At 44.0% G+C, this 71,466-nt stretch overlaps 2 protein-coding genes across 8 annotated transcripts in view; one reads left to right on the top strand and one right to left on the bottom strand.

The window, feature by feature from the left end:
• The first annotated feature begins 12,302 nt into the window (after positions 1-12,302).
• rtn4b (reticulon 4b) lies at positions 12,303-57,082 on the top strand. Of its 6 annotated transcripts, none has more exons than XM_030071235.1 (9): positions 12,303-13,170; positions 25,108-25,161; positions 26,222-28,120; positions 47,179-47,386; positions 48,963-49,101; positions 51,913-51,982; positions 53,154-53,200; positions 54,525-54,583; positions 55,778-57,082. In XM_030071235.1, exons 1-9 carry the CDS (start codon positions 12,588-12,590, stop codon positions 55,818-55,820), a joined length of 3,102 nt encoding a protein of 1,033 aa, XP_029927095.1. In that variant the 5' UTR covers positions 12,303-12,587; the 3' UTR covers positions 55,821-57,082. The 6 variants fall into 6 exon arrangements, with proteins under 6 accessions (XP_029927095.1, XP_029927096.1, XP_029927097.1 ...); XM_030071236.1 differs by having other exon boundaries at positions 12,319-13,170; positions 26,654-28,120; XM_030071237.1 differs by lacking the exon at positions 26,222-28,120 and having other exon boundaries at positions 12,353-13,170.
• Positions 57,083-65,159: 8,077 nt separating this feature from the next.
• Positions 65,160-71,466, bottom strand: part of LOC115373016 (echinoderm microtubule-associated protein-like 6) — a 94,709-nt gene continuing 88,402 nt past the window's right edge. For both annotated transcript variants that reach the window (XM_030071218.1, XM_030071219.1), the window contains 9 exons: positions 71,342-71,466; positions 70,435-70,549; positions 69,101-69,289; positions 68,718-68,890; positions 68,324-68,486; positions 67,799-67,902; positions 67,326-67,479; positions 66,403-66,503; positions 65,160-65,184 (listed from right to left, as the gene is read on the bottom strand). The exon at positions 71,342-71,466 is cut by the window's right edge and continues 33 nt beyond it. In XM_030071218.1, coding sequence (XP_029927078.1) covers positions 65,160-65,184; positions 66,403-66,503; positions 67,326-67,479; positions 67,799-67,902; positions 68,324-68,486; positions 68,718-68,890; positions 69,101-69,289; positions 70,435-70,549; positions 71,342-71,466 — 1,149 coding nt within the window. The remainder of the gene's footprint in view (positions 65,185-66,402; positions 66,504-67,325; positions 67,480-67,798; positions 67,903-68,323; positions 68,487-68,717; positions 68,891-69,100; positions 69,290-70,434; positions 70,550-71,341) is intronic.

Below are 71,466 nucleotides of genomic sequence, written 5' to 3'. Positions count from 1 at the left end.
TGTGAATGTAAAGTGTGACTGTAAAGTGTGTGAATGTAAAGTATGTGACTGTAAAGTGTGTGAATGTAAAGTGTGTGATTGTAAAGTGTGTGAATGTAAAGTGTGTGACTGTAAAGCTTGTGAATGTAAAGTGTGACTGTAAAGTGTGTGACTGTAAAGAGTGTGAATGTAAAGTGTGTGACTGTGAAGCGTATGACTGTAAAGTGTGTGAATGTAAAGTGTGACTGTAAAGTGTGTGACTGTAAAGAGTGTGAATGTAAAGTGTGTGACTGTAAAGAGAGTTAATATAAAGTGTGTGAATGTAAAGTGTGACTGTAAAGTGTGTGAATGTAAAGTATGTGACTGTAAAGTGTGTGAATGTAAAGTGTGTGATTGTAAAGTGTGTGAATGTAAAGTGTGTGACTGTAAAGCGTGTGAATGTAAAGTGTGACTGTAAAGTGTGTGACTGTAAAGAGTGTCATTGTAAAGTGTGTGACTGTAAAGCGTGTGAATGTATAGTGTGTGAATGTAGTGTGTGAATGTAAAGTGTGACTGTAAAGTGTGTGACTGTAAAGAGTGTGAATGTAAAGTGTGTGAATGTAAAGTGTGACTGTAAAGTGTGTGACTGTAAAGTGTGTGACAGTAAAGCGTGTGATTGTAAAGTGTGTGACTGTAAAGTGTGTGACTGTAAAGTGTGTGAATTTAAAGTGTGTGAATGTAAAGTGTGTGACTATAAAGTGTGTGAATGTAAAGTGTGTGACTGTAAAGTGTGTGACTGTAAAGTGTGCGAATGTAAAGTGTGTGACTGTAAAGTGTGTGACTGTAAAGTGTGCGAATGTAAAGTGTGTGACTGTAAAGCGTGTGAATGTACAGTGTGTGAATGTAAAGTGTGTGAATATAAAGCGTGTGGATGTAAAGTGTGTGAATGTAAAGTGTGTGACTGTAAAGTGTGTGAATGTATAGTGTGTGACTATAAAGCGTGTCGATGTAAAGTGTGTGAATGTAAAGTGTGTGACTGTAAAGCGTGCGAAAGTAAAGTAGGTGACTGTAAAGTGTGTGAATGTAAAGTGTGTGACTGTAAAGTGTGTGACTGTAAAGTCTGTGACTGTAAAGCGTGTGAATGTAAAGTGTGACTGTAAAGTGTGTGACTGTAAAGAGTGTGAATGTAAAGTGTGACTGTAAAGTGTGTGACAGTAAAGTGTGTGACTGTAAAGCGTGTGAATGTATAGTGTGTGAATGTAGTGTGTGAATGTAAATTATGACTGTAAAGAGAGTTATAAAGTGTGTGAATGTAAAGTGTGACTGTAAAGTGTGTGAATGTAAAGTATGTGACTGTAAAGTGTGTGAATGTAAAGTGTGTGATTGTAAAGTGTGTGAATGTAAAGTGTGTGACTGTAAAGCTTGTGAATGTAAAGTGTGACTGTAAAGTGTGTGACTGTAAAGAGTGTGAATGTAAAGTGTGTGACTGTGAAGCGTATGACTGTAAAGTGTGTGAATGTAAAGTGTGACTGTAAAGTGTGTGACTGTAAAGAGTGTGAATGTAAAGTGTGTGACTGTAAAGAGAGTTAATATAAAGTGTGTGAATGTAAAGTGTGACTGTAAAGTGTGTGAATGTAAAGTATGTGACTGTAAAGTGTGTGAATGTAAAGTGTGTGATTGTAAAGTGTGTGAATGTAAAGTGTGTGACTGTAAAGCGTGTGAATGTAAAGTGTGTGACTGTAAAGTGTGTGACTGTAAAGAGTGTCATTGTAAAGTGTGTGACTGTAAAGCGTGTGAATGTATAGTGTGTGAATGTAGTGTGTGAATGTAAAGTGTGACTGTAAAGTGTGTGACTGTAAAGAGTGTGAATGTAAAGTGTGTGAATGTAAAGTGTGACTGTAAAGTGTGTGACTGTAAAGTGTGTGACAGTAAAGCGTGTGATTGTAAAGTGTGTGACTGTAAAGTGTGTGACTGTAAAGTGTGTGAATTTAAAGTGTGTGAATGTAAAGTGTGTGACTATAAAGTGTGTGAATGTAAAGTGTGTGACTGTAAAGTGTGTGACTGTAAAGTGTGCGAATGTAAAGTGTGTGACTGTAAAGTGTGTGACTGTAAAGTGTGCGAATGTAAAGTGTGTGACTGTAAAGCGTGTAAATTTATAGTGTGTGAATGTAGTGTGTGAATGTAAAGTGTGACTGTAAAGTGTGTGACTGTAAAGAGTGTGAATGTAAAGTGTGTGAATGTAAAGTGTGACTGTAAAGTGTGTGAATGTAGTGTGTGACAGTAAAGTGTGTGACTGTAAAATGTGTGACAGTAAAGCGTGTGACTGTAAAGCGTGTGACTGTAAAGAGTGTGAATGTAAAGTGTGTGACTGTGAAGCGTGTGACTGTAAAGTGTGTGAATGTAAAGTGTGACTGTAAAGTGTGTGACTGTAAAGAGTGTGAATGTAAAGTGTCACTGTAAAGTGTGTGACTGTAAAGAGTGTTAATGTAAAGTGTGTGAATGTAAAGTGTGTGAATGTAAAGTGTGTAATGTAAAGAGTGTGAATGTAAAGCGTGTGAATGTAAAGCGTGTTAATTTAAAGTGTGTGACTGTAAAGTGTGTAATGTAAAGAGTGTGAATGTAAAGCGTGTGAATGTAAAGCGTGTTAATTTAAAGTGTGTGACTGTAAACTGTGTGACAATAAAGTGTGTGACTGTAATGCGTGTGAATGTAAAGTGTGTGACTGTAAAGCGTGTGAATGTAAAGTGTGTCACTGTAAAGTGTGTGACTGTAAAGTGTGTGACTATAAAGTGTGTGACTGTAAAGTGTGTGAATGTAAAGCGTGTGACTGTAAAGCATGTGACTGTAAAGTGTGTGACTGTAAAGCATGTGAATGTAAAGCATGTGAATGTATTTTTTGTTGTATACTTGTTTGAAAATAAAAATTCTTCATTCATTCATTCATTCAATGTTAAGTGTGTGACTGTAAAGTGTGTGACTGTAAAGTGTGTGACAGTAAAGTGTGTGACTGTAAAGCGTGTGACTGTAAAGTGTGTGACTGTAAAGTGTGTGACTGTAAAGTGTGTGAATGTAAAGTGTGACTGTAAAGTGTGTGACTGTAAAGAGTGTGAATGTAAAGTGTGTGACTGTGAAGCGTGTGACTGTAAAGTGTGTGACTGTAAAGTGTGTGACTGTAAAGTGTGTGACTATAAAGTGTGTGACTGTAAAGTGTGTGACTGTGAAGCGTGTGACTGTAAAGTGTGTGACTGTAAAGAGTGTGAATGTAAAGTGTGTGACTATAAAGCGTGTGACTGTAAAGTGTGTGACTGTAAAGTGTGTGACTGTAAAGTGTGTGACCGTGTGAGCAGCAGCTGGGGAGGTGCAGCGAGCTGAACAGGGACTGTCCCCTGCCAGTCCAGTCAGAGCGGTTCAGTTCAGTCAGGAGTTTCTTCAGGGTGAGGGTTAGACTTTCTGGTTCCAGCTTTGCAGATGTGAACACTGTCATCTTTCCTCAGTCCTCTGTGACAGTAAACTAAATATGTTTGGGCTTCAAGGATGTGACCTTGGGCCGTGAGAAAGTGTGTGATCAACATTTTTCAAGTTTAAGTTTATTTTCAGCCTAACATCACTGTTTCCAGTCTCAAAGGGCTTCACCTGCCCACAAGTTTACAACAAGCAGGGCGACACCTCGACTTCATCCCTTTGAAATCCTTTTTTCAGCCAAGTTCCCCCTGACCAGAGCAAATAAATAAATAAATAAATAAAGAGAAAAATAACAGCGGGTCAGAGTGTCAGTCCAGTTGGTTCTGACCAGTTGAGCCTCCTGTGGTCAGAGGGTCAGTCCAGTTGGTCCTGACCAGGTGAGCCTCCTGTGGTCAGAGGGTCAGTCCAGCTCCATCAGTGTGAACCAACAACCTGATGCTGAGCAGATTCTCTTGTTTGTGTTTCTGCTTCTTCTTCTCTTCTTCCTCCTTGTTTCCAGCTGTATCGCTGCTACGTTTCAACCACTGATCCACTTTCTGGATTTGTTTGGTCTCGTCTTCCCGCTCAGAGAGAACAAACGTCCTCGCTCCACGACCACGGCAGCAGATTGAAACCACACACACACATCTGACACCTTCAGGAACCCAGAGGGAGAACTGAAGATAACATGATTTATCAGACTGACATTTACATCTTTATCAAACTTAGTATAGGGTAGGGTGATTATTTTAGGAATAATGTATGACTGATGATTTTTAAGTTAACATTTAAAAAAAAAAACATCATGTACCCCCAGTTGTACGCGTGCCCCCATTTGAGAACCGCTGGCCTGAGCGACACGCTGACACTCAGGCCACGCCCCCATCAGTGATGTCACACCAGGTGTTTCTGCTCTGGCAGCATCAACATGGCCTTAATGTGACGGTTTAAAACCCAAACTGGTTCCTCAGGGCAGAAGTGAAAGATGCACACACACACACACACACACACACACACACACAGAGTGTTGAGTGAGTGGAAGCGGGCTGGCTGATAAGCAGCCCACTGTGAGCAAATCTGCACAATATCCAACACACACACACACACACACACACACACACACACACAGCGCTGATGACGGGATAAAGTTTGACTCGCGTGACAAGAATGTTTTGCTCACACTCCGTTTGCATTTTGAGGCCAGACTTTTGGAATGCGACACTTCAGATGAAGAGTTTTCCTCACTGGAAAACTGTGTCAGAGATACACACACACACACACACACACACACACACACACACACACAGATAAAGCGTGGTCTGGCAGCATGCGTCTGGATGGCTGGTAACAGTCTGACTATGTCCAGCCTGTGTCTGACCAGCCAACAGCCTGTAAGCAGCAGGCGGTCAAAACCTCTGCCTGCCTGAACATAACCAACCAAACCTGCAGGATAAACACACACACACACACACACACACACACACACACACACACTGTGCTGAACAATAGCATTTAGTTGAGTTGAGTTTTCCATGTTAAAGCTATAGCACACATGAATCTGACTGATGTTTTCCATATTAACACTAATAAGTAATAGCAGCTCCATGCTAACATGTTAGCATACACTGTAGTTTAGTTTTGTGTATTACACCTATTCTGTTTTTTTTTTTTTTTAATTTCTTTTATTAAGCTTCATAACACTTTAGCACACACTAGCCTACATGTTGAGTGACAGTCGCTCCATGCTAACATTGTAGCATGCACCACATTGAATGCCAATATTTTCTACACTTTAGCATTGTTTAGTTTTGTGCATTTGATCAATTCTGTTTTAGGCTTCATAACCCCTCAGCATACACTACATGTTCAGTGATAGGCCTACTGCTTTCCATGATAACACTTTAGCACACACTAGCCTACATGTTGAGTGATAATAGCTCCGTGCTAACATTTTAGCATAGCATACACATGTTGAATGATAGTATTTTCCATGCTAACACTTTAGCATACATTATAGTTTACTTTTGTGTATTAGACTAATTTTCAGTTCTACTTTAGCACGCTCCATAACACTTTATGAGTTTTTATATATTCTTTTTTGAACATGAACAAATAAATAAATATAGAACAAAATAAAGACATGAACAAAAAGTAAACAGAAAAAACAAACAACAACCAAAGAGTCAAATAATTTTTTCATTTGCATGTTCAAAAGGGAGTGGGATGAAGTCCCACCCCTTCACCTTACACTATTAATCAATTATTAACCCGCTTCCAAATGATAATAACGATAATAATGATAATAATGATAATAATATAATAATCACAACATAAACAAAACAAACCAAATACTAATAATATAATAATAAAAAAATACTCAAGAGAAGAAAGAAAAACTAAATACATAAAAAAGAGGAAAACAACAACAAAAAAAAAGCTATGTCAACCGTCAGCGCTGTTCATACAGTTTCATCTGTATAAACTTCAGCAACACTACATGTTGAAATAACGGCTTCTGTTCTCCATTCAAACACCTCAGCATCCAGGTTTAGTTTAGTTTAGTTTAGTTTGGTTTGGTTTGGTTTGGTTTGGTTTGGTTTGGTTTGGTTTGGTTTGGTTTGGTTTGGTTTGGTTTAGTTTAGTTTAGTTTAGTTTAGTTTAGTTTGGTTTGGTTTGGTTTGGTTTAGTTTAGTTTAGTTTGGTGTATTTGACCAGTTCTCAGTTCGGCTCCATAACACTTCAGCATATAATATAATATCTGTTCAGTGATAGCATTTTCCATGCTAACACTTTAGCACAGCTCATGAGCTGAGTAAATGCAGGCTGTGGTTCTGGTTTGCTTTTCCACTCTTGCACACACACACACACACACACACACACACACACACACACACACACACACACACACACACACACACATTCTCTCCCTCTGTGTGTCATTAATTTTTCATTTTATTTCAGTTTGAACAGATTTAAAATGCAACTGAATTTAAATTGACCCACTTCCAGCCTCACTCCGCCTGTTTCATCAGCCGTGTGTGTGTGTGTGTGTGTGTGTGTCCGTGTTGAGCTGCTGATCTGCTCATGATCATCTCACACACCTGCAGCTTTTATTCACACCTGGAGCCAAACCTCCTGCTGCATCCTGGGAATTCAAACAAGACGACGCTTTCTTAGCCGAGGCCGGGACGTCCCGTGGCCGCGTTTACGTCCCGTGGCCGCGTTTACGTCCCGTGGCCGCGTTTACGTCCCGTGGCCGCGTTTACGTCCCGTGGCCGCGTTTACGTCCTGCAGAGACCCAGAGGAGGACATGCTGGCAGGTTCTTACTGCTCCTGTCATAACACAGCAGCTTATCAGGTAGTATTGGTGATCAATACACTGATCAATCACTGATTACTGACCCACAGGTGAGATTAATGCATGACAAAACTCACTTTCCACTTTCCAGCCTGTCATTAGCTTTCATCAGCACACACACACACACACACACACACACACACACACACGTAAATACACCTTAAAATATCAGTCTCATTCTCTGTATTGGTGTCTGTTGTTGCTGTTGTGAAGCATCAAGATGACTTTCAAAATCTGTGTGTGTGTGTGTGTGTGTGTGTGACTCAGCTGTCGTGCCTGTGTCCTGATGAAGCAACCATGAAGCAACAGTGCAGTCACACTCGGAAAGAGGCGCTGATGTCATCAGGACTCAAGTCAGCTTTATTTATAAAGAACATTTAACGCCACTGTCACTGGCCAAATTCCTGTCCACACACACACACACACACACACACACACACACACACACACACACACACAGGTTTTATAGGAACAAGTATAAATGTGTGGAAACGAGGCAGGATGAGGCTGATCAGCCACCAGGATCAAGGAAATCACATTTGAATTGACTGAAGAAAATTCTGGAAACAAGTTGATTCACTTTGGAACCAGGTGGGATTATCTCATCCCACTGGCAGATTATTTTTTGTTTACTTTGGTGGAACACTAAATATCCAACTAAATGATTTAAAATGTAGATTATTTGCAGCAAGAAATAAGAAATATTGTTTTCAGTTTGTTAGCTATTTTTCCATGTTATAATATCAACCTGTGTAAAAATGTGTCAAAACCAAACCTTTGATTTCCTGTAAAAAGCAAAAGCCCCTCAGTGTTTGTGGGAAAGCGGTGTGGGCGCGGTGGGAGTGTAAACTGTCACCCAGTTCAGAGATGAGCTGCTGTTTGGTTGTGACACGGCCGCCGGCGGCTTGTTATTAATCAGCAGTGAAACAGAGACGTTTCATATCCAAACAGCTTCAGCTTCACTGCTCAGGCTCTGAAAGCATCAGAGCGGCAGCCTGATGACGCTCACGGTCATTTAGACCTGATTTGGACCAGGACAGATGTGGAGACGGAGAGCTCTCCTGGCAGCGTCAACACATGTCCAACACATTTACAGTAAAAACAGGTCTGCTCACGCATCGTATGTAATGTAAGTAATAATATGATGTAAATAATGTAAATAATGTAATGGCTGAGTCTCCATGTTTCTCTCAGTTTCTGATAAATAAGCCAGGCTAACAACTCCCATAGACTTCAAGTCTTTATGCTAAGCTAACAGGTGATGCTACCCATAGGAAGTGAACCACTGGACGTCCAGAGGTGGAGATGGTGTCCAACATCTGGTCCCAGTGTGGGGAGGTCGGGTAGAAGAGGATTTTGTCCCAAAACGTCGGCGTGTGACTCAAGGTGACCACATGATGTCAGCTGACCCGCCGCAGCGGCGAGGTGAAGCTGTCCTGCTCAGCGCGCTGCGTCCTGATTGGCCGTCTCCTCGGTGCTTCCCGTTGGTTTGAATGGGAGTGTCTGCTGTGCCTGTGTGACTCGCCTGAAACACGCAGTAAACAGCCACACTGTCGCTAGGCAACCGTCGCTAATCACAGCAGCTGCCATCATCCAGAGTGACTAAAGATAACAGAGCAAGTCACGCTGTCAGCACACACACACACACACACACACACACACACACACACACACACACTCTCTCTCTCTCTCTCTATCAAACCCTCCAAGCTTCCAGAGACAGGCAGGTTTACTGAAATGAGGTCAAATATCTCTTCTTCTGTGGTGTTCATGAGGAAACATGAGGAAACAGCTGAATATGAAGCATCAGGCCACACTTCAGTTTACCCATAATGCCTTGTGTTTGGGGCTGGTCGTCGACGTCGTCTCTCACCTGGACAGACACACTGACCCGGAGCGAGGAAATGACCCGACCTGAACACGAGGGCGGTGAACGCAGCGTCACTCGCAGCGCGCCTGGTCGCTGACTCATCAGCGCTGCGGTGACTCCTGCTCCTGGTGACCTTTGACCTTGATGTTGAAATGGCTCTTTGCTTTGGGATCGTGCCTCCAAATCCACCGACTGTCCCGTTCCTGTTGAGTCCAGAGGCGAAACAGAGGCGTCCACAAAGTGTGTCTCTAACAGATCTCATTCTCATTTAAAGGAGCAGTCTGTGGTTTCTCTGCCCCTCCGCTTGGTCTTTGTTTCGGTCAGTGTCTTACTGTCTTACTGACTTTAAACACACCCACCATCATGCCTGTTCCAGTAGTAGATATGGCAGCTTCCAGTGGGGGGGGGGAATTAGGCTACATCCCCAAAGCATGTTTATGTTAATAAGTAAGTTTTTTCAGTATGAAGTTATGAGTCTCAGTGGACGCAGAATGAGCTGAAACGTGCTCCTGAAGACGTCTCTGAGTTGAGTATCGACCACAAATTTTCACTTGACACTTTGGTAACTGTCACGTTTCTCCTTCTCACTGGTAATGGAGGGTCCAGCAGTCCCACACCACCGAAACCAAACCTCCCAGCAACACAGAACCAGCGTCCGCCTGAACGTAAACATGATATCGCTGTAGAGGCGACTGTGTTTCCTAAAAATGCCTCCTGACCAGGAAGCTTCCTCACCAGTTTAGTTTCTGCTCAGTTCCCTTCATTTCTCCTCACTGTTTTCTGTTTCTGCAGATTTTTCTCTGGCTTTTCTCAGGTTGGCACATATGAGATATTTTTCCTTTGTCATGGTTGTTTTTCAGAGTAAATATTATAAAACAAACTCTGTCTTGATTCGAGTCCATGCTAACCCGATAAAAAAATGTGAAAACACATCTTTGTTTCTCCATTTTTCTCCTCTGTACACACTGACACATTTTCATCCCCTGAAAACGGAGCTTTCTGAAAACATTCCTCCCAGCATGTTTCATGTTTTACCAACCAGAATGAACAGGGACATGCTCACTGAAGAATTTGGTTTGGATGGCCAACTTTTTCAAAACTCGGTGAAAACACCGGTGAAAATGTTTGCATAATTCTTCGGATTCTTGTGGACTTAAACGGCCTAAATAGGACAAGTTCCTCCCGGTGCCAAAGAGAGCAAATATTTTAAAATCGACTTTTGTTTTCGGTGTCAGTTTGCAGGCCGGAGCTGCAGCCCGGTCCGACCGACAAGAACTGGTTTCCACGCTGCTTTAACGCTGCTGAAGAAGAACCAATGTTTTCACAGCCTGGGGAGAGTCTCACTGTGTGTGTGCGTGTGTGTGTGTGTGTGTGTGTGTGTGTGTGTGTAGTCACAGAGGCTGTTCTCTTCACTTATGTATTCTATTCTATTCTGGATGGTAGAAAGAACATATAAAATTTCACACATACACACCCACACACACACACACACACACACAATACATGCTCTGTCACATGCAGCCCATGTAAGAACAGACATACATGCTCGCTCTTTCTTTATTTTTAGAGTCCGGTCTGTTTTTAGCGTGCAGCCTGTCAGAGCTGCTGCACACATTCCAGCCCCGAGTGACAAAAACCAGCTTCAGCCGAAAAGACCCGATCAGATTATCGGAAACTTTATGGATCCTTGTCGTCGCAACAGGATCCAGCAAAGACCAGAGGATAAAACATCACGGGAAAAAATCTGAGTCAGGGGAAACTGGGTCAGTTACAGTTGCTCAGATTCACAAGGGAAGAATTAAATGATAAGAAATAGAATCAGAAATAACAAATATAAAAAAATATGCACCTTAGAAATTGGGGGAAAAAAGTCCATTCATACTACTTGTGCATTAAACCTAGCTGTAAAAAAAGTATGTTCACTATGTGTATTATGTAAAAATATGTGCAATAATCCTACAAAATATGACAACAGTGAATACAGAAATGAGAAACTGGGCTTATATGAAAAAGTCTATATCTGTATATAGACCATATGTACACAGGGATATTGCAGTGCTGAATTGTTGTCAAGTCGTTCAGGTATAAATTACTGCACAGTTAAATGGTTAAATCAACAGTTAAATAGATTTTTTGATTAATCATGTTTAAGCTTCCTAACGTAGCAACTTCTACTCTGATAACATTTTAAATTCTCTAATTTGAACTTGTACTGAAGAAGTAATTTTACATCTGCTTCAAAAAATAAAATAAAAATAAAAATAAATCAATAAATAAAAAATCCAGCGCAGCAGAGGGGTATTTGAGTTGGATATTTGGGGATTTTTTTTCCATCCCTGCTGTGACACAGAGCAGATATAAAGCCGGGGTGTAGGCGACTGAGCCCATTTCCAGTCCGGCGTGCCCTCCAGCAAGGCACTTCATCTCCACGGGGGGTGTGAGTCAGTGTGTGTGTGTGTGTGTGTGTAAGTGTGTGGATGTGAAGCTGAAAAACACGCAGCCTGTGTGCTCAGCAGATTCTTGTCCTGGAAAAAAATGAAGGTTTTAAAATAAAGCAGCCAGTCTGCTCAGATTTATTTTTTGTCCCGGCGGTGAGAAGAGAAACACAGAAAATAAAGTTAGACACTGTGCATGTGGAGTTCACCATATCCGCCTCAATAATAATCACTATAATAAACTTTACTGCTAAAATACCCTTCTTAATCAGCTCTCAGAGTGCTTTGCAATGGAAAAACAACACAAATGGTAACAGGAGAATATAATCATGGTCAGTTAAAATAAAAAAAATGAGTTTTAAAAAGAGACTTGAGATAAGAAACTAAACTTGGCAGCTCTAATCTCTTTAAGTGGACTCCAGCTGAGAGAAGCAGGCTTGTGATTGAAAGTTTGCAGGTAAACAGCGTCTGCCTCAGCGCTCAATAATGAGGTGCCCTTGAGCAGGGCACTGAACCTGTTGCACATTGTGATTTTCACAAAGTTTAATAGCCCTGTGACATTTGAGGATGTTTTTAAAAGTGTTTTGGAAACTGATGCTAACATACAGCTGTAGAGATCAGACTTCTTTGTGTGACTTCTTTCGAACTGTGCCTCAGAGAACTGGTAATGCTCTCTATGTAGAAAGACTGAGATTTAAGGCGAGACACAGTTTAGATTAGATATCTGTGTGATGTGCACACTCTAAAAAATCTCTTTCATGAGTGTTTTTTTGTCTTTTGTATGTTAAAGTAAAGGTTTATGTGGATGGGATGACTTTTGTTAAAACTTAATTAGTGTGTCCAAAGGTACTTTTACCCAGTGCCGTTGTATAAGAGGGAAAGATGATGACAATCCTAAGGGCCCACGGCCCTCTAGGGCCCGCACACAGTTAAAAAAGTGGCAATGAATGGGGTTCTCTGAGTTGGATAGCAGGCTTTACTAGCCTGTGGCTGTAGGAGGAGTTAGTGCAGGAGAACAAAAAAAGAGGTGGTTAGATTTATGTAATTTCGCTGCTCACACACTGAACTGCGAGTTATGTCAGAGCAGAGGAGTCATCAAACTCTGAGCTCCTCCTAAAACTCTGGTCAACTCTGCGGTAGGGGAAGCTTGCAGAGAGGGGGTGTGGACGCTCTTCCCTCTGTTCTGTTCCGCGGGGCGGGGCTGACGGCCTTGACGCGTGCTGATTGGTCACAGCGGGCATCGCTCAGGTGCCTCTCGGCAGGTGATTGGCCAGCGGAGTTCCCCTTCTCCTGTTCAACATCGTGGTGCCTCAGCGGGACTCGGGTCCGATCCGTGGCAGCGCGTTAGCGGCGCACTTCTCCAACTTTTGTCCGTTGTCTGAAGTTGACTTTCCCGGGGGGTTCGCGACTTTTTAGCAGCTTTTCGTCGGTGGAGTTTTGTGATCAAGGTGTAGCGGAAAATTAGTTGGTTTGGAAAGTTTTTCCCCCCTTGGGAGTCAGTTAGAAAAACAAAAAACAAAAAAAGATGGCAGACAGCGAGGAGCAGCTCGTCTCTTCCACCACTCCTTCGTTTGGCGAGGAGCTGATCAGCCTGGCGGACCCGGACACCGGGCTGGGCGAACCGGACCGACCGAAACTAGACCCCTTCAACGTGGACGACATCGTGGACTTGGTCGGCGGGGCGCAGGACGCCATCGAGAGACACCTGGCCGAGGACAGCGCGCCAAGCGAGGTCACAGAGGCTTCCTTCACCCCGCCACAAGAACCAGAAACGGTCCTCGAACCGGAGCCCGAGGCGGCGCCAGCGGCAGGAGACGTGGAGGAGGAGGAGGAGGAGGAGGAGGATGCCCCGGCGAGCTGGCTGACAAAAGGGGAGGCGATTCCAGACTCCACCACCTCCACTTTGGTTCGCCCAGACACCCCACCACACGCAGCAGAGCCTCCCGTTGCCTTCGCCCCCAAAGCCGAACCGGAGAGTACAAAGCTCGCACCAGAGCCAGAGGTTGTACACCAGCCGGAACCCGGCGCCCTCCCACCGGCTGAACCCCGGACAGCAGCAGCGGCAGCCCCCGCAGAGGCAGCAGAGGAAGCACCGGCTCCAGCATCTTGTGAGTATCCAGACACACCGGAACCTGAAATAACGACAGATAGAGATAGATAGCTGGGAGGATGTGTTCAGGCTGGTTCCCAAATTCAACTTTACATTAAAACATCGAGGCTGAACCGGGAGCTTCATTCTGTTCTTCGGGTTTCCAGCTCCGTACATCTGGGCTGGCATCATATGCGAGTCCAGGCGTGAACACTCACGAGTCACAACTAGTAGGGGATGCTTTTATTTCTTCATTTAATATAATGTGTCAATTTAAATGTGTGAAATGATGTTTACATGGACATTTTGTCACGCTGGCTAGAATTTGCTCAGTCGCACCTCTGTCAGGTTAGCCGGTTAGCCGGGCTGATGCTGCTAGCCTGAGGGGGGAGGATGGGCTTTTTCATCCTTATGCTGACAAGCTGTTTTACATTTTTTATTGTAATCTGTGCAGGAAAAGTGCTCATCTGTGACTAACTGAACATATTTGACTTGGAAAACGACGCCGTGCTTGTTGTATTTGAGTAGCCCCTAGCCAGGATGTAAGCTAGCAGGTTAGCTCGGCTTTCTGCTGGAGACGAGATGCGGCCCACCTGTTTTTGACGAATAAATGACAGGAAGCTTGATGTTCACTGGCACAACTGAACTAATGTGATTTTCCAAGCGATTCATTGACAAAGGGAATCCTGAAATATCTCGGCCATGTATTTATTATGACATTTTCCTGGTAATGTGCATGTAATTCAGCTCGTATGGGTGGCATTATTGTGTCAGGCTGAGCAGCGCCCATCTGCTCTGCCTCTCCCCGCTGCGTGGCCGCGGTTGCTAACCGCAGCTGATGGCGCGGGTTCCTTTATCGGACAAGCGATTTGCTGGTATTTTGCAAGCTTCACCGCAACCAACAAATGATCTACTGAAAGAAGGGAATGGTGCATATCGGCTAGATCATTACCCATGAATACAAAGCTCAGCAGCCGGACAAAATACAAGGAATCGTCCTGCGCTAGGCGTTAAGTCTGCCTGCTCTTGGTAAGCAGGGGTGGCTGTGTGAACGACGTGTTTTGTAAAATAATATGCCCATTCATAAGTCGGATTCAAATGCTGTGAAGTGACTGTGTGTGTATGTAAGGGGGTTGTGTCATCGGGGAAAAAGGAAGGGAAAAAAGGACAACACGTAAGCCATGAGTCTGTCCGATAATGGACGCAGGGATGTTAGCACGGTAACGCCGTGTACCGACGCTGTAACCCGCAGATTAGTCACAACAAAGGAATCTGCTCTGCGTCCACTCCCTGTCGGCTGCTTTCCCTCGGGATAGTACGGTCACTTTGAAACGTCAAAATCGAGGTTTTATTTTAATTATTTATTTATTCTGACCGAGATCTGGCTTCAGACTTTACCCCGTCCCCTCCCCGTCCCCTCCCCTCCCAAATCTGCAGATTATTCATCCTGAGGCCTGTGAGCCTGTTTCTGCTGCCTTTGAGGTCCAGCTTTGGCCTTGTGAAGCTCTAACCTGGAGATTTAGGGACTGTTGTCGTGCTGCTGGCTTGATCAAGTTGCAGAATTTGCTGTGTCCAACGTGTTGTTGTGTATGAGGAGCTGGTAAACAGGCCTTGATGGTTTCCCCAGACATGTGAGGCGTTCAGGAGCGGGGAGGGAGGAGAGGCAGGGTGGGGCAGGGTTTGGCAGAGACAGTGATGTAGTGGTAAATAAGAAGGCGGATAATGCACGACTTCCAGTTGGTGATCGGTGTGAAGCAACAACAACCACCGATTTAAACAAACAAAACAAACATCAACTGAATATTCACAAAGGCATTAATTCAGGTCAATCCCCCTTTAAAAGTCCCTATCGTCATTCAGCTTAAACCAGTCTGATACCACCTGCGATGACGTGGTATTACTCCACGAGTGCTGATTAATCAATTATTTGGTCAACAGACAAATCATTTATGAAGTCATTTTAGTCATTTATCAAGTAGGCCTAACCATTTGTCATTTATCAGTCATTCTTTGGTGGCTGGTCAAACTAAAGAAGACATTTGAAGAGATCACTGATCACTTTCCATGAGACTTTGGCTCTATTTTCCACACTTTGCTAATTCTTAAAAAAACAGTTGGTAGATTAATCAGCAGTGAAAAGAGTCATCGTTTGCAGCCCCAGGCTTCACATGATGAATATTGAGGTCAGCCTAAGAAGCAGTTAGACTGAGTTTGGTGGGTTTAACCTCTCTGTGTCCTGGATCGGCCCGGTTACTGACAGGCTGGCTAATCGTCGTCTGGATCGGATTTTTGGGTCGCCTACATCCGTCACTCTGCGTTTGTGACGAGCTGGTAAATTGGTCAGGTGGATTAGATGGAGAGGGGAGATGTCAGACACACAGGCATGTTGGTTTAAGCTCTGTGTGTGTGTGTGTGTGTGTGTGTCCGTGTCCTGGTGAAAGCCACAGATGAGTGAGGTTAAGTGCAGCAGAGTTGCAGAAACAACAGGCTTCTCGCAGTGATTTATGTTTTTTCTCCCACACTGCCAACACAGCAGCAGGCTCTGCCCGTCCAGCCGCCCGCTCGGTCCCTCTGCTCAGCTAATCTGCTAATCTGCTTTCAGTTTCAACACTTTTTGTGCTGGAAATGATGTTACCTGTCACTCCTGGTCTGATGTGTCACAGCAAGGCTGATTTTTAGGCCTTGAAACTGTACTGGGCGATTTTTTTTTAAATGTAAAAATTGAGCCGCCCTGTAAGCCTGATTCAGGAAGTGGATCAGTGAATCAGGAAGTTGCAGTAGAGGAAAGCATCTGGTCTGCAGTGAGACACATGTTTATTCTGAAATTGCTCTGGATCCTCTGAGTTTTGATGCTGATTTTTAGGTCAAACTCTCGTTTTGCATAAGCGAGCGAGGAGGATGAGCTTTCATGAAAAAAAAAATACATACGATACAACACTGGCTGTAGTCGGGACCCGGCATCATGTCAAAGCCAGAAGAAAAAGGGCGTGTTTCACCGTTGCTGTGACAACATGTAACATGGCGGCTAGCTACGAGCTGGAACTGAATCTTAGTGCTGGGATGATAGGCTCATCCCCTGACTCGATACGATCACGATACTTGGCTACCGATTTGATATAAACTGCTATAAGTACTGTGAAGTCAGTATTAGGATTTATTGCATTTTTTTTTTTTTTTTTTGGTTTGTGGCCCAAACTGCATGGGATTAGCAGAAGGTGGGCGTGTCTGCAAAGGGGAGAGCCGTGGCTGCCCAGAGAACCCATTTTCATTCACACATCTGAAGGTCAGAGGTCAAGGGACCCGCTGGAAACAGACATGCCAGTTATTCCCCTTGCCAAAATTTAGCCGAACTTTGCAGCGATATTTAGTGCCCGTGACTTTACTTTGAATCGATTCACTATACTTACGTGAATCAGTTGTTTTTTTCCTCCACCACTAATTTTTTCACATGTACAAATATAAATAAAATCATCAATTTGACTGATACATTAAGCAGCCAACAGAAAAGTAGTGATGCACAAGTCAGTTTTTAAAATTTTTAAGCCCATTACCTCCTGTCCCATGTGGAGTGCCCATCTGACCCACCTGGCTCACTTTCTCATTTCCAAACGCGCCCACCTGCTACCTGAGGGACACACAACACACAGCCTGCCGTTGGTTGTTTGGTTTCTCTGCTGGACTCGTGCACCTCACGCCCATGGTTCATGTTTTGGAGGAAATAGTAATGGTGCACCACAAATACAGTTGCTGGCAGAATAAGAAATCTATTATGTTAATTTCTTTGGAATTTAATCTCTAACTCCAGTACAGTAGATTGAGTGTTGTCTTGCACCAGCCAACCCAATAATAATCTGTTTCCTCCGTCCAGATCCGCCCAAGCCGCGCTCCTCCAGACCCGTGCGTCACTACAGCAGGGCTTTGACAAACAGCCTGGGTGACATCTTGTCACTGCTGGCCAACCACTTTGTGGTGACCAAACTGACTTAAAGCCACACCCAAAGTTTAGTGAACTCTGAAACACGATGTGAAAATCTATTTTCTCCTTTTGTATCCAACCGAACATACAGGTATCATGTAGGTTTTAAGAATTAACACACAAATCAGTTCAGTGTGGGTTTGATTCTGTTTAGGGAAGCAGATGGTTGATTCAGATTGTCCATATTTGTTTTTTCCTCTCAAAAAAGGGGTTTAAAAGTTGAAAGTATCCAGTGTGTGAAAGTGACTAACAGGCAGAGCGATGTGCTGGAATGTCCTGAACAAAACTCCAGCAGACATTCGAGACAGGGCTGAATGCTGAAATACCTGCTGTTCTCTCTCTGCAAGACCATATTCAAGAGAATTTTTAACAGAATATTTCATGCAAATGCTTGAAGAAGCAGACTTGTTTCCACACTAACTTTGACAACCCCCTTTTCTTTTAATATTGTGAAATTCTGGATGTGTTTCCACATTTCCATGCCGAAACCTGTCTTTCATTATCCGGCTGAGGCAACGTGGACGAGTGTGAGCCCCACGGCAGCTCAGCTTCTCTTTCTGAACTGAACGAACCCGGAGCTTCACGCAGGTCGCTCACAGCAGAACGTACCGGGAAGACACCCAGCTAACAAGCAGAACTGGTTTGGTTTTACTGCTTCATTACGGGAGCTGGAGGTCAGTTTCTCTCTCTGTCGGCAGGAGAGTCCAATCAAAATCAAATCAAAGCCCAGGCAGTCTGCTCTTTGGGTTTTCTGCTCAGAGTCTCAGAGCCTGTAGCTGCCAGTTCACATCTGCCAGGTCACCTCGGCCTCAACGTGTCCATTAAAGTCCAGTCCTGCATTTCAGACTTTTATTTCGTATTACAAAGGTTTTCTCACGATGGCAAGGGATGACTCAAGGGCAAATAATGCAACGATCCACAGGCTTTAGACGGATGATCTTAAACCGAACAGTCAGCCTTAACCACAGTAAGACTGTGTGGCTTCATGCCCCACAAAACCCAGACTTAACTCGTCTCCTCCTCAGGGAGCGTATCTAATTAACAGTGCTCTGCCTCTCTAAACTCCTAACCTTACACCTCAAACTCTCAGAACAAAAATAGTCAGAGTTTGTCTTTCTCATAATGTTTTGGCATTTTTATTCTACAAACCTGGAATTACAGAAGAGTTTTTTTGTAAAATGTGATTAAATTCAGGGTTACATAACTTTATCTTGTAGGAGAGACAACAGTGACATCACTTATCAAAGCAGACAGTTTCATACAGTCTCATTTCCAAAAGAAAGACCAAAATATCCTGCTCGGGTAGAAGAACTATTTGCTGGAATTTTACTGAACTTACTTACTTGGCCTTTGAAAGTAGCTTTAAAGTTTTTTTTTTTTTTTTCATATATTCATATATGTGATGATACTAAGTGGAATATTCAAAGCTAAGATGCCTTTGTTGAACCCATTTGCATTTTATCGGCACGATTTTATCAGCACATCATCAATATCGGTTGATATCAGCTTTAAAACGAAATATCGGTGTCAGCCTGAAGCAAAAATTTCTGCTGATATGATTAAGTGAATTAGATCAGATGCTTCCTGGTTGCGTCTGTCAGCATTGTCTCAGAGAGCTTCATCCAAGCCCGTTTCAGCAGGATTAATCCAGTTTTGTTGTTTTGCGTATAAAAATATGGCTTGTTTTCCATAACGTACGTGGAATTAGTTTTCTTATGTCTGCATCTGCCAGTGGGTCCTTCACAATAAGAGTAAGCATAATAAAATGTTAATTCCACCACTACAGGAGAGCCTTGATGTTCTCTGCAATTAGATGGAAAAATATGTGCATTTATCAGCAGTCGGCCAAAAGAGCTGGAAAATATCAGCATACTGGATTTACACACATTAATATACAGTATATACTTCTGGGACCCACTCAAAGACCCCTAGGGGCCACCAGACTTCATTTTGGGAGCCTTTTTTACAGTGCAGGCAGGCATGGGTTTTTTTACGAGGTAGCCTGCAGCTGAAACATCAGCCTGAGGTTGTGTATCAGTGTCAAGCCAGTTATAGTCCAAGGAGACAGAGCTCTCACAGGGTCAGAGAGCTTCGACAGGTGTTGTTCAGCTGGTAGAACAAGGCGACGGGGCTGCAGTCTGCAACATACTATTATTTTTGTCAATTAATCTGTTATGCTGTCGATTAATCAATTGAAGGGTACAGTGCACTGAGTGGCCACTTTATTAGGTCCAGCTGTCCAGTCTGATGCAGTTCAGCTCAGCAGCTATGCCATAACTTCTACCTTTTAACAAAGTTAATAATGTTCAGTTTGTGTTGACATTGTGCAGAATGTGTCACTTTAATTCTGTGTTTATTACTGAGGTTGTAGTTTGCAGAGGTCTGCTGCTGGACTGCATTATACTGAGAGGTGTTTCTCATTTTTTGTCCTTCCTGTTTATATACATGAGGTGGGACAGAATAGTGGAAACAGCTGTCAGTAAAATGCAGTCCAGTCCAGCAGCAGCGCTAACTATGAGCTCAATGCCAAACATAGAAGTAAATGAACACCTCTATTACTGTGACAACAAGAAAACGTCATGACACAACAGTTGGACTGGACTGGATTAGATTGTGCAGGTGGAGCTGATGAAATGGACACTGAGTGGAAGTAAAATAAGGCCAAAGTCTGACGGGAAGTGATCAGAACACAAAGTGCTTTCTTCAGATGTCTTCCTTAGTTTGACCAGCAGCCAAGATAGCCCAAAGTATTAATTTGATAAAGATATGAGCAGAGAAAAGGAAGACCTAGTGTGCAGTTTGTCATAAGCAGAGTCACTGATATAAATCTGTTTTTATGCCTCCTGTCTGACTCCCCCGACACACAGCGCAGATCACATTATCAGGACTGTAGCCCCGTCTCCAAGCTCCTCATGCTGATATGAGCCAGTGAGGGCCTCCTACACAACACGATGACTTTAAACGCAGCAAACATTCTCACCAAATTTCAGCTAGTACAAAAAAAAACATCCATAAGTTTGAGCCGTGTGGATTTAACCTCTGACTCCTTCTGCCGGCTGCTTGTAACATTGAGATCGAGGACGTGAAGCTTATTTTCCTGTGCTGGTCACAGTGAGTCGGTCTGGACAGGAATGCCTGAAATGTAAGAGTCATTTCCTGGCTGCTGTGAACAAATACAATAAAAAAACCTTTTCAAGTTTCAGAGTTCTCTCAGTACCAGAGCATTTACAGAATCTGATTTGTTATCCATCCATTCCACTTCTGTCCAGGAGCTGTAGAAGCCAACATTTTGAGCAGTGGTATGCATGATTTAGACTGAAAGCCCAAGTGTGTAAATTCGACGCCTCGGCCTCAGGTTGCACAGGCAGGTCAGCCGGCCTTAACCCTTCACCCTCCGCTCGGCTCGCCGTCTCATGTTAAGCGCTCAGTTGGATGGATGCTCAGGTTTTGCCCGCCACTGGATAGGTGAAATTAATATCTTTGTCACTGTAGCTATTTTTTTCAGCGGCATATATGACACTTGTGATGTTCTCAGTTCTCTACAAAATGAGGTTTTAGATACCAGACTGAAGGAATGACTTTGTCAGCTGCAAGCCTGGCCTGTCTTGGACACGGTGGCGAGGCTGCTGGACATAGCACACGGCTGACAAGATGGAACAAGGCGATTTTATTTGGAAAAGCACCATCCTAAATGCGATGCGCCTTACCAAAGTTGGACTTTTATCTGAGAAGTTTGTTGATAAAACACATTTTTTTAGAATATTGTGAACTAAAACATGACTTATGTGACGGAGCTGTCACCTGATTTGTAAACCAGCTGACAGGTTCTGCTTAGTTTCAGGAGTTTGCTGCTCTCGCCGAGGTAAAAAACAGGCAAACAGGCTCTACATCGAGCACAGCCGTTAGTCCAGGTTCCTGCACCGCCGCCCGGCCGTCATGTCGATGGTGTCGATGGTGTCGATGGTGTCGTCAGTCCTGAGGCTGATCGGACTCTCTTGTTGCTCGTGTTTTGGAACATTTGGTTTTGCTTTTCTTCCTGCTTCCCTCTGTTGTTGTTGTCACTTCCTGCATCAACTTGATAGCCACACCCAGCTCACTGCCGGCCTCGCCCATCACACATCCTACCAGCTTCAGGCAAAGGGATGAACACAGACTGATATTATGTAATATACCGTCTTTAGGTATTTTAATGTCAAACAAATGTACTCCAGCTTTTATCAGGCTGAGAAATTTGAGAAAACTGATAACAGGCAGTTGTAGTACAATAGACAATTCAATTAAAAAAATATCAGTCACTTGACAGACAAATTGGGGTCTGAATTAGTTTTTATTTTTATTTTTTTGACATTTGACTGAAATTTTAACATTTGAATTCATTTTGACAGCCTCAAGACACATACTGGGGTTTACTTGGGATTTACCTGCTTTTATCTGCTTTGTTTGACAAAAAAGTGAAAGTGGCTTCTGAATTTTTCAAATCGGGCCTGTGAATGTAACCAGAGGACAAAACATTCCTTCCCTGCTCTGATTCCCACTTGTTGCCTGCCTCAGTCTGAGCGCTGTGTGATCTGAGGAGAGCTGCCATGTGATGCTCAGTCTAATCTGGTTACATTAGTCGAGGACGGCCCGGGTCCCGCTGTGTGTGTCGTGTGTGTCCAGCCTCGGTGGGACAGATGGACTGCTCGCCGCTGACCCTGCAGAGTAAATTGGAGCTTTAGGGCCTCCCGGGTCCACCACGCCCCCAAATGAAGGTTCAGTGCAGCAGATTTAAACCTGCCAAACAGTCTAGTTTGAGTTTTGTTTTCCCCTTTCAGCTGTTTAGGATTTTTTTGAAACTGGACTAGAAGTTGCACAAATTATTTCAAATAACTGGTATCAAACACCCTTAGTTCTATGTTGCTTGTTCACTTTTCAAACTTAATATTCTGACAGCCTGAACCTGACAGCACCTTTATAGACTCTTGTCAGTTTGAATGAAAGTGTCTGCTGCAGTCTGATGTTGAGTGTGTGTTGCTGGTTTGATCCTAGGTGTTCTTCAACGCTGGAACCTCAACAGCAGAGGTAACCCGACAGAAAACGGCCTAATCTGAATAATCATTGGACCCAATCTAATCATTATCAGATTAGCGTGGCGGCAAAGGTGGAGATTTTTATTGTAATGTAGACTAATTCTGCCTAAGCTCTTGATGCACATTTCACCAATCAATTTGATAATCAAGCTGATATGTTACAAACACAAATGCCTCCTGATTTTTTTTTTATTTATTATTTTTTTTTTAATATTTGCAACTTGATTTGCTTGATTTTTGTCATTCACACTCACATACCTTTGATGGAGCCTGACACAGTGCATGTTGGGTCTTTTAGCTGAAGCCAGACTCGTGATAATAGGATTGGGTTTAGAGAAAAAGCTTAGTGCATGTTGTAATTTTCATAATCTGCATTAAAACAGCATATATTCCTGATTAGATTTATTTTTATTTTACCTCTTATTAAACAAAGGTTCGTACAGTACCTCAGTCCCACACAGTTGCAAACCCACTTCTCCAAATTTTAGGCATCTGTTTTATTTTCGAGTCACACTTCCCTGCCAGCGCAATAGAATTAAACTGATTTAGCAAACTGATTTAGCCGGAAATAGGCAAATATGTTCAGCGTTCTTCTTTCCAGCATGTCCCACTTAATTTTACTTTGTCTAATTTGCTTCTGCAAGCCAACACAGTGCAAACAGGTTGAACTTGCTCTGTTATGCAATGAAATTAAGTGTCTTCTCTGTGGAAGCATCACTGGTAAAATTTTGGATTTAATATGCACGTATCAGACTGTGGTGTTGTCAAACTTAGTTATGTAGTTGCACAAGATCCCTTTTTGCAGGTTGACAGATGTTTGCCACTTAAAGATTATTTTAAATGTAATTCTGCTGTGCAGACGCTGTAGATTTCCTGTTTTATGACAAGAGACTTGGTGTGTCGGCGTGTCTTAGCGGGTCTGTATGTTCGATACTGTACAGTTGCATTGGTTTGCGCTCTTGCAGCACTTCTGTCAAGGATTACACGCCACTAAACATAATCCCCGTTTCATTCCTCCTGATCAAAGGTGAAAGCTTGCCATTCTTGTGTGTGGCATCTCTGAGAGCCGTGGCTCTTTGTGTGCTTTAAATCCCGTTTATTTTTCTCCACAGTCACACTGTCTGTAAAGAGTCTCACGTTTTTAACTGTCTGTTGCATCACGCTACATGCTACAGCACTGATGTTGCTTTGATTCCTTGCCTGACCTGTTCTGTCTTTTCCCTGCTGCCAAATGAAACCTTGAACCATGAACAAACCTGCACATACGTGAGACAACTTGTTGATTAAGTAATGTGGAGAAAACTTTTTCAAATTGCTTATGAATTATTCTTAAAGCTTGTGTAGCTAATTTTTTTCTTCACAATTCGGACAAATTACCATTCTCCGCTTGAGGGTCTGAGCCAAAATAAAGAGGCTGTAATCTCATTTGATAAAATCAAATATACAGTCCCCTCAAGGAAGCGTCACCACCCCAGTGCCAGTCATTTCTCATGCACTGATTTCGTGCACGCTCAGTTCTCTACCCAAAAAAAAACTAACTTAGCTTAGTGTAGCTCCGGCACGTTAGGTTATCTTAGCTACAGAGTAAGAGAAAGGAGACGGCTCACAACCTCTTGTTCTCCTATTGCATCGACATTGAAGCCACACACACGAGCGCGCATGAGGGTGGGAGGGACTCGGAGGAGGGGCTAAATTAGAGGACTGCGTTGGGAGCTGGTGGTTTTAACTTTGCTGCAGGTGGTCAACAAATATCCTGCAGGATAAACTCCTTGGATTTAGCTAGCAAAACCAATCAGAAAGATGGAGTCAACAAATGAAGTTGAAAAGAAGATCAGAGCAGGATATTACTATCCAAAAGCAAAGCAAGGCAAATCTGACATTTGGAAAAATTTCTCACTTGTTACTGATGAAGACAAACAAAAGTATTGATCCTCAGCGGGCACAAATCTGGCAGCTCTGGGTTGAGCGGCATACCTGCTCCGTCAAAGTAACTCTCCTTCAGTGATAAAGCACTTCTTTCTGCACATATTCAACAAGATACTCAAGAAATGTGTCTCATTTTGTTGTAGATACATTAGGCCATATGAGTTTACAAAGTTACCTACATAAGCTTCAGGCTGCGTCACAGAGAAGTAAGAAAGTTTGATGTCTTGTCAGGAAAAATACAGCTGAAGTTGGAATTCAAAGATGGGATTGAAATTTGGGAATTCAGACAATATTTCTCAGGCTTGAGGTTTGTTAGTTGTATTTCTGACATCACACCAACATGACAGCGTACAACGTAAATTCTGCACATAATTACTTTTCACAATTCAGATCCCCAAAATACATTAAAAAATCCATCTGACGTTTGCATAACCTTAAAAGGTCTGAGAAGTAAATGTATTATTAATTAATATCAAAAATTAATTATCAAAGAAAATGCAATTAAGTTAACTTTGAAATGTAATCTTAAAGTTAATATTCAATGCTAGCTAGCTAATGTTGCCACATATGTTTGGCATAATATTAAACTGTACCAAGGGGAGATGTAGGCTATTTTACGTTTGATGACCAAAATGCTGCAGGATTCCATGTTTTTCAGATGGTTTTTCAAGCTGCACCACTCAAACTCACACAGGCTGTAATTACGACCAAAAAGCGGAGAATTTCTGACTTCTGCAATCGAGTGGAATGCAGCGTTAGGTTGCTACAAGGTCAAGGTGCCACTTAAGGTTTCGCCTCATGGTAGGGTTGTGATCTTTGTCTTCATTTTGGGACACACATTTCCCATTCCTTTGTAATGGGTGATGAACCGGTCTGTTGTGTCCTGGTCTTGTCGCTGCAGGCTTCATGGGGCAGTCGGGGCTTTCCTCTGGGCTTCCACGCTGACTGTTTTCTCTCTCTGCTGCTGTCTCTTTGTCTTCCACAGATGCACCTTCTCCTCCTAAAGCTCAGCCTCAACCTCTGATGCAATTCCCTACAGGCAAGTTCTCTCTGCTGTCTGTTTTTCCAAACCTCCCTTTTCTGTTCTGTCCTGCAAGTTCAGTAGCTCATTCCTGCTTTTGTTCATAGATCACTAACTTGTGATGGACAAAACAAAAGCAAACAAACAAACAAACGAAGAAAAAACATTGCACGTAACATGTTGCATATGTGTCACCCTTAGCATTAAGTAGGATTTTTGTGCACCTTGAAAGCAACTTTGAACCACTTTGAGAAGATTTTGATATTTCATATTGCTTGTGTTCGTCTTGCATTGTGACTCCCATGTGATTGTGGTAAAGTAGATTAAATTTAACTTTGTATTGAAAAAATATACAAGTACTGTTTGTAGGGATAATGATTCCCCTCACTGATGAACAAGCCTCTTTATTATTATTGGCCCATAATTTATGCTTCACTGAAAGTCACAAAAATTCCATTTGAGACTGAAGTAAGATCCTCTTGGTGAATGTGACAGTATTTTGAAAGTTTGCTTCATTTCTGAGAGGAATTATTATCTGCCTTCACTTAACAGCTTGTGTTTGGAAGGCACATGGGCATGATTTCTCAGTGCCAAACCTGGGCAAAAACTGTAACCACCACCAACCAAATGCTGGCAAACTGTACCTGTGGCTCAGAAGTTTGTCTACTTTCCAAAACATCTTGGCAGGTCACCAGCCATTTTTGACTGGTAATGACCTGAGAATGACCTAGTTAGCCTTTTCTTCTCTCTCCCCATGTTTTTCCCCACCCCTGGTAAACAAGAGATAGAACAGGAGACTGAATTTTTCCATCTACCATCCAGTTTGACAGGAGGTTGACTTAATTTTACTTGCTAAATTGCTTCTTGCAATAAAAAAAAAAGTTGCCAAAAGTTTCTGGTAGGATAGACAAAACACCTACAACTAGCCTTTGGTAGCATTTGGCTGATGTTAATCCTGTACCATTATTCAAAATGCATTGAGTTACTGTTGTACCCAGGTGTGGTAGGCACTGTAAGGAATGGAGTGTGTCTTTGATATGTGCTGTATTGCATTCTCCCTCCTCCCTCTCTACTCAAGCACTTGGGCAGAAGGGTGATTCCCCTGCTCCCATCTCTCCTCTGTCCCCTCTTCACTCTCCTGATTCTCTGGAAGAGCTCTCTCTGACTGAGAGTCCCAACCAGCCCCCCACTTCGGCATCAGCTGCACCATTTGGCTCCGCATCCACCGAATCCCCTGAAACTCGTTCCAAGGACATGCCTTGGGAGGGTGAAGAGGGAGACTCTGGACCGGGCCGTAGTAAGAATAAGCAAGACCACCTAGATCCGTTAGCTGGTCCTTACCTGAGTTTAGGGAAAGACCCAGGGCCCCAGAATCCGTGTGAGGACAGCGGAGTTTCCTTTTCCCCTGAGGAGAGGCTGTTTAGCTCAGACAGGTCCTCCACCGGTCCCTCTCCCGTGACCCCCCCGACGAAGCTCCCTGAGTCTCACCCTGCCTCCTCTAACCCAACAGAGCACTGGGAATCGCCCTTCCTAGCATCTCAAGACAGCTCCAAGGTCTCCATGGATACCGTCTCCAAGGACACAGCCCCCGTCAGCTCTTCCAGGTATGAGCCAGACCTGCACGGCAACCAGTCTGACGAAGACGATGACTTGATGTTTGAGGTCAAGAAGAATAACAACCCATTTGAGGGGTATTCCCCCCTGGCGGACGCTGGCTACTCTCACTTTGGGGATGCCAAGTCTGACAGCAGGGCCACCAAAATGTCAGAAAGTCCCACTCCAGATCTCGTCCAGTATGGACAGACCGGAGACTCCCAGGATAGTCCGCCATCTTTCTACAACGAGGGCAAAATGTTTGAGGCTGCCAAGATTGGTGCTGACTCACTCATGCAGTCAGCAAATCAGTTCTCATCCAATCTTAAAGATGATGATGATGAGGAAGAGGAGGAGGAGGATTCTGCTCTGCCACCATCTCTGCCAGACATCCTGAAGTCTTCCCCTCTCAACCCTGACAAAATCGACTCTGGTTCTTCCGAGGGAAGCCCTGAGGAGCAGAGCCCTGTTCTGGAGCGGAGGATGATGGAGTCGCCCAACCCTCCGATCAACCTGTCTGCTAACAACCCGTTTGCTTTTGATTCCAAAGTGTCCCTGTTGAAAGAGATGGCCGAAGAGACCGAGGCGAGAGCGGCCGAGAAGGTGAAGGTTGAAGATGATAAAGGCTTTGGCGCATTTGACCTTGTTAAAGAGGCAGCGGAAACCACCCCGGCCAAAGTCAAGGAAGAGGAACCTGTCAAGATCGAGCAGAAAGATTGGTTTGCAAGTCACGATTCCCCCAAAATGACTGGCAAATTTGAGCCGCTTGATTTCCAGAGCAAAAAGACCCCCGCTGATGATTCAGATTCTGAGTCGCCGACAGCGGACTCCCTATCCCCAGTTCTAGAAGCCATGGCCAAGAACCCCGCCAGCTTCCAGGTGGAAATGGAGAAGAGGGACCTGAAGATGGAAGTGGAGGAAGCAGAAGTCGCTGAAGAGGTGTCCGAACCTGAAGTCTCCTCTGAAGAGTTTGAGTTCATTGAGAGACCACCCAGGGGTGTGATTGACGAGTTTCTGGAGGCTCTAGATAACTCCAAGTTTGCGTCCCCCAAGGCACCTGAGATCCCCATGGATGATGATGTATGTTTTGGGAAGAAAGATGAGGCTCCAGTTTCAGCTCCAGCTCCGACAAAAGTAGTGCCACCTCCAGAGATTGAAGAAGAAGAAGCACCAAGCCAGAGCTCCTACCTCCTCCTCACCCAGGCCTCCTCCAAGTCCTCCCCACAGAAGGGCAAGGCAGAGCTGGAGAAGCCTGAAGCTGATCAGCCTCCATCCCAGGCGACGCTCGTCCACTCTCCGGTCAGCAAACCAGAGGAGGCTGTGGCCAAGAAGAGCACAGAGGGCGGCAAAATGCTTCCCCTACCAAACCTGAGCTCAGAAGCAGGTAAAATAAATTAATCTTGGCATGGAAACCACCCCCGCACCCCCCTCAGTTTTCATTGGTTCTTCCATGTTCATCGGCATAATTTTCATCATCACCCTCACGCTCTCCTCGGTCATCTCCTCCCAACCCCTCCCAACCAACCAGCCGCCACCGTTTTACTTTAGACCCTTGAAATTTCTCCCTGATGTCACCTTCACCCTCCTGCATTGTCTCATTTTGCATTTTCTTTGATAATTAACATTGCATTTTGTTTCGTGTGCTTTAATTTGTGTAGTTGTATGCTCCATTTTTTTTTTCTTGCTTTGTGCATTTCCGCTTAGTAGAAAGATGCATTGTTTTGTGTGTATTCTCACATATTTCATTGCTTTATTTAAGCTTGAGATGTGGTAAGTACATTTTAACTTTCATAACTTTTTATTGTTATTGTCTTAATCTTCTTAAAACATGTTGCTGTCCTTGCTTTCTACTTAAAATTTATTGAAGGCAAAAAAACAAAACGTCTTCTAACGTGTCTAATGTAAGTAAGTAAGTAGTGCAACAGCAAAGATGAATTGAAAACAGACTTGTGATTTCGCTTCTGAGAGGAAACGATTGGTGCATTTTCTTTGTCCAGTCTTTATAACACACACACACACACACACACACACACACACACACACACACACACACACAAACACACACAGGCGTTTCTCACTATTTGCCCTGAGAGCATTTTTGCTCTGTCGAATTGGATTACCTTGCTGTCTGTTTTAGTCGCTCTCTGCTCTGGAAATAACCCGAGATGCCAGTCTGAAACCCAACCACCCCTCCCTTCCCCAGACACCATGGCCACCAGCCCCTCCCTGTAATGACTGAGCAGGCAGCCAGTTTGATTATTGTGGGCTGTGTAATCTCAGCCACACCCTGTATGATCATTACATCAGATTTTATGTACCTGAGGCTAACTGTATCGTGCGGTGATGTCTGTGCCAGTATGAAAATGCTTTAACTGTTTTAGAGGGTGTTGAACTAATCACAGTGACTGTTAGATCACAGATTTCACCGCTTTACCAATTATTTTGCCTAATCTGTGAACATGTGAAGACATCACTGAACACTTTAAGAATTCTTTTACAACTTGTACTAGGGCTGCACGATATGGAGAGAATTTCATACTTGGATATAATATAATATGTAATAATAATAATAATATATAATATAATATAATAACAGTGAAGCAACAGTGAAAATTTAGCATTCTTCAAAAAAAAAAAAAAAAAAAAAAAATAGTGAAATAATACCAACTGGATGTAGAAAATGCAGTTATGTAACAGAATATTTTATTGATTAGAAAAGACCAGTCAGTGTCTCAGGCTAATCCCTAACCCCAAATTTGATATCGTCGATATCGTTGCCTGATGAGATATTATTATCTTGCATTTTCTTACCCAGATAATGTAGTGATAACAATGTATTGTTCAGCCCTACTTTATCCACTAAATGACTAATTTATTATTTAAAAATATTTTCACCGGCACCAGACGCAGACAGTTACATAAGACGCTGCGTTTCAGTCAACAGAAGCTCTGGTGTGAGGAATACGTCTGTTTTGTCCCTGTGGGTTAGTGTAAGTCGGTGAAAACGCAGCATAATGATGTTCCTCAGGAGGAAGGGCTGTTAGACTGCGTGTGTGTGTGTGTGTGTGTGTGTGTGTGTGTGTGTGTGTGTGTGTGTGTGTGTGTGTGTGTGAGAGAGCGAGCGCCGGGTCGGAGCTGCCTGGCTCCTTCAGCACAGCGTTCACACGGTGATGGATCGCTCTGCACCTCTGAGGACGGCGAAGCTTAGTCTTCATTTTAATGGATGACTCAGTTTTATTTAAACTGATATTGATCTGTTAATATACATACACACACAAACAGATTGATGCACCATAACACACACACACACACACACACACACACACACACACACACACACACACAGAGCAGACAGCCACTGAGTGTTTGCAGGCTGACATCATAACTAGAGCAGTGGGACTTTGCTCTTTTGGATTTGCTGGCAAGGCCTCAAGGGTGTGTGTGTGTGTGTGTGTGTGTGTGTGTGTGTGTGTGTGTGTGTGTGTGTGTGTGTGTGAGAGAGAGAGAGACAGGATCTCCTGTTAATTAAAGCCTTCTCCCTGCATTGCGACACTGGCAGGTCCGTAAAGGCTTCTCCGTCCCAAAAAATGCTCAGCGTGCGTTCCTGTTTCTTTGAGTTGAGATGCAGCGCTGCAGTGTGAAGGCAGAGCTGAACACGCACACACACACACACACACACACACGGGTGGGAGGAGTTGGTCACGGCTCCTGATGCTGCTGTGACTGTGCATTCTCCCTGCCAGCGACCTGTTGCTGTGTTGATGCTGCTCAGAGTCTCTGAAGGCTTCAGGCCTGTCAGAGTCTCATCAGGCAGCGAGACGCAGACGTTCACATGACACCGATCATTTTTACCAACGTCAGTATGACCCGAGTCGATACACGGATATTTTAGGCTGCTTTCTGATTCATTATTTTAAATCAATCAATTTGGAGCCGACCAATCAATGAGAAACTGCATGCTGGCTTTTGAAAATAACACAGACTACAGAATTACATCAGCGAGAGAGACCAATGCAGCAAACACACAGCAGACAGGTTTGACTTTTCCCTCCCAGAAGGAAATAAAAAAAAAAACTGTCTCTCCATCTTTCTGGAAAAACTCTACATTCACTTTTTTGACAGCAGCTTTAAACAAACAGTGCAGCAACCGTCCTGCTGGTTTAATCTTTAATTTATCATAATTTATCTTTAATTTATCAGTTTAACATAGAAACCTTTTATTTTCCTTGTTTCACATACTTGATGACAACTGAATACAAATATTTGAGTTTTATAAAAGAATATTTTGACTTTAATGTGTGTTATGTATATGTTTGTTTTTTGTCCCCCTCTCCCGGCTGGGTGAGACACGCTGGCGGGTTAGGGTGGTTTTAGGGTATTTCCCTTCATAACGGCACATTATGGTTTTGATGAGTCAACATGGCACGTGCTAATGAGGTGTAAGTTTATTTCCAGCCCTTAAAGGAGTGATTTCTCGTTGTACTGGTGCACTTCAGTAAACTGGGAGGATTTTCCAGAGACTGAAAAGGAGAGAAAAATCAACGCAGCAGAGCCACAGAAATGCTGCCTTTTGTTCTCTAATAAGTTTTGACCTTAACAAATCTATTTTACCCAGAATGCCAAGCAACTAGCATATCCTCATCTGCAGCTCTAAGTAACACCGACAGAAATCAGAGGCAGAAATACTTCATTGATCCCTGATGGGAAAATTGAGCACATAAATTCAAACTGGTTGTCTCCAGTCACCATTTTACCCAAATGATGTCACTTGAGTCATTTTTTCACTTTTCTCTGAGCTTCCTCAAGAGCCACGAGTGCTTAACACAACTTTCTCACATGCTGTGTGCTCTTCCCCGTGAAGAGTGTAAAATTAGCAGACTGCTCCGTTAATCGCAGTTAAACAGCTTCACAGGTTCACAGTTAATAGACAATCAAACAACGAACCTCACAGCGCGCAACAAAAACCTCCTAATAAAACCAGAAGGCAAAAGGGACGTACAGGGGAAGAAATCTCTGAAGGAGGTCAGAGGAAAGCCCCTTCCAGGCCAAAATAAATCACAGCCAATTAGTTAAATGAAATTAAATCAAAGCAAATAGCATCAAAAACAAAACAGCATGAATATGATAAAGGAGCCAGGGAACAAGGACATCAACTGGGAAAAGTCCACATGACTTGAAATTTACCCGAGTTTACTTGAACAGTGGATGCAGATTTTTTCCAAGCATGCGTTTTTTGGGCATTTATACCCGTTGTCTTTCAGAATAAAAGTCCTACATAACTTTGAGCTTCTCATCCGTTCTGCACAGTGCAGGCTGAGCTGCTGATTCAGAATGCACATAAAAACAGGTGGATGCAAACTCCACTAGTGGACACTCAGTGACAATATTTAATATTTAAAGCCTGTTTTGAGGAGTGACTCCCTTTTAGCTGAAAATGAAAATCTGTTTGACTCGTACCATCTGCTGCCCCGACTGCCTGAAGTGTTGAGCTGTGATGACGTAACATGTAAAACCACCAAAATCACATCCAGCCAGCGGTGAACCAGCAGCACTGGAGAGACAGATCTCCAAGAAGATCTTACTTGAGATTCATCGTTCAGTATCTGTGAGGATCCAGGCTATAAAAGTGTTGACATGTTTTATGGACCCGTGAAAAGTGAGTCTCACAAAAAGGTCCCATTTTTTTTTTTTTTTTACTCATTTGCAACCAAACTCTGCAAATGCTTTACAATTCAAAATTTAAAAAAAAAAAAAAAAAAAAAAAAAGCCCGGCATTTCACGACTTTAAAAACTGATGAGTTAAGTCAGAGAACAGCGCACTACTATAAAAAAACACAAACAAACAAACAAAAAAAAAACAATATCCAAACCAGACCGATGATTAATACGAAAAAATATTACAAATATCAATACATAGACACAATATGGCAATATAAATTCATCGAAAGACAGAAAAATAGAAAAAAAGACAAAATAAATGAATCAGTGGTTAAAAAAATTAAATTGACAGTGCCAATACATTTACAACTGAAACATATGTATGACCAGCAGAGTGTATGTAGAGTGTTATTTAGCCCCTCTAGATTAAAATTTTCTCAGTTCTTGTTTTGTTGTGCTCCTTTGTACTCTGGTTTGCAGCTTTTTTTTTTCTTTCTTTCTTCTTCTTCTTTTTTTTTTTTTGGTCTAAAAGAATTTTGTTATTTTTTCAATTGTAAAGAAACTTTGCGAGGAAGAGGAGGGGCAGTTGCATTTGTTTTCTGTTGCAAGTCTGTGGACAACATCCACTCAACATTTGCTTTAAACTGACGTTATGTTATGCAAAGTGTACCTGTTCAGGAAGTGATTTGCAGTGTAGTGACCCCAGCAGCTGGAGGAAGAGTCGTCGCTCCTCTCAGCAGGTAAACCTCCAGGTGAAGAGTCACGCTGTCGGTGACGGTCCGACCGGCCAGAGGTCGCCGTGTTACTGACAACGAACTTTGTGCTTCCCTGTTTATGTAACTGGCTCTTTGGCCGTGGAGGTAACCTGACTCCACTGAGGCCACCAGGTTAGACTTTAAATGGATCAGTCCATCCACCACTACATGAACTGCTCATGTCATTTTGATAATCGATCAATGAATGGTTTCAAGTCAAAATGCCAAACAGTTTCTAAATCCTGAGGTGCTGCTAAGTCTGTCTTCCTTCTCTCTTCATATCATTTATGCTGCTGGTCAGGCTAAGAAACACACCTGAAGGCATCACCTTCCCTTCAGACTTTAGCTTTATTTTTCACACTTTATAAACTAAATGAGTCATCAACTCATTGAAAAATGACTGTCAGCAGTGAAAATAATCATCAGCTGCAGCCACAAATTCAGCGAGTTCACTTCATAACCCTAACAATGGAAGTGTTTGATCAGCTCAATTCCTAAAATATAAATGTCATAAATTTGGGTCCTTGGCTTTAATCCGTGGAGAATACAAAACACTGGGCAGGAAACACCTCCCTAATTTCCAGTTTTATCCCCCTCTGCAGAATTAATGTCTCGGTGTTGAAAACCTCTCTGTGTGTGGATTTGTTAAATCCAGAGGGATTTTGTTGTGCTAATAAATCACAAAGTGGATTTCTGAGCAGGTGGATGAGTGAGAGCTCACGGCTGAGCCTCCATCAGTCTGCTTCATGGAGGCAGGAGGTGGAGTGTCTCCGAGCCGACAGTCACTTCTGTGTTTGGAGCTTCTGACTCTGGTTGTGAAACAGAGCTGGCAGTCTGCGGCTGCCTCATTTACAAAACACATTCATTTGCATTTCTCAATATGACTCAAACCCAGGACTTGTTCCTGGAAAACTCTGATTCTAAAATATGGCCGTTAAGCAGCTTTGGTCTGATTTTCTATCGTTTCAGAAGCTTGAACTCAATTTCCAAGGCATTAGATCCAGTTTTACGTGCTTTTTCCATCATATTTGTAAAGAAGGTGGTGTCAAGGTACAAAACAAAGGACTTTTGTTTTTTTGTTTTTTTTTTTTGTATAGCTCAGGCCTCTGACTTGGCAGCATGAGAGGAGAACATGAGGCATAGAGCTGAATGAAATGAGACAGCTGCCCTCTAGTGGACAGACTCAGCCATTACTGGTCTTACTCACTTCCTGCTGATGTAAAACCACGTGGTGGCACAGTACTAATCTGAGGCCACAGGTGGCAGTCAGTTAGTATTTCTTAAGCTTCATTTTATACCAGGGCAGCCCCAAGTCTTTTGTCAACAGAGTCCTGACTGAGACGCGCTGCAGCACACCGAGTTTCAGACAAAAGAAAGAATCCAAAACAAGCAAACATGCAATGTACACCTTTCTAAAAATATACTCTGTAGAATCAGATATGGCTGAAATAAAGACAGCCTCAGTTATCAGTCTTCAAATCCTTCAACAGTGACTTCAAAACTCCAACATGAACCAGTTCATCAGCTTTTAAAAGCCTCTTGCATTGTTTCCCAGTCATTTGGAGCAGCATTTTAGCCACGTTCTGTACGTGCACGAGGAGCAGAGGGCAAAAATAACTTGTGAGCACAAAGGTCTGATGGCAGCAGTCAGTCCTCAAATGTTCTTGTAAATCAGACTAATAATGACTGTGTGCTGGTCCGCTGTGGCGTGTGAAGCTCAGTGGTGAGTCCTTTGACATGTCATATATTTCAAGGCACCATAAACGTGTTAACGACCACGTCACTAAATATTATTCAGGTGTTGATCGTTTCTACTGCAGTCCAGTTTAGTTCAGGGTCTCTGAATATAGAAAGCAACTGGAAATTTCCACCAGAACAAATGCAGAGAATTTCTGTCTGTTTCTGGTGAATTCTTCTGATCCACCAGTCCAGGTGGCAGCTGACCAGCCTCCCATTCACCTCATCAAGTCGGTGAAATAGAAGCTTCTGGTGAATTTCTGAATTTACCTGCTGGTGTCACCAGTGTCCTTCTTTTTTGTTGCTTTGTAAAGGTGCATTACGCAAAACTAAGGAGGGCTTATTGAAGTGAGTACCTTATTAAACTCAGCTGACATTAAAATGTGGAGTAAGCACAGAATCTGGTGGTTGAGTCTATCTGGTCCTCATCACTGGGATCTGAATACAAGGAGCCTTTCAGACCCAGCTGATAGAAACACCTGGGACAAGCCCAAACTGTGAGTCGGTTTTTGTGCGCTGAGTTTATACGGTTCTTACTTTAGTGAGTCCTCAGTTTTACAAAGTGCAGCTTTTTAAGCGTTTATTCACCTGGTTACCTGCATGGAGTTAAAAATGATCAGGTGTAGCTGTTGCTGGCTGACAGACACCAGAGCAGACGGTGAGGGACAGTCCCTGAGAAGGAATCTGTTTGAAACTGCTGGAGTCACACAGGACATTCACCTGGTCTGTTTACCTGCCTCGTCATCAGATTAGAGGAAGAGGAAGAAGGGAAGGGACAGATTGAATTTGTGGGGTGGGGGAAAGGGAGGGAGGAGAGAGAGAGAGAGAGAGAGAGGGCGAGAGAGATAGAGATAGGAGGGAAGGGGGAGGGGAGGGAGAGCTTGCCAAAAAGCTCGGACATGGAGGAGGGAGGAGGAGGAGGAGGAGGCGAGGCCAGGACGTTTATAGTCGCTGCGTCAGAGCGCTGGCAGCAGACAGTCAGCTGACAGCGGGCCTGCAGGAGAGAGAGAGGGAGAGAGAGAGAGAGAGAGAGAAACCACAGAGAAGCAGAGAGAGAGAGAGAGAGAGCGTCGATTCCCTCACTGCAGTCGTCTCCCAGAGGAAGCCTCGCCTCGCCTGGGTTCCCCCTCCTCCCGCACTCCTCCTTCTCCTCCTCCTCCTCCTCCTCCTTTTCTTGCACGCTTGCTCCTGCGACCAAACACACACACTTTCTCTCTCTCTCTGTCACACACACACACACACACACGCTCATTTACTGCTGCTGGTGCTGTGGGATGTGTGTTTGCTGAGCGGACAGCATGGAGAACTCAGACAATGCTGTGGATAAAAAGGAGTGCCAGCCGGCCTCGAAGCACTGGAGGGATCAGGGTACGCCGTTTCTCTCTATCTGCTTATTTCACAGCCCGAGGTGCTGACACACCGCCGGGGGGTTGTGGGTTCAATTCCCAAGCTTGACAGTATCTGCAAGGTGAACGCTGCTGTAAGCGTGCACTAGACTGTTTGCATTGGATTGCTTTGGCTGCTTGTTAATGCTGACTGGATGTGTAGTTTGTTTGCTGACTGGCATAGAGATATGTGTCACTGGCACTAATGCAGTTCTAGTTTTTATTTGATTTTATTTCATTTTTTCTTTGCTAAGAATGATGTGATTCCAGTGCAGAAGCAAAGCCGTTTGATTCTGAAATGTGAGAGCAGGTTGCCTCGCTTCATTCATGCCTGGAAAGTCTTTGCTAAGTTTCTCAGTGACCAGCTGTGACCGCTCCGCTGTCTCGTGTCTTATTCTGAAGTGACGCTGTTATTTCATTCTTGATTTTTCTGCCCCTCTGGGTGTCCTGTCGTCTGGCCGGGCCGCAGAGCAGACCTTTGGCCCGCTCCCCAGCCAGCCTGCTGATGAGAGGCAGCGTGGCCAAAGGTGGATGGGACGATGGGGGTGGGGTGGGGGGGGGGGGGGGGATTTCTGAGCGGACTGACGTCAGCTGGTGGTTCAGTGATTGGCTAATGCGCTTCAGATATGCTAATAATCTGGAGGAGAGTCAGAGGACGCCAGAGCTCACAGTGGAAGTTTGGCCAGGCTGCAGGCCGGGCTCCATGTTACTGCAGCGACCCTGCTGCACGCTCCGCTCGCTCCACACAGCACATTTTAACCCTTTGAAACCAAAGTGAAGTCGCTTGATTTCTTTGAAAACCATAGAAAAAGCCTCTAAGGAAAACCTGAAAACAGTTGTTGTTTTACAGGTGAATTTTGTATTTTCTGCTTATTTGGACGCTCTGCAGACAGAGGGATAATTCAGACAGCAAGATTGGCAGGTTAGCCAGATAACTTTAAAAAATATTCTGTAATACCTCCTGATTTTTTTATTTATTTAATTATTATTAGCAATCCTCGACATGCTTGACTGAATCAAACTCCTAAACCAAATATTAAAGTTTTTATTGTGCAGAATTGCCAGGCTCGAGCATGTTCTAGCTCTCTAATCTGTAATCCTGTTTTGTGAAGAACTGCCAGAGCTCGCCTATTGTTCATAAAACAAAATCACGTTGGCAAGAACACGGGGAAGTGTAGAAATGTGGTGAAAAGGTCACCTGAGGCGACGAGCGTGTTGAGCTGAGCTTCCTGCTGGCTCTGCTGCACAGGAAGTGACCGAGCTCTGCTCACACACTCGTGTCTGTGTGTGTGTGAGCTCTCAGGTTATTGACATTCATATTGAAACGTGTGGCGTTGATGAAGGTATCATCCAGTTACAGCTGATGTACAGAGTAATCACACAGGAGACCCTGAAGAATCAAACACTAGTGCTCATAGAAATACAGTCACTATAACAACGCTGTCATTCTCATAGAAATCTGATGCAGCTTTATTGACTTATTCTAACACTCTTTCAGCTGTCCTGTCTGTTGGTGTGGTGTTGGGTTGTCTAGTTCCCTGGGTGTGATATGCCTCCATTAGCTGCTCCGTGCTCCCCTGGGCTGCTAATCCACAACACTGGATTTATACCTCTCCATTCACTTCCATAGCAAAACAGCTCCTAAAATAACACTTTCAGCTCATAAACAACACCAGCAAAGAGAATTATGACAATATATAAAACAACAAGTCCCGGTTCCCTATTTTTTTTTGAGAACATTAAACATTTCCTTTCTTGTTATTTTCCTGTTTGAATTGGAAAGTAGATCCGGCAGGTTGCGTCTGCAGGGAATTTTTGCATATTAACCTTACGCCAGGAAGAAACGACCTGGTAGAAGTTTTACAAATAATTGTAATGACACACAAAATGGGTACTGGGACTTATTGGTTTTATATTATGATAATTCTCTTTGTTTTTGTTGGTTTCTGTGCTAAAAGTGTTGTTTTGGGAGCTGTTTTGCTATGAAAGTGAATGGAAATCCAGTTTGTGGATCAGGAACTAATGAGGATATTTCACCATCATGTGGACTCATATCACACTCAGGGAACTACACAACACTACACAACACTGCACTACACTACACAACACTGCACTACACCACAGGACAGATTTGATTTAATAACTAGCATTAAACATGAGGATGGTAACACTATTCATGCTAAGCTAACACATGAAGTTGTGCGGGTTGTGAAAGTCTCTGAACTTTCACCCAGCAGTGATGACATCAGGCTTACATCATCACATGTGACAGGAATGCAGATCTACATGCTCATGGATTGGCTGAATATCCAAAGTCCAGATCACAGGTTCAGTTACTGTTTTAACAGTTTTGGTATTAAAGTGAGCGTGTTGCTCAGCTCACCTGGCTGCTGATCCACTGACCCCTCAGCCTCTCATTGGTCAGTCACTGGGCCAAAAAAACTCCCTCATTTGAAATTAAATTTTTACCAGTTTCCACTGTTGTTGAGGTTTAGCTAACATGTTACCTGTCAGCTATCAGTGGGAGAGTCAGACTGTAACCAGAAAGTTGCTGGTTCAAATCCCAGTCACTGCATGACCAGCAAAGGAGTAAGCCTCTCCTTTCCATTTACAAGTACTGACCAGGTGTCCTTAAACGCACCGCAGGCAGTTGACAGCTTCTGGCATGATGAGTTGTAAATGAGTTAAAATCTGATTCCAGCGTCACTGAAATCACTACGATGCTGAGATTGTCTTCCTTTCCTCCGTTCATATCTTTTAAGTAATACTTTGGATTTTTGGCTGATTTGGAAGACATCACTTCAGGCTCTGGTCACTTCCCATCAGACTTTGACTTTATTTTTCACATTTTCTGCAGTATTTGATTAATCATTGATGGATTATGATCATTAGTTGTGGCTCTAAAGCAAAATGCGGTTGTGCTGTGTTTACACTTTATAATGCAGATTTTAGGTGTGAGTCTGCAGTGAAGAGTCCAGGGAAGCAGCAGGCCATGTAGTCAGTGATGGGCGGGGGAAGCTCTTATATGTTGAGGGGTTTTTGTTTTTGTTTGTCTGTTTTTTGGTGACCTTGGTGCTGACACGTCCGGGCAGTGAGTGCAGCAGCGCTGTGCACACTGGTAAATGAATATGGTGCAGGACAGCAGGGACAGTGTAACACACACTCTGTGGAGTGTGTGAATGTGTAGGTCACTCAGCTCTCTGTCTGTCTGTGTTCCCGTCTCCTGATCATCATGTGTCTGTCGTCGTTGCATCATATGAGGCTGCAGCGCTCCCATCGCTTCCTCTTGCAACACTGAGGCTTTTGTGCCCCCGTATCTCTGGCCACTGCATTTTTACATGCGAGCCTCGACTCGACCCGTCGTTTCTCTGGAGCTCTGCCATCGCTCACCGCTCTGCCTGCTGCGACTGCAGGGCGCCTCTGCTTCATCACGCCGCTGCCATCGAGGCAGCTGTGTCGCTGCCAGAGGTTTCTGAGTGTCACTACGAGGCTGAGTCACGCTATGACTAAGCACTATTGCTGTGTGTGTGTGAGTGTGTGAGCCAGCTACTGCAGCAGTGAAATATCTCTGCTTTATGTTGTAAGTCAGACTCAGCAGAAAGTAATGAGGAAGATCATTTTCTGACCCTTCACACACTGCGCTGACACACACACACACACACACACACATACGCACACATACGCACAGAGCAGCACCGGCTCATGTTGAGGTTTTAACTAGGAATCTCTGCTGTGTTGAGCAGCGTTCAACTGGATCAGAAAACTGGGGAAATCATTGATCAACAGCATTAATCATTAATCAGCACCTAATAAAAGCTGTTCTTGGGATGTGTAGGGTTTTCCATGGTCATGACAGTCCTGGAAGAGTCATGGAATTTGAAAATGACGTTTTCCAGGACCTGGGAATGTTTTGGAAAATGATGAAACATCCCTAAAGTTTTCAGGAAGTTAAAGGAATTTTTTTTAACTAATAATTGCGATCTTGACAATCTTGAGCTGAAACTTGAGAAGGGTCAGGGGGGAGCAATTAAAATATTTAAATTTTCCTTCTAAAGCAGCTTTCATATTGTTCTAGAGAACCAGAGGCAGGACGAGGGGGTTGCTCTGTATTTGTTTTGTGATTCCACCTGCTTGATTTAACGATGCTCTGCTCATCACAGCACACGAATAGATCAGATGAGGTGTGTATGGAAACCCTGCATTTCTGTATGTCGGTAGTGAGTGGTAACTTTAAAAACTGAACAACTTCAGTTCCCACAAATGCTGTGAGATGTCAGTTTGTGTCATCACTTCCTGTGCGGACGTTTACTGACAGCAGACTTTTAATTTGCTGGTGTCTGGCAGAGATGTTCTCCTGTTAGTGATAATGTGCTGATCAGATGCCTGACGTCCTACAGCTCCAACATTTACTGAACTCATAACTTGTTTTCTCTGTCCAGATTATTTTCTAGTTGATGCAGGGATCCAAAACATTGCTTCTGTACCCTCTTGGCTCCTGCTGCCTCTCATGGGATTATTTTTCCACTTTCATGGGGTTTTGAATCCTTTGCGTCTCGTCTGTCCTGCCGGCTGCTGTTCGGCTCGATAAGTTTCATGGTGGTGAAAACAAGACTGAGCACAAAAGTTCACATGATTTTTGCTTCGTGGTTCACATGGTGGACTTTGGGAAATGCATACAATTTGATTTGAATTGGTTATGTGAATTATATTGATTCTGGTCTGGCAGATTTTTGGTGACACACAAGTTTTGCATTCAACACAAACTTTCTTAGAGTGCTACTTTAATTGGCTGCATAAAGGACTGGGTAATACAAACAGTGCTCTTCAGTTTGTCTCCATGTAATTTTACACCCAGCACTAAATTGTAAGTCTTGTAAGTCTAAAAAACTGGTCACATGCACACTGGCTGCCTGATCAGACAATTTAATTCCTATATAAAAGTGAAATGGCAGCAGATTTGTGGTGACTGTTCAATGTCTTTGCAGTGAAAAACCTCCTGGAGTCAGGCTGCATGTGTTGCTTCATGGCTTCCAACTCCTTAAATGGATTTTTACTCTCTGAGCTGTTACTTCAGCTCCAGCTGGTGGGTTTTTGAATGCCTAACTTTATCTTTTCTGCTTGGCATTTCTGCAGCTAGTTATCCTTTTACAGCCCAGTTATGCAACTCAGCCTCCCTCTGCCTCTCCCTGCCATAATCCCTGTTATGATCGTCGTTTCTTCAGAGCAGATGGTGTTTCAGACATTTACGTGCCTCTGCTCTGCCCCGGCTGAGGGCTGAACATCAGGCAGGGTGAAGCAGGTTCGCTGTCCCACCTCCTCTAACGGCTCAGCATAAACCCACAGACTCGATTTTAAATACCATTAAAACTGCACCGAGAGTAAAGAGTTAATCCATATAGTACAGCATACTAATTAGTATCAAATTAGTTTAAGTTATATATTAGGATGGGGTTTATGAAAATTAAATTTACTGATTTAATAATCAAAGACTGCAAAAAGTCAAGCAAACCTGGCATGAAATGGTACAGAAGTGAGACGAACACAACACTCCCTATTCAGATTTCTCACCACTGGCAGAAACATTCAAATGAATTAAAGACGGAGATGTTTTCCTTTTGTCAGCTTTCTTTCATCAATCTAAAATTTGTCAAGGATGTTAATATTAGCTAGTATATCTACAGCTGTGAAGTCAGGGACAGCTGTTTTTTGTTTTTTTTTTAACCAGAGAGAAATCAAAATCAGTTCCTTTATTGTTAGAAATATGGAGATATTTTTGCATAGCACAAAATGAAAATAATGTTTTTTAAGAAGCAGCAGCTCAAAAAAAAAAAAAAAAACCAAAACACTTAAGTAATTTGAAATTCTTGTTTGCAGGATATTATCTGAATTATACTTTTTTCCTTTATTGGCGGTGTTTGTGTTTGTACTGTGATCTCGAATTTCGCCAGATCGAGATAATGCGCCTGGCTTCATCCGCCCACATGCTGGGTAATCTGTCATATTATTTCCTTCCAAATTAGCGGTGGGTCTAATTGTCGGTGTAGGTGAGAGGCGCCTAGCTGCGCATGTCTGTCTCTCTCTCTCTCTCTCTCTCTCTCTCTCTCTCTCTCTCTCTCTCTCTCGCACACCGTTAGCCGGGCGGAGCTGCCGTGCTGCACGCTTAGTGGAGGTTCAAGATGGACGCCAAACGGGGTTAGTCTTGTCAAAATCTTTTGTTTACGGACCTTCCCTTCGTTTGCATGGCGCATTTGCCTCACGCTATCTCGATTTTTTCCGACGGGCTTCCATTTGCATGAGCAGCGGGACTGTGGCAGGGAGCCCGCCGGGCACGGAGCGGGGGGAGCGGGCCGCCGGCGGAGGTCAAGCCGGACGGGTTGATGGGTCTCCCGCAGCGGTGAGAGCGGGGCTGCCGGCGGTCGCTGTCAGCCAGCATCCCGGGGAAGCTAACAGGCAGCGGGCTGTTTGTAATGTCGCTGGGGGTGGGAGGACCGGGCTGGCGATTAAAACATAGCGTGTAATGAAACGGGATCAGTGGCAGGGGTTTATGATGCGGCTCTATTTTTAGCCAGGCTCCGGCGATGCTAGCTCACGCCTGCTACCATATGTAGCCAGGCGGCCACATTTGGACCGAGGACCCTCCTCCTCCTCCATCTCCATCCCCACCTCCTCTCCTCTCCTCCTCCCTTCGTGCTCCCTGCCCTGTCCCTGTCTTTGCACCCAGACAATGGCTGTCTGTGAAGCGGCTGTTGCTAGGTGGCTAGCGGTGCTAGTTAGCATGCTGCGCGGTCAGATTAGGAACACACGGACGCGGCTAGCACGTTAGCACTGTCAGCTAACGGTTAGCAGCTAGCCCGGGCTAACAGAGCCGCTGTCAACGCCCTCATTCACAGCCAGGAGTCCTGAATAAGCAGCGAAGCTTCCCGAATATCACGTCGGCTCGCTGTTTTCATGTTCCCAGGCTAAAGCTGTTAGTGTAAGGCACTCGGCGTCATGTTTACAGGGTTTTACACGGTTTAAACCAGCGCTCCGTCCTGCCTCGGTGTGTTTATTATCACACAGACGCTACCGGGTCAGAATCAATATCAGAATACTTTATTGATCCCCAGGGGGAAATTACTTTTTGTTACAATAACAACTCCCACTCAAAGTGTAAAGTAAAAAGAGCAAATAGTCAAGAAAAATAGAGAAAGGAATATAAATATATATAGAATAAAAAGAAAGAAAAAATATATGTACAAGTGCATATGGACAGGAGTTATTGCACATAAGTATGGCATTGAATATGGATTATTGCACAGAGGGAATTTGCACAACAGTTAGTTCAGTCAGTTTAATGCCCTGATTACATACAACAAACCTTTATTCTTCATCATTAGCGAAAAGTGGCTGCTGTCAGCAAATGCTGGCATGGGTGGTTATTTTCAGTTTCATGATCACACACCCATCCTTCTGCATTACAGTATATTAGTCATATTTAGTATAACTGTTATCATCACAAGTGTATGATTATTGTTATAATAGGTATTTTAGCAAAGGCTTCAGACATTAGAGCTGAGGACATTAAGAAAGGGGATCCCTCAGTTTTCAAAATGTCAGTTGGACCCTGAAAAATTAAGGAAATTCATTTTGGAATGAATTAAGGAATTAATTTTGTGCATGGATGAAGACATTTTTGAGTAGAATGCTATAAAAAGCTTAAACATTTAACCTTAGTACACCTGCTCTGATGAAGGCTGAGTGTTGGTGACCAAAACACTTTTAAATTTATTGTAATAAAGATCTGAAGAGCCTTGAGGTGTTGTTCAATTTCTCTATTGATTTAGCATTCTGTTAAGGTTTTATTATAGGCCATTTCAGTTGGTCCTGAATAGCCACATTGAGGGATATCAAGACAGCCTTGACTGCCCCTTAATTAAGCCAAAGATTAAGGTAGCCCTGAAATATACCTTCAATTTGTCAGGTCATTAGTCTGCAATTAAAACGAAAGGGTTCAAACTTGAAATGAAGGATGAATTTAGGTGTGTGATGTGATTTCAGGTGAAAACTAAGGACATGTGAAGGGTTTTGTTGTGAGTGCAGAGCAATTCAGTTGATTTCCTGTAATGTGATTATTTTATCCGCTGGTGACTAAACAGCCTCAGGTCTGTCGCAGCAGAACCAGTCGGCAGGATTTGTTAACTTGGCAGGAAACAACCTGTTGCTGGAAACATAATTTGGGATTTTCAGCCTCATAAGCTCATTTGTTGCCTGTTAAGCCATGTTGAGGAATATTCTGGTCGGCTGCCAGCCGTGTTGCAGGCGCTCAGACGGAGCTGTGCAGCAGAGACCATCAAACTGCTGGGGGACATTTACATTTTAATGCCGCTTTGCTTATCAACAAATACACTCACTGTGTGGAACAATGCGAGCCTTGACCTCTCAAGACTCAACATCAGAACTTTATTGCCCTTCAGCGCAGGCAATGACAGAAATTAGTCTCTGGCAGGTTGTGTGGCTCAGATAAAGACACTCATACAAGCTCACCCTCAAATAAATGGACACTATCACACAGGAGACACTGGGCTCCTGTGTGTGCACGTCATATAGTAAATACATCGGGAACAAATAGTGTTTGACTCTTTAAGTGTCACATTTGAATCTTTTTCACCGCCAGCACTTATCTGCATATGTACGTTCACCCTGCAGAACTGGGTTCTCTGTTGAAATTTAGTCATCCTCCACCATGAAATCACTGGTGTGTGTTGCAGTCCACCTGTTTTTTTTTTTTCTTTTTTGAAGAGGGTTTTTTATTGGAAGTAAATGCTGCACGCTGGATCAGATGGCACGCTAAATTGAAAAGAAACCCTATATGGGGAAGTCTGAAGTTACGTTCTTTGATGTGGGCGTGTATGGTGACCCGTGAGGCGGCGACTTTAAACCTTCAGATTCCAGCGAGCGGTTTGACGTGAGCGGAGAGAACGGAGTGTGTTGGGACGAGCGGCGGCAGTGGAACAGGTCTGCAGGAAACACAGGTCTCGTCCACATCTAATATTGTCCCCCTGACCTGCCTGGAATCCCCTGGTGAAATATAAGCAGTGTCAGTGCAGCAGCGAGCGCCTGAGCTCAGCTGTCTCCCAGGAGACTCCCACCCCCCCTCCTGCAGCCCCCCAGAGGCAAGCAGCACCAGGCTCCAAAATTAACTTTCTGGCTTACCTGCCAAGGTGGCTGTGAGATGAAAGAGTTTTTACCAGCCAAAAATAATAAAAAGCTTTTTACTATTGCAATGTGCTGTTAGTACTGTTTAGCATGTCATCTTGTCTCATATGCAGTTCTCAATCAGTTCTGTAGTAGTGTGCAGTAATACTAGTAGTAACACTCACACGAAGCAGAAATATTAATGGAAGTGCCTCAGCAGTGTGGCGTTGGCTGTGGCAGCAGTGGTCTAAGGTTCTAGCCTTAGTTTGGGCAGTTTTCTAATTTATTCCAAGTAAATCAATACATGTGAACATTTACTTTCCTGAATCAACTGCTATTCTGCAGATTTTTCAGTATTTCTGTAGCCTAGAGGATTTTAGGGCTTGCTGCCTGATATTTGTAATCAATTCTCTCTGAAGTGCCTTCAGTGTGTAGAAGTGCTCCTGTTATACCAGTGACCTGCTGTCCTGCTGTCCTTCACAAAATCACAATGGCTTTCTTAAACTTTTCACAATCACTTGGTTGGCGAACGTGACACTCAAACTGCCAGCAGTTACAAATATCATTTTGCAACAGTTTGATGTGAGAGCAAAGGTCATCTTGTGCAACTATCAGGTATTTGAGAAACACACTTCGTGGCAGCCAAAAGTCGACAAAATGGCGGGTGTGTGTGTGTGGGGGGGGGTTTAGAGGAGACCCAGCATATCAGCACAGGAATCCTGAATCAGAAAATCCGTTATTAAACCACATATTGGAAAAAAAAATATATAACCATATATTGCTTCACCAAGTTCACCAGGTTTAAAGTTACCATGCTGTGTGTGTGTGTGTGTGTGTGTGTGTGTGTGTGTGTGTATCTGTAAATACAGCTCCAGATGAATCCATCATGGAGGAACTCTGGAAAGCTGTTTTACTGAAAAATATTTAAATGTGTGAGGAGCAGCTGAAGCAGCTTGGTGTGTGTGTGAACAGTGTGTGTGTGTGTGTGTGTGTGTGTGAACAGTGTGATCAGGTAGATTAGCAGCTGTGACTCAGTAAACGGTCTGGTGTTCAGGCCGAGGCTCAGCTCACCTGAACACAGTGTTAGCAAGCTAAGTAGCCAGCAGGCTAATCGTGCTGCGGTTAAACGTCCTGTTTGCTGACACTTAGAGGCATGTTTGTATTTCTGTTAAACTCTTCTGTACCGGTTTACTTTTGAGCAGTGAAGTATACCCGTCTCTGCACCGCGCCCATTTAGCTCTCTGAGAGATGCTGTGTCGTTTTAAACATCTCAGCTAAATTAAAGTGTCGACTTCTTGTTTACAGACATCAACACCGGCCAGTGTTGTATTTTTTATAAGTTTCATTTTTAGTATTTGTTCCCACAGTTTAAACAATATTTCTCTGACAGAACATAAAATAATGTCAGCTCAATACCAGCTGACTTGTTGATGTACCACTGGTGGAGATTGTTCTCACATCCCATAATAATCCCTGTCCCTTTTGATTTGTCTGTTAAACTCAACTTACAGCTTCCAAAATAACTGGAATAACAAATTAGCACCGCTGAGACGTTTAATGTCACTCAAACTGCCCTGAAGTGGACGGTGAACGCCTGTCCCTCCAGTCTCTAACTAATAAATCTCATCAGTCCTGTGGTGATTGTTTTAGTCGTAACCATGGTAACCCTGCCGCTCAGTCTGGATGATTAAAGGTTAATGAAGGGTGTGTGTGTGTGTGTGTGTGTCGTGCAGTGGTGGAGCTCCTGTACTGGCGTGATTTGAAGACGACCGGCGTGGTGTTCGGAGCCACCCTGCTGCTGCTGCTCTCCCTGACCATCTGCAGCATCGTCAGCGTCTCGTCCTACGTGGGCCTGGCGCTGCTCTCCGTCACCATCTCCTTCAGGATATACAAGGGCATCCTGCAGGCCATCCAGAAGTCCGATGAGGGCCACCCCTTCAAGTGAGTGCAGGGGGACGGTGTGGGCCCGACCCATGCTGCTCTTGTTTTTTGGGTTTTAGTTTGTCTCGTGTTGGTTTTGGGAAGAGGGGCTTCAATTCTCCACATAGTCAATCCAGTTATGCATCTACCAGTTCAAAAAGGATTTATTAATATTTTTACATTCCCTATTGCAATATACTCCCAGTGCATTTTTAAGAGAATGTGTCTTGTTTTATTATCATATCACAATGCCATAACTCTATTTATATTTAAAAAAAAAAAAAAAACAGGACTGTCAGTCAACGTTGGAGGTCTGTGACTAATTTGACTTTCAGGAGGCAGCCCTAAAAATCCTTTATTCACCCCTTAAATGAATATATTGTGCATATGGTCATAGATTATCATTGAATTTAGAATGAATATAGCCAGGTAACAAGGAAGAAAAAAACATTTGCTTGCATTGCAGTGATGAATGTTCCTCTATCAGAGCATTAATTCTGATCAACTTAATAAGCAAAGTCTGTCAGGCCAGATATCTGTCTGATATCAATATGGTATCTGTTTTTAATCGGTCTGATATCAGTATGATAGAAGTCTTTCATCAGTGTGATATCAGTATGATAGAAGTCTTTCATCAGTGTGATATCAGTCTGTCAGTCTTGAATCAGTTTTTAATCAGTCTGTCATGGGGCTGGCAGGTGAGGGGGCTGGCAGGTGAGGGGGCTGGCAGGTGAGGCCTGACGTCTCGGTGACCTGGTCGCTTCTTAACTTCCTGTTTGCCGCAGTGAAGTCGCCTGCCAGGCAGCAGCGATCAATACGCTTTGTCCCTCTGGCCTCAGGAGAAAAGAGACGGCATGTTGCTGTCAGCTCAGTGTGTGTGTGTGTGTGTGGGGGGCTTCCTGCAGCTCGGCTGTTCAAACCCTCCCGCCACGTCTCACCTGCCAGCCAGCACAATAAACCTCACGCATTACAGGCCAATTAGCTGGGCTTTAGATTAGCCACAGAAAGTGAGCTCAGAAAGTCAAATTACAAGCTGATTGTACACATCTGAAGGGTTTTAGCTCCGGGGTGCTGACCCCGCTGGAGGGGATTTAGAGCTTCAGCTCATAATTTGGATTGAGGGGAAATTCCAAATCCAGTTTTCAACACACAGGTGATTCTGCTGCTGAAAACAGTCACAAAAGACCTTACAGTGACTCGTAACTAAAATATAAATCCATAATATGCTTGTGTAAGAGCTGGCATTCGCCTCCTCAAGCTGTGGCTCTTATTTTGAAACAGCGCTGATACACCATCTGACACTTTAGCATCAGTGAATCATCACCACATCACACCTGAGACACTGGTGTAATAACTGCAAACAAACAGGACCACATGTATTTATATGGTGTGTGTGTGTGTGTGTGTGTGTGTGTGTATCTGTATGTCTGTGACACATGGTCCTCGGGGCCACGGTGGGACAGCGAGGCCGGGGCTCCTAACGGGTGTAAATTTAATTTTTGTCTTGGCTTTGGGCCGAGCCGACGTCTGGTCCGAGGCTCCGTGTTCTTGGTCTGGTCCTGACCCCGGTCCTCTTGTCCTGTCTCTCCCCTTGCAGGCAGTACCTGGACCAGGAGGTGGCGCTGTCTGAGGATATGGTCCACAAGTACAGTGACATGATCCTGACCAAACTCAACAAGAGCATCGGTGAGCTGAGGCGCCTGTTCCTGGTCGAGGACCTGGTCGACTCCATCAAGGTGAGGAAGAGGAGGAGTTTGACTCTCACATTTAAATACCACCAAACAGTCCTGAGACATTTTCTTTCTCAAAGCTGCAGCTAATTAGCAAGTTTGGTTTATTTATCTGCCCATATAGATGAACACGGTGCTGTGCTCTGTGTTTTTAGTGATAGTGAGACTAAGGAAGACATGTCACTTTGGGCTCCGATCACTTCAATTCAATGAAAATAATCCTCAGTCCTGTTGTATTGATGTGTCTGTGAAGCTGCAGTCTCCTCAGTCTGTGGTAATAATTCTCCAGATCCACAGTTCAGTTCATATCTTGTTTTTTTTTGTTTGGTTTGGTTTTGTTGTGGAGGGTAGAAGAGGAAAAAACAGAACTCTGGGCTCTGATCACTTCTCATCAGATCTTGAGGGGGAGGGGTGAAGAACAAAAAAACAAAAAAAAAAAACATTATGATGACAGATTATCTTGATAAATTGCTTTTGGATAAATTAACTAAGTAAACAACAGTAAATAAATCCATAAGGTGTGTGAGGAGCAGTCAGAACAGCGGCGTCGGGTCGGTGTGTTGAGCTGACCGCTGGCCTCAGGTCGCACGGTGGCTCGGCTCGGCCTGGCTCGGCCCGGCTCGGCTCGGCTCGGCCCGGCCCGGCCCGGCTCGGCTCGGCTCGGCCCAGCTCGGGCAGCGTGTTGTTGTTGTTGTGGATGTGTTTGTGTTGCGTCTCTGTGTTCAGCCTCTCTCCTGCTCTGAGCTCTGAAGGTCGATGTGTTTCCACGAGCAGCAGCAGCTCGACGTGAATATAGAGCAGAGCTGCAGCTGTCCAGGCCTGTCATCACCTCGCCGGCCCTGAACGCCTCACCCTGGGACCCCACAGACCGCACCCACAGCCCCCCCCTCCCCCTCCACAGCCACCCCACCCCTCCCCCTCGTGCCCGTGCACGGCTCTGCAGGTCGTGAGTGGTGGAGCAGAAACTCCCTTAGAGGGAAATGTTGATTTCTTTTTTAATCTGTTCGGAGGAATTCCACTTGTTGGGAGTGTTTGTAACTGAAGCTGAGTCTGCCACAGTGCATGATGGGTAAACCCTCAAGCCTCGTTGTGCATGCTGATTATTTATGGCTACTTTCCTCTGAACCTACCTCCCCTTCACTGATGATGGATCATTATAAATGTGTGGCAGAAATGCAGAAGTGACTTCATTTAGAACGAGTTTGGTTTACATTTCAGCAGCTTCACAAACTGTTAATTGATATTTAAAGGATATTTAGGACTCAGTTTCCCACTTTAACCTGTTCCCACATTCAGAAACCTGAATGAAACAACACACACCACCAGGTAATTGAAAATCTTGAGCTGTGCATCACCAGTGAAGGTGTTGACATGCTCTGCACTGAGTGTCTCCTTACTGGGTGGCTGTCGTCCTGCTGGGTCCCGTCTCTGATGTCGCTGCTGCTGATGTTGGGATTGGTCGTCCCAGATGGATTGATTTGGCTCGTGCGGTCGGTTTTAGATCTCTGCGTGCGTTTATTCGGAGGTTGATTATAAAAAGCCGGCTCCATCACGTCTGGACGTCACGCACATGTGGGCAGAAGTGAATGAAGAGATGAAACCTGAATGATCCTGTGGGGAAACTGGAGGAGCCGCATGAGAACCAGCTACCAGACTCCAGTTCATCCAAACCAGTTCAATAATCAGTTCCACTGCCCATTTAACCTCCTCATGTTCTTTAATTAATCAATGAGTCATCAGTTTATCAAGTGATTCAAAAGAAAACCAAAGTCTGAAGGGAAGTGGTCAGAGTCCACAGTGACGTCTTCCTCAGTCTGACCAGCAGCCAAAAAAACCCAAAGTATAGTTTTTTTATAAAGATATGAACGGAGGAAAGGAGGACAGTCTGAGCTTCTCAGTGAAGCTGGAATCAGACAGTGGTTGGTGTTTTTACTGAATAAATAACTAAAACAATTAACCAATTCTCAAAAACAGTCTTAATTTGTGACGAATCGTTTAAATCTTCATTAAATCTGAAGTTTCTGATCTGTGAAACATAAAAATCAGCTCCGGCTGCTGTTTGCAGGTTTGAAACAGAAGATGAAGTTAATTCTCTGGTTTTTCAGAGGTTTGTTTTTTCTGTCCAAGGCCCTCATATGTTTACATGACGTCAGGCTCCTGCTGCAGTCAGGGCTGCAGCCATTTGCTCAAGGGCACTGTGGCAGTGACTGTGGCGCTCACAGATGAGCGAGCAGCCATTTTGTGTTCAGAGCTCGTCAGTCAGCTGCTCCTGCACTTCTACATCTGTTTTTCCTCATGTTCTCATCTTTTTGCACATATCTTTGTTATAACTTGTAATGCTGGGCCGTATAATATGACCCCGATGTGGTGATATGAGATATTGGTGATGTGGTGATATCCACTGTCTTTTCCTGTTTTTGAAATCTGCACTGCAGTAAAATGACGCAGTTTTGTGTCTTTCTCACCCGACTGCTCTAGTTGCTCTATTATTTGCCTTTAGCCATTTAGTTATTAAAAGAACCAAATGCCTATTTATAAGAAACCTCATTTATCAAAAATCTCATGTAAATATTTTGTCAGTACCTACAATATTCTCATAATATTGATATTGAGGTATATGATCAAAAATATTTTTATCCATCTGGCCTTGGCATAATTTTCACCTTCACACTCCATTAGACATCATCTCTTGATGTGTCACAGCCCACTTGAAGCGTAGTTTGTACTTTATATTTGGTTTATTTGAGATGTGCTGGTTCACATCAGTCGTGATCAAGTTGATCTGATTCCTGACTTTGTGTCTCTCTCTCGTCTCAGTTTGCGGTGTTGATGTGGATCCTGACCTACGTCGGTGCCTTGTTCAACGGACTCACTCTTCTTATCCTGGGTAAGACGCCACATAGCCACATAGTCGGAAAAAAACAAAACAAATCAGGCAGCTCCCAGCCTCCAGGGGGCAGAAAACCTGAAGAACCACAGAAAATCATTTAAAATAAAAACATGATAAATCTGTACAGTATCAGTGTTTTTCACTGAACAGAACTCAAACCCCTAACAGAGCACTGACGTGTATTTGTTCTTGTTTATGAGTCAGAGAAGAGGGTTTTATATTAGATGTGTGTGCAGCAGTAATGTACTGCAACATAAACTTAGGTGACAGTTTTCAGTTTGACTCTTCACATTATTTTTCCCTTTTTATTAAATAACATCATCCGGTCCCTGTCGTCAGCCTGTGGAGGCACTAAAGAGCTTCAGAGGTTTCAGAGGCTTTTATACCGAGACTGGAGGAAACAATATTTAGAATATCCACATATAATATGTAATATCCAGATATTTGGAGTTCTTTGACAAGAGGTCAAAGATGGTGAAGCAGCTCCTCAGCTGATCAGTGATCAGTGAGGCAGCAGGAAACAGATCCTCATCCAGCCTGAAGCAGCGGCTGCATGTTTTTAACAGTCCAGATATGATCAGAATCACAATATGGCCAATCCAAATCACAAGAGCTGAGATTATTTGATAAAATAATCAATCAGTAATCAATAATCAATAAAATGTGACAAAACACTGTTATAAATAAAGTTTTATGGTGCTGCAGAAATGCTCTTGGGATGTAAATTATATTTTTCAGATGTAATATGTATATTGGTGCAGACTCCACACTGTTAACAGCTTTTGAATTGAAATAACTATTGAAATCATCATTCCTACCAATCATCAATCATCACTCTGTAAAAATGATTGAACACATCATTCAGCCCAACTTTCCACCACAATGTCCAAACCAGTCCGCAAAAACCAGTTCCACCCACAAACTGGAAGAAAAATGCATAATGGAGCAAAACCACGTGTGTTTGTTTAGTGTCAGTGACTGTCTCGCTGCTGTGTGTGTGTGTGTGTGTGTGTGTGTGAGTGTGTGAGTGTGTGAGTGTGTGAGTGTGTGAGTGTGTGAGTGTGTGTGTGTGTGTGTGTGTGTGTGTGTGTGTGTGTGTGTGTGTGTGTTCATGTTCATGGCCTCGTCCGTCAGAGGGTCACAGGTTCACTCTCTGCTCTCTCCTCAGGTCTGGTCGGAGCGTTCAGCTGCCCGATCATTTACGAGAAACACCAGGTAAGCCCGCCGTCATTACCCACAATGCAGCATTTCACCTGGGGTTGTTTGGAGGGTCCACACCTGCTGCTCTGGAGGAAACACTGAGGCTGTGCAGCTTTGAATTTCATCAACATTATGATGTGAAAGTGAAAAAAATGGGATGTTTGACGTCTGTCAGAAGCAGAACCAGCAGCTGGACAAACAAACGTCTGTTTGACTGATAAAACCTGAAATTCATGGAAGTCAGAAAACCTGACCTGATCCTCAGGAGAGAAACTCTCTTTACCCTTTTTCCTCTGCAGATTTTTTGTTCTTGTCCTCTGCTGAGTTTTGCTGATGACAGTGTGTCCCGACCCGGCTTAGGACAGATTTCTTCCGTCCTATAAATACAGGCGCTCTGGCCGCCGCGTGGCTGCAGGTGCTAACAGCTCCGGCGAGCTTCTCTCCGCTCCCCTCGGATATAAACGGCTCTGTTCTCGTGTCGTCGTCTCATCAACATCATCTGATCTGACTCCTTATAAACTACAGCTCCACAATGCTAAATATAGAGAGGAAAGTGACAATGAAACAAAAAATAAGTCTTTATTTGTTAATGTTTCACTCCAAAATATCAACATATTAAATAATAAATGCCAAAATCTATGGCAAATGTTTGTGTTGTATTTTCATATCAAAATGTCATCCCTCTTACCGCCTGGAAAGCAGAGCGTCTGTAACGATGACATCACACCGTACCAGCCGGACAACAGCCAGCAAACCGGCAGATTGTTTTTAACAGTCCCATCAAATCAAACTGGGTTTCCCTGCAGAGCTGATCTCCCATTGGCTTACACTTTTGATTGGTCAGCCACTCGCTCGCTCCAGGACCTGTTTGTGTGTGTGCTGCTGATCCAGTGACGCTGATTTCACTGCTAGTTGCTAGTTGTTTTGTTTATGGGTTGATGGAGCTGATTTGTATTTTAAAATTATTTGTCAGTTGTGACTGGCAACAGAAAACACTAAGGAATATGAGGAGGAGTGTTTTAATGCAGACGCGCGTTGCAGGTTTTCTAGGATCGTCACTCTGGTGCATCAGAGGGTTAAATCATGAAAATATGAAATGCTTTAAGAGATCTACAAACAGTGATGCAGATCATGCATGACGCTCCAGCCTCAGCAGACTGTGACGTTATTCTGGGCCGCATGGCAGCACAGAGACGCTCCCCCTGTCTGTCTGCCTGTCTGTCTGTCTGTCTGTCTGTCTGTCTGTCTGTCTGTCTGTCTGTCTGTCTGTCTGTCTGTCTGTCTGTGCTCCTGCAGGCGGAGGAGAAAACTGCTGAGTCACTGTTTGTTTGTGTTGCAGGTCCAGATCGACCACTACCTGGCTCTGGTCAACAACCAGATCAAAGACGTCATCGGAAAGTAAGTCACACACACACACACACACACACACACACACACACACACACACACACCTGCACTGCGGTGGAGAGTAGCCGCTGGATTATTCTGGATTATATCCTGTGGAGGGTGAAAACATATATTCTAATATATGGAGACATTTGACCTTTTTTCAGTCTGTCCAATAAGATCAAGCTGCTCTTCATTTTTACTGCAGCAGATTTCTGACAGACTGACTGACTGTCAGTGATACTCTGTGATGCAGTACTGATACTCTGTGATGCAGTATTGATACTCTGTGATGCAGTATGAGACTCTGTGATGCAGTATTGATACTCTGTGATGCAGTATTGATACTCCGTGATGCAGTATTGATACTTGACGTCCGTGTATCGATACAGTATTGTCACACAAAATATCACGATACTTTGGATTTTTTTCCCCACTCCTGGTGAAGACGAGATTTGGTGTCATAAGCAATAACCCACAGGCAGCAGTGCATTATGGGAGCTGACGTACTTGTTGCTGTTGTCAGGGGAAACCTTGTAACTCCAGTTCTGGTCATTTCCAAGTTTCCATCTGAACTCATGAAACTGCTGAGAGCTGATTGGTCGATGAATCTCTCTGGTCTGACAGTTTGTGGGCGGGGCCAAAGGCCCAGCTGTGCAGCTGCAGGTGAATCACGTTCCTTGACGCTCCACTGTTTCTCCGAGCTCCCCGGCGCCTTAGTGAACTGACCGCCCAGCTGCAGATCAGCTGTTCAGCTTATTCCTGTTGCCTTTCAAAATAAAAGTACCGGGAGCGTTGAGTGGCTGGGAGTGTGTCGGGAAGCCACGGCGCTCAGCCTGTTTGGAGGTCTGACTGCACCTTTACATGTAAAAAAACATTTCCATGTGTGCAACTTTCACTGTGAAAGTGTTCAGTTTGGTGTGAAGGTGGGGTCACGGGGTCACATGGCTGCAGTGAACCTGTCACGTTTTGAATCATCAGGAGGGAAACTGAAACGTGATTGGCTGAAATGTTGAGACATGAGCAGTTTGTGATCATGGAGCTCGCAGTGTGAAGGCAGCGCCCACCTGGGTGACTTCCTGAAAACACTCAGCTGACAGCAGGCGTGTGTGTGTGTGTGTGTGTGTGTGTGTGTGTGTGTGTGTGTGTGTGTGTGTCGGGTCTCCCTGTGGCTCCTCTAATCCTCGCTCTCCTTCTGTCCTGCAGGATCCAGGCCAAAGTTCCCGGCCTGAAGCGCAAAGCGGAGTGAAGAGGACGACGAGACGTTTGGATTCAGGAAGATTCAGGAAGACGGACGGACGGACGGGAGTGTGACGGGTGGAGGGATGAGGGGGGGTGGGGGGTTGTAAGGAGTTGTGGAAGTAGGAGCGGGGGGGTCTGGCGTGGACGCAGCCCCTCTGACATTTATTATTATTTGTCAAAATGAAAACACTTTTTTCCAGTTGGGAATTCCTTTTTTTTTTTTTTCCTTTTTTAAAGTGTAATGCTCTGTGGAAAAGTGAAACCAGCCCGGAGCTCAGCCGCTTCAGCTGAGGGGATTAAATTGGTGTAACGTCCCTTTAACAGGCTTTGAAGTGTTTTGTTGAAAGGTTTCTGTGAGACGATGAAACTCGCACAAACACGTTTTAATCTTGATTTTTACCCACAGCTGCCGCCCGCAGTGCATTGTGGGAGGTGAGTGCTGGTTGGGCTGGGCTCTCGGGTTGGTTTGTTTTCCCTCACCACACAGTTCAGCCGAGCGGAGAGATTTTTTTTTTCTTTTCTTTTTGTGTCTCTTATTTTTTCGTGAAGGGGAAGTGAAGAGCGGTACCTTAGTGGGGAAAACAGCACCTCTAGTTTTTGTTCCTTTTTTTTTTTTTTGGTATGGTTCTTATTATTCAGTTAGTGGAATTTGTGATTTTTCCTGTTTTACTGATCCACCGTGTCGTGACGCCCCGGGCTTCAGCCTCTTTTCCTCACTACCTGCTGAGTGTGACGCCGCCACGCCGCCAGGACGCACTCTGACGAGATCCGCGGCGCGGCGAGGCGTTGTGTGTGTGTGGGGGGGGGGTGGGAGGGGTAGGGGGGGCGCTACTACCATAAGCACTTCATCGCTTCTGAGTAACTCTAGCTAGAAACATCTAGAAACCTTTGCGAGAAGAAAAATAAAGTACATTTATTACATAAGTCGTCATTTCATGTCGTTACAGCTGCCTAGTATGAAAAACTCTGGAACGAACACGTTTACATACATCAACATAAAGTAACATTTAAAAATGTAAAAAAAATGAAATGGGGGTTTAAGAAAAAAAATAAGTAAAAAAAAAAAAATAACCATACTGTCTGTGGAGCCGATATCTTAAAGCTGCAAAACGATGTAACTTGGGAAATCTTCAAGCATTTTGTTTGTTATGCAAGTAATTGTGAATGAAACTTCATACTTCAATTGTGACGATAAGCTCCTGCCGGAGCCGTGTTTGTGGAATGCATTGTGAGATGTAAACAATTATCAATAAAGCTTCTAGACGAAGACTCCGCCTCCTCTGTCAGCAGCCAATTAGCTTCAGTCCTGCAAAATGTTAATCAGACCTGCAACTTATGATTTTATTTGTTGATCATTATTCCATCCAGTGTCAATAAAGTGTGAAAAATAAATCCAAAGTCTGATGGGAAGTGATCAGAGCCCAAAGTGACGTCTTCATGTCCTCTTCAGTCTGAGCAGCAGCTGGAAAAACAGACTTTTATTTTTCTAATAAAGTGGAAAGGAAAAGTTTTAGTGTTTCAGTGGAGCTGAGAAATCAGTTATTAACATTAAGATCTTCATCATCAGCAAACGTGATTTCCAGTCAGTTTATTTTATTGTTTGAGCGCCATGTTTATGTCCCCAGACTGGAATCGTTCTGGGAAATTATAAAATATTATCAAACTTTTTGGAAAAGTTTTGAAACATTTAAATGTCCATAACTTTTGTTCAGTTGGAAGTAGAATTTAAAGGTTTTTAAGAAAAGTTTTAAGCAAAGTGATTAAAATGGGAAGGTATAAATGCAGCCACACGGCCATGAAATGCAAAATGATGACAAACTGGAGGTTTACTGAACAGTTTGATCACTGATGTGGTGAAAAAATGTTTGATCTGTTATGAACAGAAACAAACTGATTTTATTTTTACCACAGTATGAAGTTTAAATGCCTTTTCAGAAACTGCAAACTTTATTTAATTATCTTTACATACAATAAATGGTTCCAGTCCTAAACACGACATAATATCTACTTAGCAAAGGGCAAAATGTTCATTACTTTTAATAATTCAGTATTTCAACGACTACTGTTTTGTGAGTAAACGTTTTCAGATGAGTTATAATTTTAATAATCCCTCATTAAACACATAACCACTAACAGTTTTTAGAATAACAAGGATCTCTCTGTCTGCTGTGGGAAATGATGGTTTGTAATAATTATAACTAATAATGCTGATATTATTGTTCATATTCAATGACAAAGGAAGCAGAGAGGCAGTTTTCTTGCTCTAATCCCGTTTAATCTGTTTGTACACTTGGCTAACATCAACACACACACACACAGTAACACACTCACAGTAAAGTTGGTATAAAAAAATCGACGTGTTTGTCATTCATACGTCATAAAGTCTCACCGCAGTCACAAAGATGCTTTCAGTTGAAAAATAAAGTCATGCATTTGAGCATAATTTATATTCATGTACAGTATGATACAAAGAATTGGAAAACGATAGCTAGACAATCTTGTACAAAAAAGTGTAATGCCAAAAGAAAATATATATATACATTAAAAAAAAAAGATAAAAAGAAACAGGACAAATAATCCACAGCAGAGTTGATGTCCAACAGTGAAAAAAACAAAACAAAAACATTTTACTGCAGCTGAAATTATTTCCATTTTTTTTCTATTTAATATCTGGGATGTCCAAACATTTTTTTTCTTTTTCTTGATTCCAGTTAATTCTTTTTCAGTGACATGAAACCTGCAGCCCTCACACCTCAGATGATCAGACCAGAGTGAAAAATGTTTTTAAAAGTATCATGGAGAAATTCAGACTCTCAGCGTAACGCCCCCTGGTGGCGGCGTGAGGATCATCTCTTCTCAAATGCTGTCAGCGGCTGACAGGAAGCGAATAAAACGACCTCGCTCCGTTAAACCTGACCGATTCATGATCAAACCCTCGACCCAGACTCTGCACAGCTATGACGGCGCAGTGTAATTTTAATGTTCATTTGATTTCCTTCAGGACTCCTCAGAGGTCAAATCCAGCAAACCCTGTAACCTTTGACCTCCTGAGAGCTCAACAGTTTCTGCTGCACTTCATCCTACTGCTGCAAGATTAAGATTAAATTTAATTTATTGAAAGAACACCGAGTTATATTTCGCTAATCTGTCACTTTCTCTCATGTGGGTCAAGAAATTATTTACACAAACTGTGAATGGTTTGTTTTGTCCTCATGTACGATGCCAGGTGGGTGGAGTTTACCACTGAGGACAACACAGTGATGTGGACCCTGCACTTCAGTTTTAATTAAGTTGTTTTTTTTGTTTGTTTTTTTTGTTTTGTTTTTGTAGTGTTTTCAAGTTTTTATTTCACCGACTTGGTGGCTGGAATTAGAAAATCAGGAGTGAAACTTCCCTCGTTAAATAAAAGAGTTGAAAAACTAACAGACGAAAGCTTTTATCTTTTTAGATCAAAACACTTTTTCTTAGAATCTAATCCCTAAAATTTAGGTTGTGTAAGATTTTTGACAGATGTGTTTGAGAACATACAGTTCGTTATCATGAGGGAACTTTTAATAATGAACTTTTTAAGAGGGAACTTTATCCTGTTTTGGATGAAGAAAAGAAATTTGTTTTTGTCTTTGAACCGAATCAAATCATCAAACGTTGAAGTCGTGTTTTTTAATGCAGGAAACACCAGCAGTCACTCTGCTGATGAGTGTGTGGTGAGGATATTGTAGTTCTGCATATTTCATTCATTTTCATTTTTATTTTGTTTTCAATCATTTGATTTTTAAAGCAGGTCTGCTAGTTTAGTTATTTTTTGAAAATGCTTTGAAAATGCTGCAGTTTTAGTTTAGTTTTTATTTGTTTCAGTGTTTTAGTCTTTTAATATGGAGCATTTGTCTTCACTGAGGACAGATTAACAACCAGATAAACTGACAAAGATGAAGTTTTCTCTATAATCGTAGTTTATGTGTTTATAGTTCAGTTTTTAAACACAATACACTTTCAGTTAGTAATCTGTTTTTGTAAAGCCTCGTTTTTATTTTTATTTCAATTAACAAAACATTTTCACTCCTGTTTCTGTTATTTTAATAAAAACTGAGAGCTTGTCATTGAAAGAGGAAGGAAAGCCGTGGCCGGGTGTGTGTGCAGCACACGCCTCACCACCAGAGGGCGGGCTGCTCTCAGATCTTTGTTTTCAGTTTCCTCTCTCATCACGTCTGATTTCTAGATTCGTCGATGACGCTCTCCTGGACGTGACTGTTGGTCTGACAGCAGCCGCGTCGTCCTGACCAGGTAAAAACCAGACAAATCTGCTTTTCTGAGTTCTGCTCTGAGGGTTAGCTAACCCTGACCCTAACCCTGATCCTGACTCTAACCCTGAACACTGACCCGAACCCTGACCCTAACCCGAACCCTGACCTTGACCCGAACCCTGACCCTGACCCTAACCCTGACCCATGAATAGCCTGCTGGATAGCTAGCGAGCTAACAGTGTGTTCAGGTGAGCTGAGCTGAGACTCAGCTGAAGACGAGACGTTTACTGAGTCCTGATCACACTGTTCACACACACACACACACACACACACACACACACACCTCTGACCTCTGGCCTTCCTGCTCTGTGCAGTTTGAGGGTCTGGAGCCGCGTGTTGAAGCACGAGACAACACAAACTCAGCTGGTTGAGTTCAGACGTTCCTCTGTTCCTGTTTCCTCTCGGCTTCATGAGCTCAGGTCTGAGTGTCTGATGAATATTATTATTATTATTATTCTCTTCATGTTCACACACACTCAGCGTTTCACTGACACCGGCCACAACACAAAAATTTAATACACACATATTCATTAACGGTCTGTTCCACTTACACACAAACCGTGAGTCTCCAGGTGAACATTACAGGCCAGAACATTTAGATATTAGTCTGTAAATATTGTCCATAAAGTCATCATCGCTCACAACGTCGTCTGCATCCGGTTACCGTGACGCTCTGGAGCATTTTTAATGATTTCTTAAAAACATGAAGAGCAGCGAAGCGACATGCTGTTTTCTGCCGTCTGGACGAGGGAAACGTCCACATTCTCGGTAGCACCAGACAAAATACAAAATAATGTCCGTCATGAAGCTTAAAAAAGAAAAAGAAAAGAAAAAACACAGGTAGAAAGATCCAGAAAGGCACTTAAGGGTGATGATATTCAACGCATAAAGGCTCTTTCAAATGAACAGTGACTGAAATAAAATGTCAAGTGTTTCTTTTTCATGATAAATCAGATTTTGATTAAATGCAGTGCAAAATATGGAGTGACAGCAGATCGTCCTGAAGATGATCTCTGCTCGTCCATGTGATGTTCAGGTTGTGTCTGAGTTTTCTGCCATTAACTCTTTGAAACCTGATCACCTCCGTTTGATTTCTCTCAGAAACACGATGATGAGAAAATTAGCAACAGAGAAAAATACCAGAAGCCTGTCAAAATATGTTTTAAAAATACAAGAAAATTAGTAAAAAATTATATTTCCAGTGTTCTGAGCTGTCTTGTGTTTAAGTGCAGCCTGAGGTGAACCGGAAGCCTTTCACAAGCATTTGACCTTTTCACGTGAAAATTAACAAAAATGAAAAAAAAAAAAAAAAAAAAAAAAAAAAAAAGGAATTATTACAAGAAAATTACCATGAAATTACCAAAACAAAGAAAAGAAAATCTGCATGAAATTACCACAAAATTACCCGAAAAAATAAATGATAATAAGAGGAATAATAATAATAATAAATAAAAACAGACAGAGTGAGTTCTGAGTTTCAAAGAGTTAAAGGAACAAACTCTCACGTTTTTCCGGCTGAAGCTCCGGACCAGTCGGATCCAGTCGGATCCAGTCGGATCCACCTGGTTTATTCCAGTAGGATTTAAACCAGAGTGGAACTGGTTTATTCCGGCTGAAAGTGGTGTTTTGCACTGGTGTCCCGTCAGCTGCTGGGTGATACTGGGTTGAACTGGTACCAGTAGAAAATGTTAGTGTGTTAAAGCAACAGGTTTACTGGTTTCATCCCAGTTCCTTTGACTTCAGATTAAAACCCAGAAAACTCACCTGGCAGCCATAAGCATGTTAAACCAACAGACCCACTGGGACTGAACTGGTTTCTGTCCTGTGGTCTGGTGCTGGATCTGAACTGGACCAGTAAAACCACACAGGTCCAGCTGAATCATTTCTAATTCCTGATTTCCAGTAGAAACCAGTCGACTCGCTCCGCTGGAGCAGAGGCAGACGGCCGACTCTCCGGTCACCACAGTTTGCCATCGCGACCAGTTCCATTTCTGATGAAGTGAAGCTGGAGGTCGAGATGCGTGTTGGGAATCATCAGCTGCTTCATCTGAGGCCGGCTGATGTCCGAGGCTGGAAGGAGCCGCCGGGTTTGGTTGTCCTGCTGCTAATGAAAGCTAACGTTACTTTGCTTTACGTCTGGAGGCTTTTAAAAGACCATACAAGTGATTTTGCTTCTTCTAATCTCACGCTGCTCTCCTCCCAGAGTGAGCAGTGGGCTTTCAGAGCTGCCACATCACTCCTCCTCCCTTTCCTCCAGCCGCTGGTTTCCATTCATTCCACTACGATATGAACATGAACTTTCAGAGCCTTCACACTTTCTTCACTCCAGTTTTCCATCAGCCCAATAAAGTCCTCCACATGAGTTTTCCTAAAAGCAGCAGCACTGTTGGCTTTAAGGACTTTTTCACACTGAAACGCTCCCTCCTCCTCCTCCTCCGCCGCCAGGGAAAATAGTCCCTATGCGGGGAAACGTTTTGCTTTCCACAGCCAATCATCAGCTGTGTGGTTTCTGAGTGTTCAGGACTTTGTTTGCCACAGAAGCAGAACATTATAAGGCAGCTGATTCAACCAAACACTCACATTTTGACTCTAAGCTGTCAAATCTGTAGCACCTCCTGCATGATTTGCTAGCTGATGTGTAAAATGTGGGGGAATTGAAGTAAATGGGCCAAACATTTAAAGTCACTGGAGTGGTGCTTTACCTCAAACACCAAGAGTGTCGCTTCATTCTCCTTGCTACGCAAAAGACAGTTTGACAACAACTTGCCAGCGCTAGCTTTAGCACTACTTAGCTCATCTGAGGTGGCAAAGGGGATAATATTGAGGATGAAAATGGTTAAAAGACTAAAAGCAAGTTAGCAGCATCTCTGCCTCATGTTGGAGAGGAGATCAGGAGGCTCTTCTGAAGCGGATGAGGATGAACGTTCGTGACGTCGTGCAGCCTCATCGTTTCCTTCAACGCCCAAATAAGCAAACAGGCTCCTGACCGTTCAAAGGACTTGTTTTCACAGTGAATTAATGCACAGCTGAAGATGAGATTATGTTCAGCGTCCAGCCCCAAACATGGCATGAGAGGTGTGGAGGAGATGCACGCCTGCCACCAACAATGACTCCTACAGACTTCTGTCCTTCTGGTTAAAGAGTAGAAAAAACCTGTGATCTGACAGAGCCAAACTGTTTTGTCGGCTGGCTCGTTCCAGGCGGTAAGCGCCCAGACTCCCTGTGGCTTCAGGTCTCTGGAGGGGAGCTGGCAGGTGGAAACTCGGTAGACTGAAGACGAGAAGATCCAAACCTGCGTCCGAACGAAGTGTCAGTCTGAGGTGAGGGTCTGATGTGGCCGCCGGTCCTCAAACTGCACGGCGAGGATCCGGTCCGGACGCCGCCAACGGTTTGGTTACTGCTGCTCTCTTTGCTCTGTGGCTCCGACATCAGTGATCGAGGAATCTCAGATTATTTCTCACTTCTGTCGCTTTGAATGAACTTTCAGGCTCTTGTTCACTGGACAGCTTGTGATTGGAGTGTGAGCTTAAAATACAAAAAATCTGGAAAAAAATCATCTTTGGCTAACATCAAAACAAACCACAGCTGGACGTGTCATCGTACCTTCAGAGAAACTTTCCAAGGTCATGAAATTTAAGTGTTAAATCTAGAAATTCTGGATGTTTTAATAATCGATCATCTGCTGCTTTGCCTCCACATCAAACAGGTTAACAAACGAACCCCGTCGACCGAGAGCTAAGCTGCTGCTGAAGTTCACTGCCTGGGTTCAGACTGCAAGTAAACGCATCACCACACGGCTCGCTGCTGGCCAATCACAACACGCTGACTGCGAGCACCAGACGACATGGACAACGTGACGAGACGACCAGCACCACAAGAGCTCAGACATCCCACCTCTCCTCTGTCATCCACCTGTCCCTTCAAAATAAAACGTGTTTCTCTTCCAAACTGAGATCCTGTTGGTTTGCACTTGTGAGTGATCCCTGCACCATGTCCTTCCCAAACTTCCTGTTTCAACAGGAAACGCATCAAATCAAGAAAGTAAGAGTCCATTTCATGGGGTCTTTAACCATCTCAGCTGCTGCTCTGCAGAGTCTCTGCTGGACTAAAGGCTGTTTGCTCCAGGCTCCTGGCTCTAAAGGCTTGTCCTGAGTCTCTTCATGAATCCTGGCTGTGTTTTGGGCGTAACATGCAGTGAACCAATCAGAGGTCGTCTCCCGTCCCCTCTAACAGCCAGGTGTGTCCCACCTTGGTGGGCTGCTGTTCTAATGGAGGATTCTCCAGGTAAGAAGGAAGGAGACGGAGTGAAAGCTCCCGAGCAGATCAGGACTCCATCTGAGCTCCCTGAGGTGAAGCAGCGTCCCTGCCCTGTGTGTGGGACAAGCAGAGCGGACGCTCGCCGGCGCCCCCTATGGAGGCCACCATCACTGTCTGATGATGAGCTTCAGACAGCAGAGAGACCTGCACTGACCTCAGAGCTGCTGTTTGCTTTCAGCAGCGCAGCAACACTGCTCTGAGGTCAGCTCATTTTCAGAGCAACACGCCCATGGAGCTCAGAGGGACACAAAGTTTCCACAAGGGGGCGCTGCACGGGGACATGACCACTGAGCCGCTTGGAGACTAAAAAAGACACTGGAGTGGCTTGACGAGGTGGAAGAGAGGAGCCGTGTGTTTCAGTCAAAAGTGAGTTGATAAAATACTCATTTGTTTTGAATTTGGTTAAAATGTCTGTCTCTTCATGTGGAGCAGTGACTGGTGTCAGTCATGTGATTTCTACTCCAGCTGACAGCCTGTACCAGCCCCCCTGACATCATCTGTTTTCTGTGGTGGGACGCGTTCCCAGAATCCTCCTGGTGTCTCTTGCAGTCTGAACGCAGGTCAGTGAACCTCGTCTTCTCGCTGCCGTCATGTTTTTTCACGAGAGCCGGCCGCGTCCTCGAGGAGAAGCTCTGGTCTGGGGTTCGATTCCCGCCGGGCGTCAAACTGAAGCCTGAAGACGTGCGGCCGTGGTTCAGCGCGGCGGCCCAGCGGACTGCAGATCTCCGTTACACACATTTCCACACAAAGACACTGGGAGAGAAACACAGAGAGAGAGAGAGAGAGAGAGAGAGAGGCTAGTGAATACAGCTTGCAGCCTCGGGGTGGAGAAAGTCCAGCAAGAGACTAAAACTAAACCAAGTCTGAAACCAATAAAAACTAAAACTTGTCAAAAAAATAAAAATTAAACTAAATTGGCAAAGCTGCTTTAACAAATTAAAACCAAACTTACACTGAAAACAAATATTCACAATGAAATAAAAATAAAAACGTGTATATATATAGTGTATATTCAGGAATTCAATCCAGAACACGGCACTTGGATTATTTTTTTTAGCTGCTGAAAGTCAGTATTTTAAAATCCTGGATGATGACAGCAGCCCTGTCAGCTGTTCATCAGCTGTTCATTTACAACATGAACATGTAGTCCAGTAATTTTAGGCCAAAATTGGGGTCAACCTAGGACAAATTGCAAGAGAAGCAAACTCAACTGATTTTGGATCCTCAGTTTGTCCTGAATGAGGGGAAAAAAGTCCCAAGGAATCCCATTGGTGGAAAGTTTTGAACATCACCTCTATATGACCATATAATACCAAAAAACACTGTTTTTAACACACAGGGGAAAGGGGTTCAACATTTTACTTTCAGATATCACTATAAAAATTCAGTAACCTTTTAATTTAAACTTAAAATTAAAAGGTTACTATATAGTAACCTTTTAATTCAAGGTTACTATATAACTGAATTAAAAGGTTACTATATATATAGTAACCTTTTAATTCACTGTTTAAATATCTGTTCTGGCATTTATTCCTTATATTCCTTATTAGTGCATATCAAATCAGATAATGTGTGATATGCATGTGTAAACAGAATAATTCAAAGAACTTGTAATTGACTTTTTTTCTTGTCTTTGTGTGTGTAATCAACTTGTGAATTTTTATAGTGATATCTGAAAGTAAAATGTTGAACCCCTTTCCCCTGTGTGTTAAAATCAGTGTTTTTTGGTAATATGTGGTCATAAATAGGTGATTTTCAAAACTTTCCACCAATGGGATTCCTTGGGACTTTTTTCCCCTCACTCAGGACAAACTGAGGATACAAAATCAGTTCAGTTTGCTTCTCTTGCAATTTGTCCTAAGTTTTTTCATAAAATGACTGGACTAATGAATGAATGAATCCGGACACGAGGCGTGACACATGGAGGGGTCAGAGGTTTGAGTGACAGGAGGTGGGCGGGGTCAGCCGTACCTGCAGTCGTCTCCTCCTGTGCTGATCACGTATTTATCATCGCAGGAGAAGCGGATGTTGGTGACGTGAGCCGAGTGGCCGAAGTAACGCTTGTGTTTGGCCTGCAGCAAAAAATACAGAAATCCAGTCTGACTGACACGTCACTCCAACCAGCAACAGACTGCAGAGCTCAGGTGAGTCAGGTGAGTCAGAAAATATTACACCAAGGAAATCAGTGGACAGGACAGGTGGACAGGTGGACAGTAGGACAGGTGAGCAGGTGGGCAGGTGGACAGGTGAGCAGGTGGACAGATGGACAGGTGGACAGGTGAGCAGGTGGACAGTAGGACAGGTGGACAGGTGAGCAGGTGGACAGGTGGACAGTAGGACAGGTGGACAGGTGAGCAGGTGGACAGTAGGACAGGTGAGCAGGTGGACAGGTGGACAGTAGGACAGGTGAGCAGGTGGGCAGGTGGACAGGTGAGCAGGTGGACAGATGGACAGGTGGACAGGTGAGCAGGTGGACAGTAGGACAGGTGAGCAGGTGGACAGGTGGACAGTAGGACAGGTGGACAGGTGAGCAGGTGGACAGTAGGACAGGTGAGCAGGTGGACAGGTGGACAGTAGGACAGGTGGACAGGTGAGCAGGTGGACAGGTGAGCAGGTGGACAGGTGAGCAGGTGGACAGGTGGACAGGTGAGCAGGTGAGCAGGTGGGCAGATGGACAGGTGAGCAGGTGGACAGGTGAGCAGGTGGACAGGTGGACAGGTGAGCAGGTGGACAGGTGGACGGGTGAGCAGGTGGGCAGGTGGACAGGTGGACAGGTGAGCAGGTGGACAGGTGAGCAGGTGGACAGGTGGACAGGTGAGCAGGTGGACAGGTGAGCAGGTGGACAGGTGAGCAGGTGCACAGGTGGACAGGTGTGTCACAGCCGTCAGACTCACAAACTTGTCTGTGCAGGGGAAGTCGAACAGCTTGACCAATCCGAAGTCGTCGCCGGTGACGACGTTGAGGCCGGCGTGCGACACGCAGGCACAGTTCACGTCGGCCTTGTCGGCGTTTCGGGGCCAAATCCCCAAAACCTCGTCTCCCAGGACGCTGAGGGATGGACAGACGCACAGGGACAGGTCACATCATATCTGATACGTCACATGTTACAGTACTGCTAACGTGTAATACTGCTACAGTACAGGTAACTAAAATATGTCCTGCTGTTACATTGTTTGTACTAAAAGTAAAGGTTAATCCACTCAAAACTGGTCTTTTATTTAAAAAAATGACCACCACACCACTCACACTAATGACTAGTAGTGTGTGTGTGTGTGTGTGTGCGTGCGTGCGTGTGTGTGCGTGTGCGCGCGCGCGTGCGTGTGTGTGCGTGTGTGTGTGTGTGTGTGTGCGTGTGTGTGTGTGTTACCTGGTCCAGGTGGCCCAGGTGATTCTATCGATGACGATCTGGTCGCTCACCAGCTTCCCTGAAGGAACCTCATGCACCTGACGCTTATAGGCTCCTGTAGACACCTGCACACACACACACACACACACACACACACACACGGAGTAAATTATTAAACTGAAGCTTCTCCTGTATAATCACAGCCTTCCCTCAGTGTAAAACTCCCTGTAGTGCATGATAATGTACAAAATGTGCTGTCTAAATACAATTCAATTGATTGATTGATTGATTGATTGATTGATTGATTGAATTAGGCGCGCTTCTCCTGATCAGTGCAAATCAATAAGACAGTTAAAGAGAGACAACGAGCATGCATCGAATAAATATGAAACTAAAATAAATATTTAAAAACAGGACGGGCTTTGAACTTTCAAAAATGTTGTGTATTTAAATTGTGAATTAAAAGTGAAAAGTGGCTCAACAGCTGACAGCATTTCTCCACAGTGTGTGTGTGTGTGTGTGTGTGTGTGTGTGTGTGTGTGGGACCTGCAGGAAGCAGCTGTCAGCAGAGAAGTCCATGTGCAGGACGAAGGCGGGGATGTGGCTGCAGTACGAGAGGCGGCTGAGCGCCGGGCCGCCGCCCACGTCGTACAGATCCACTGTGCTCACCGCCGAGCCCACCGCCAGCACCCGGCGGTCCGGACTGAAGCTGCACACACACACACACACACACACACACACACACACACACACACACACGGAGAGAATAATGTGAGAATAAAGAAACAAATAAAGAAACAAGTGGAAATGAACTCAGATACAAAATGAATTTCTATATTCACACACACACGCACGTCTCTCTCTCTCTCTCTCTCTCTCTCTCTCTCTCTCTCTCTCTCTCTCTCTCCCTCTCTCTCTCTCTCTCTCTCCCTCGCTCTACCGGATGTCCTGGATGGCGGCGCTGCGGTCTCGTTTCTTCGCCCACATCTTGAGCGAGTTGGTGAGGAGGAGGAGGAACTCCCCGTTCTTCATCCCCACCGCCAGCATCTCTCCGTCCACGCTGTAGCTCACACACTTCGCCGCGTGACCCACACACACTTTGTTCAGCAGTTTCTGCAGGGAGAGAGAGAGACAGAGAGAGAGAGAGAGAGAGAGAGAGAGAGAGAGAGACGGGGGGGTGATGATCTCAGTTATTAAATGGTAGAGATGAATCAAAGCAAGAAGAAATGAGAAGAAGAGGACAGTGTCTGAGTGTGTGTGTGTGTGTGTGTGTGTGTGTGTGTGTGTGTGTGTGTGTGTGTGTGTGTGTGTGTGTGCGTGCACCTTGTCGGCGAGGTCCCAGATGCGGATGGTGGCGTCGTCGCTGGCTGAGATGAACATGTCCTTGGTGGGGTGGGCGGCCAGGCCCCAGATGCCGCCCCTCATGTGACTGTCCATCAGCAGGTTGGACGCCGCGTTCTTCTCCCCGACCTCGATGATCTCACCGTCCTTCGTCCCCACCAGGATCTTCCCCTGAGGAGGAGGAGGAGGAGGAGGAGGAGGAGGAGGAGGAAGTGGAAAAAGCCTTCAAACGCATCAAAAGTGTCATCAGTGCTGATAAAGAGTGAGTCTGCTGCGCTGCCCTCTGGAGGCTGAGGCGTTAAAGGCACGCGGCTCCAGGGATGTTCAGCGGCTCTCAGAGGTAGGAACACACCTGCTGTGACATCACTGCAATGTGCCTGAAGGTGTCAGCCTCTAGAGGGCAGTGCAGCACAACGTCTCCGTCTCAGGTGATTTAGCGTTGATCTGCTCTTTTTCCAGGGAGGCTAAAACGTCACGGAGGAGACGCGGGGTCAGGCGGCGTCACGTCATTGAGGCCGAGCGGCTCAGCGGACGGCGTGCGCCCACAGATCATGGGGACGATTGATTTGCCTCGGGTGGGAATCCAGTTTATACGGAAAATAAAGACGTGAGGAAGGTGGAGCTTGTCGTTCAAGTCGTCCTCAAGTCATTCGAGCCTTTCTTGGTGCTAAAGCCACTTGATTGATTACAGGCATCACTGGTATTTTTAAGTAATATATATGTATAAAAAAACATAAGACATAATTCACATTCCTCACTGCAAAAACGCAAAATCTTACCAAGATTATTTGTCTTATTTCAAGTCAAAAATGTCTTATTCCTAGTCAAAATATTACACTTAAAGTAAGACATGATCACCTCAGAAGGAACTTGTTTTTAGACAATTGTCTCTTGTTTCAAGTGAAAATTTGCTTGTTTCATTGGCAAAATTTGTTTCTTGTTTCTAGCTAATTTTCACTTATTTCAAGTGAATTTTCACTTTTTCCACTGGCAAATTTTGCCAATGAAACAAGCAAATTTTCACTTGTTTCAAGTGAATTTTCACTTGAGACAAGAGACAATTGTCTAAAAACAAGTTACTTCTGAGGTGATCATGTCTTATTTTAAGTGTAATGAGATATTTTGACTAGAAATAAGACATTTTTGACTTGAAATAAGACAAATAATCTTGGTAAGATTTTGCGTTTTTGCAGTGCTTTTATTTAATTTATTTATATATGTGGATGTGGGTGTATCTGTATGCACACCTGTACACCACAGGACACACACACACACACACACACACACACACACACACACACACCGTGAGGTCTCACCTTGCCTCTGCAGACGGAGCGGACACACTCCACCTGCTGGCCCGTCTCCAGCTGGAAAGCTCGACAGCGCTTCATCTCCTGATCCCACAGCTTCACTGCCCCGCCCTCTTTAGTCCTGACACACACACACACACACACACACACACACACACACACACACACACGTCACAGCTGTAATGAGCCTGTGTACTTGAGTAAATTTCTCTGTTTGATATGTTCAGGGGTGGAAAAAAACAATTCAGTCGCGATTCTTTTTTCTTTCTATGATTTCCTTATGATCTTTTTAAATGATATCATATGAGATGATCAAAGGAATCTATTGGATAAATTTTGGCGAAGGGAATAACTGGCATATCTGTTTCCAGCGGGTCCCTTGACCTCTGACCTCCAGCTGTGTGAATGTAAATGGGTTCTCTCCCCTTTGCAGACACGCCCACCTTCTGCTAATCCCATGCAGTTTGGGCCCCAAAGCCTGCAGTCCACATGTGTTCTTGTGGCCTGTTGTAAAATGGTGTGTGTGTGCAGACTGGGGCCTAAACAGTCTTGGAGCTGCATCAGTTGGCTTTGACTGGAAAGCTGAGACTCTTGTGGATTCAATGAGCCACATTTGATTCCTGTGTGATGATGTTGGCCCCCATAGCAGCCATTTCACTGCAGGCAGAGACTTTTGTCACACTGGACGTCGCTGGAGAAAATGACCTCTAGTGACCTCTAGGAGAATCACAGCCTCATCAAACTTTACACACACAAACTAGAGGAGGATTCAGAAAACAAAAAAGGCAATAAATCATAATATGGAATCGCAACACTTGTAGAATCGCAGTACATTTCCAATTGGCACCCAAGTGTTGTGATGGTACTGAATCGGGAGATAAACGTATGGTCCCGGCCCTAGATCTGCACTCACGGCCTCTCCTTGCCCCCGGTGACGATGAGCCCGTCCCGCAGCGTGGTGTACATGGTGAACACGGGGCCCGTGTGAGCCTTGGCCACCACCCGGAGCAGGTAGTGGTCCCGCCACACGTACACGTC

The sequence above is a fragment of the Myripristis murdjan genome, chromosome 15, assembly GCF_902150065.1.
Source record: "Myripristis murdjan chromosome 15, fMyrMur1.1, whole genome shotgun sequence".
Taxonomy (NCBI): Eukaryota; Metazoa; Chordata; class Actinopteri; order Holocentriformes; family Holocentridae; genus Myripristis; species Myripristis murdjan.
Note: the sequence above shows the minus strand (reverse complement) of the source record. Positions and strands in the feature narration are given on the sequence as shown.

What these genes read in the sequence shown, in the direction of transcription:
- rtn4b (XM_030071235.1), top strand. Translation starts at nt 12,588, where the DNA reads ATGGCAGACAGCGAGGAGCAGCTCGTCTCTTCCACCACTCCTTCGTTT. An exon ending in TCTGATGCAATTCCCTACAG is followed by an intron (nt 25,162 to 26,221) that starts GCAAGTTCTCTC and finishes TCTCTACTCAAG; the next exon opens with CACTTGGGCAGAAGGGTGAT. An exon ending in ACTCACTCTTCTTATCCTGG is followed by an intron (nt 51,983 to 53,153) that starts GTAAGACGCCAC and finishes CTCTCTCCTCAG; the next exon opens with GTCTGGTCGGAGCGTTCAGC.